This window comes from Rosa rugosa, chromosome 7, assembly GCF_958449725.1.
Source record: "Rosa rugosa chromosome 7, drRosRugo1.1, whole genome shotgun sequence".
Taxonomy (NCBI): Eukaryota; Viridiplantae; Streptophyta; class Magnoliopsida; order Rosales; family Rosaceae; genus Rosa; species Rosa rugosa.
The window spans coordinates 35,977,945-36,050,033 of record NC_084826.1 but is presented as its reverse complement, the minus strand read 5'-3'; the positions used below and the strand labels follow the sequence as shown (position 1 = coordinate 36,050,033).

Genomic DNA, 72,089 nt, shown 5'->3' with positions numbered 1-72,089 from the left:
TAACCCTTTATAAGACTTTTTTTGATCCTTAAGATGGGACAGCCTTTGATCTGTGGAGATGAGTTACAAGAGTTGAACCTATGACTTTGATCCATTCGTGCAAGTAGTTGATATCTTTCATGAGATCTTTTGAAAAAAAATTATATTCACAAAGTGCTTTTCGTTTCTTATATATGTGAGCTATTTGATTGCCTTAAAATATGTTCTCTCACATATAATTGAGTGATTATAAGCTTTCAAGCGCAATTTGATCTGAGAGAAGAAAGAGTGGATGTACCTTGTGAGGATATGGATCATACTTGTCTGAAACATGCTGAGCTCCACCCCATCACCATGTAACAAACGAAGTCCTACTTGTGTATGTGTGGATTATGTGTTTTAATTAACTCTTGAATGCCTAAACAATAATTCTTGGTTGAGTGTTAATCTTGATGTTGTGAAAGTAAGAGATTTCTGAGACAAAATGTTGAAGGGCAATAGAGTCTTTGTATGTTGTAACGTTAGAGTCTTTCCTTCTTTAAATTTCGTTGAACCTTAGTTGTGTCTGTATTTTGATTTTGCTAAGGGACTAGCAAAAGCTAAGTGTGGGGGAATTTGATGTGAGCATTTTAATGCGACGTTTTAATTGTTATTTCCTCATATTTGCTTAGTTATTTCCTTAAATGAATCTTTCTTGTTTAGGAAAGTTACCATTTTTATAAAGTTTCCATTTTTAGTAATAGTTTCTATTTTCTGGTCCTTGGAGCAAACAAGCTGAAATAAGCTCAAAAGGGAAAAAAAAAAGGTGGAGAACGTTGGAGGAAGATTCCTGGAGGCACTAGAAGACTATATGGATCAAAGATGACACATGGAGACCCAAGAATGTTCTAGACTATTGTGGATTTCGGCAAACGGATTAAAGCCCAAGTAATTAGAGTTTTGTGATGCACAAAGAGATATTTTTGGGAGGAGTTATGTGTTTGCCGTGAAATGCCAAGAGAGAAACAAGGAAGTAACGTGAAAATCAGAAAATATCAAGGAGATTGATGCCACACAAGGAAGGATATGCCTTGGAGATTTTCTAGGGAGAGTTTTAAGGGAAAAGAGATATTATTGGGGGATTAAATCTGATTTTAGCCGTGGAAATTGGGTGGATATTATCCTATAGCCGTGAAAATCAAGAGAGAATAAAGGGGATGACGTTAAAGGTAGTCCATGGAGAGATTTAAGGAAGAAAAGTTTCAAAACAAGTCCAGATTTGTTCCTACAATTCCTAAAGGAATTTTGGCTGAAAATACAGAAGAAAATTAGAATTAATTCATGGATATTTCGGCAATAATATATTAAGGGATATGGACTTGATTTTGGAGAGTTTTGATTGGTTGGATGACTCACCAGGGCTTACATGGCACTACGAGATTGGTCGAAGCTATGTGGAATTATTAAATAATTCCTTGGGAAAATAATAGAAGATTCATGAAGCTTGGAGGCCAAGTCCAACGTCCCCTATATATACTCCCCATATTTTGACGTTTTACAGAGACCTCATAATTCATAAATTCTCTCCATAACGTCAAGCTCTCTTTCCATCCTCTAGTGCAATCCACGGTTTTCAAGCAAGGAAGAAGAAGAAGAAGAAGATGGAGCCGTGAGCATCATCATCCATCCTCCACCTTGAAGACTTGCTTCCAAGATTCAAGAACCCAACGTCAACACCTCCATCCCCATCTCCATCTCACGGTGTAATTCAGCCTCTTTCTTTGTAACCTTATTTGATTTTCGTGGAATTGTTTCTAGTTGACAATTATATTTGAACAAAGTTTAAATCTGAATTCTTATGATTGAATGATATTTTCGATTCCTATGTTTGTGATTCTATAGTTGCTTATGTGAGATTGTTCAATTAAATTTACTTGATTGATATCTTTTGTATGTTTATTCTATGTGGTTCGAAACATCTAGGGTTTATGTATAATTGATGCTAGATTTAAGTTTATGATTCACCTAATAGTTTTGTGAACTTAAATCAAAAGTAGTAAATTAAAGGCTTTGGACAAAAGTCGAATTTAATTGAAAAGGATTGCAATTAGATGAACTTATTCATACTAAGTTGTTCACTTGAGTTGATAGCCTTTCTCTATGTGTATTGCGTTGAACATGTTATGATTAGCTAGCTTTCTAGACTTTGATTGCATGATTGATAGGATTGATCTAGGTGCTTTCACTTAGGTTAATTAGCAAGGAAAGTAAAATATGGGAAATCGTTTGCTTTGAATGTTTCACATGATCAACTTCTTTCTCATGACTTAGATGAACACTTGTAGGAATTGAATCGAATTTGATTATAGAATTGGTTTTGATCTTTATTTCTTATGTTTCATTCTTTTATAAGTGTTTGTATAGTTTCTTTGTTTTGTTTCTTTTAATTTTTGGAAACCAACTATTAAAACCCCCCTTTTACGTTACTTGTATATATTTTTGTAAATATTATACTTTATTTTTATTTTAATTCTTTATTTGTTTGACAATGACAGGTGTACCATCAATCCCCGGAATAGAACGATCCCTATTTACTATATATTAACGATGACATTTGTAGAGTTAAATTATACGCTTGCTTTGAGCGTATGAACACTCTATGTGTGTGGGTGGTTTTTTTTTTTTTTTTTTGGTTAGGAAGTGGATAGTTTCTTAACCAAAGCAGTCTTCTACAACAATAACTACTATTTATTTTGTTTTAGGGAATTTAATTTCTTTTTATTTTTTAAATTGACATTATTGTCCTTGTTGGTTATTTCAGTTTCTAAAGTTTTTTAATAGGGAAATTTTTAAGAACAGTACACGACATATAGGTGACTCCGAAGTTCGGTACATTATCTTTCAAACAGATCAAAACGGTACATGAACTTGTAATCTCGACACACTTTTAATACATGACGTCAATAACACCGTTAACCCTATGTAATTATTTATTTATTCTAAGGGTAATTTAGTATTTCTCTCTCTCTCTCTCTCTCTCTCTCTCTCTCTCTCTCTCTCTCTCTCTCTCTCTCTCTCTCTCTCTCTCTCTCTCTCTCTCTCTCTCTCTCTCTCTCTCGTTTCTCCGACTATAATCCCCATGCCATGAGTATCCGCCAGGGTACTCCAGCCCAAGCCCCCGACCGAATCCGAGCCCTACAACATCATCCCCATCCACAACCTCCTCGCCGATCACCCCTCTCTCCGCTTCCCCGAGGTCCGCGCCGCCGCAGCCTCCCTCTGCGCCTTCGAGCCCTTTGTCTTCTTCTATAACCATTTGCAAACCCCAGCTTCCAGATTCCAACTCCAAATCCTCCCTAATCCCTCGTCCCAAAAACTTTCTCTCACCGATTTATCATCAGGTATGTAGTTCTTTCAATTTTCTTTAGGGTTTTGGACTTCGAGTCGGACTTGGACTCACCTCTAGTCTAATTGGCTTCTCGATCTGCTTTGAATTTCTTGATGAGTATTGAATTAGTTAGGGTTCTTGTTTTGGGCTGCAGCTAATTCAAGCAATAATAGTTTATGATAATGGTTGGAGTATAAACATCAGAAGCTATTCTGATAAGACCCATTTGTGTATTCAAAGAGATAACTGCATAATAGAGTTTTAATCTGGCAAGTTGGCCTAAGAGTTGATTGAAGCAGACAACAGAAGGCAGAGGATCCATTAGAGACTTTGGGATTTGAGGATCAATTTTGATGCGTTTATATGGATTTGGTTGGGTATGAGATTTGGTCGAAGTGCGTTGGTCGACTGCGATCACTGTGAGAAAGGCTGGGTTTTGGATTCAAGAGAGGGAGAAAGGCAGAGAGCCATCCCAATAGATCTGGGCGTTACGAGAATTGAGCAGCTCCGAGCATCATCAAAATATGTGACAGACGAAGAGAAAGGGAGAGAGATATAGAGGGAATGAAAGATAGAGAGAGCAGATCCCCTTCGTTTTTTCTTTTTTCTTTTTTTGTCTTCTTTATCAATCATTGAAAAGACGTATTTGCCCTTACAAATTTGACCAAAGTAACATTGACTAACGGTGAATGTAACGGCATGTATGTATCTTCGGTCGATATTACAAGTTCATGTACCGTTTTGATCTGTTTGAAAGATAATGTACCGAACTTCGGAGTCACTTATATGTCGTGTACTGTTCTTAAAATTTTCCCATTAGAGGGCCATATTCATCAAATTTTTCAGTTTTGGAGAGCAAGCTCTCTTCTCTTAATAATAGTATAGATATTAATAAACAAGTTATTTCTATATGAGGATAAGATAGTCAATAGAGTATATCATATTTGAAAAATTTGCAATACCTTTCATTAAAAAAGGAGAAGCTTCCCCAAAATCAAGAGAGAAATTATTGTAAATTTTTAATTTAAAAAACTAAAAAAGTCAATTGACATGTGTAAAGCACATATTAAGGGGCTAGTATATATACTGGAAGAAAACTGTTATTGCATAGAGAAGTTAGTGGGAGAGTAAAGTGGGTTGTGGGATTTATTTTATTTATTTTTGTTAATAAAACTATAATTTGTTATTGTCATAATTGCTCTTGTGATTTCTCAAAGTATTTTAATCTTTTAGTGTTATTTCAATCAAATTTTTTTATTTTAGCTAAAAAGTCTTTTCTCTTAATAATAGTAAGTTTAAAAATAATGGACTGCTACATTTGTACAATCTGTTTTCATAAGTATAGAAGTTTATAGGATTTCTTAAGAGAGAATAGAGAAAAACCCTAAGAGAGAAAATCTACTCGTCCGGCTGCGCCGCCACGCCTGTGCTGGCTCATGGCCTCGCTGGCATGCGCCGAGTGTGGCCGGACGGGATGCTGATGTAGGTAATCGGATCTTTGGGTCGGGGGGTCTTCTTTTGCCTCGTTTCCAGTTGACGGTAATGGCTGCGCAGGGTTTGGTGTCCGGGCTAATGGCGATCGGTGGTGCAGGTGGGGTACGTACCGGATCTGGATGGTGGGTTTGTGGATGGATCCACTCGGATCTCGTCGCAAATCCCGTGGAGATTGGTGGCTTGGTTTCGGATCAAGGAGCAGAGGGCGGCGGTGGAAGTTTCAGTGTTGGTTTCGCTCTCCAGGATGCGACCTCGAGGATTGGGGCGGAGCTAGTGGGAATCGTGATCTGATGGTGCTCTGCCGGAGGCATCTATTCTAAGGCGCTTAGGATCCTAAGGTGGCGGCAGAGCTAAGGACAGGGGGGTGCGTCAGTGATGGCCGGATTGCCTGTGCAGCAATCTGTCTAGGCTGGGTTCAAGGTTAGGAACCATCTGGCCTTAATCCAAAGGTGGGCCTAGTTGTTCTTGGGCCTGGGGTTTTACTCTAGGTCCATTAGAGTTTGATTTTTATGTTAAATGCTTTAATTATTGTTATGTTTACTTGTTAGTTGTTCGGTTAATAAGTTGCTACCGTTTTTTGGTAGAACAAGGTGGGCTTGGTCCCGGTATATGCACCTTGTGTGTCTTGTCTGCTCTAGGTAGGTGGCGAGTTCCTTGCATTAGCAAATGGTCACAACCTCCTAGTGGCAGTAACGTGTCTGCTCTAGATAGGCGGCGAGTTCCTTACTTGGTCAAATGGTCGCTGCTTCCTAGTGGAAGGGTGAAACTAAGTGTCACTTGATGTATTTTACAGTGGCATCATGATGGGAAAGCTGTGTATATGGAAATTATGCTATAATGTAATCGAGTTGCAGATCAAGTTATCTTTCCGTTGTATCAAAGCAAATAGAGTGCTCTTTGCTAGCTGGTGCCTTGTTGAATACAGTTGTTTAGTGGAGACTCATGATAGTATTTCAGGATGTTCTCTATATGCTTATTGTAATCAGGGGTTTAGGCTCAATGTCTCCCCCCCCCCTTGTATTTGACGGTTTCTCTAATCAAGGCTTAAGGGCAGCCGTACAGGCCCTTTATTCAAAAAAAAAAAAAATGTTTAAAAATAATGGGTTGTGGTTATTGCCACCTTATATGCTCATTACACCCTACATATTAATTTTGATTATTAAATTTACTTATCTAACCAATTTATGTTTCCATAAATATCCTTATATGACATATCTAAATATAAAAAAAATTTAGAAAATTACATAGTAGCACATGACCAAAGATATAAACACAGAAAACCCACTTTCAAAAAGATTTATACAAACTAGCAGAACCCACCCACTATGTGTGTGAGAAAACTTTTTGTACAACTACCACATTTTCTGTTTTTTTTTAAAAATATTTTTATTCTTTTATTTTTTTTATTTTACAATTTACTATATTATCCATATTGATTAATTATATTTCATAATATTTTAATATATAAAGGTCATATTGGTAAAAAAAATTAGTTTTAGAGAGCAAGCTCTCTTCTCTTAATAATAGTATAGATAAGGACATGAGCCCAAGCCCAAAAACCAAATGATGCAAGTCTGACTCCCAATTTTAATGGAAAATGACCAAAATGCTCGAGTTTCATCATAATTTACGGATATTACCCCTGACCCAATATCCAATACCTAAACCCAAACCGAGCGACGGAGCCAACGCCAAAACCCTCCCGCCCAATCTGCCATTCCCCTAACTCCAATGGAATCCTAGCAACCTAACTCCATGCATCAGATCGTTCCAGAAATCTCCACAGCACGAGACCTGGTTCCTTGATCCGACAACCCGCAAAAGCAACTCGACTGGAACTTCTTCGTCCGGTGACGACACGGTGGAAAACTTGTGTGGTCTGGTTCGTCTTCTTTCCATAGTTTCACTTCCAGCCTCGGTTGGTCCAGTCGCTGAGTGTAGAGAGAGAATCGAAGCTAACAAGTTTTATGTTTTGCGACGTTTCTTCGACGTCTTCTGGTGGATCGATCTGCTCTGCTCTGCTTTGTAGTTTTGTATTTGATTGGTGGAACCGATCTTAACAAGTATTATTTTACTGCCATTCGGTTTATCTGCTTTGGCCCTTAAATTTAGTTGTTAGGATATTTGAGGTACTTGTTTAAGGAGCTGATATGTTGTTGTGTGCTGTGTAATTTCCCAGTTGAAGTTGAACTAGTGAGTTACGAGGAGATTGTGATACAGAACGATTCGTAACCATGTTTGGCTACTGGGGAAAGTCTCATCATCACAAGAATGATTCATTGCAGCGTGAGGTGAAGGTAATTCATCGTAAGCTTCTTATTTGATAGTTTTTTTGTTCCCCTTCTTTTTTTGTTTTGAACATATCTTAATTATTTGATAGTTTATGGTGAAAAGCAAATAAATGCTTGGTAGATGCTGCTAGCCTGCTACCATGTGATTGCACACGTTTTAGACCACAATTTGTAAACGTTAATATATATGCAAATGAGTGCAGTTCAACGAGCTAAAGGCTGCAATTGGACCACTATCGGGCCGTATTTTGCAGTTCTGTACTGATGCGTGCTTTAGGAGGTACTTGGATGCATGGAAGGGAATATTGTAGACAAGTTGGAAGAAACACTCAAATGGAGGTCGACTTATAAGCCTGAGGAAATTAGTTGGGTAAGAATTCATTCCATATCTTATATATTTCTCTCTGTCTATGATTCAAGTTTTACTGACTATTTTATATGGTCAGCCTGAAGTTGCAGTTGAAGGTGAGACTGGAAAAGTTTATAGAGCAAATTTTTGTGACCGTCATGGGAGAACGTACTGTTCTGATATTGAGACCAGCAATGCAGGTAGAGTGGATTTTTATCAAATTCATATTACTATTGCCTTTGGCTTTCATTACTTAAGCTGAAGATTCATGCTTAAGAACAGCAACATGCACATTGCCCTTCTCCCATGTTTATAACTGGTTTCCAGTTACGATAAGGTTATTGTTATATCTGTTGTGCAACATCTCAAGCCAAGTAATAGGAATAATGATAATAGTCGCGTAGCAATATTGGTTTCACTTTTCTTATTAGCTATTGTTACTATTGGTAGTAGTGGTAGAAGAAAACTAGAAATGGTATAAAGAGGTAGTGATTGCATTAGCAACACTACCAATAAATAATAGATTAGTATGTGAGTTTTAGATTGATTTCTTGAGTAGGTAAATAAATGATGTCAATCATGTATGTTGCTTGATGTAGCCGAGATTCAACTGGAGGCTTCAATTTCATTCATGGATTGACAGATCTAATTGCTCATGCTACTGCTACTGCTACTGCTCATGCCACTACTACCGTTACTGCTCCTGACGAGTGCAGTAGAAGAACACGAGTATGAGTGTAGCGAGTGCAGTAGTAGGATTTGGCAAGTGCAGTAGCAGGATTAGGCAATGACGAGTTCAGTAGCAGAACACGAGGAGCGCAGTAGCAGGATTAGGCGATGACGAGCGCAGTAGCAGAACACGAGTACAAGTGCAGTAGCAGAACATGAGTACAAGTGCAGTAGCAGAACTGGACGAGTATGAGTGCAATGCAGTACCAGGATTGGACAAGTACAGTAGCAGGATTAGGCGATGACGAGTGCAGTAGCAGAACACGATCGAGTACAAGTGCAGTAGCAGAACACGAGTACAAGTGCAGTTGCAGAACTGGACGAGTATGAGATTATTCTTAGAAGAAAAAAAAGTAACATAAAGGGATTAGAAGTCAAAAAAAGTAATTAAGGGTAAAAAAGTAAATTAACTCATGGCATGTGGCAAGTGGAGAGCAGATTGTCCTTATTTGTAAGATTTAATCCTTATAAAGGGATTAGAAGTCAAAATAAGTAGTTAATGGTAAGAAAGTAAATTAACTCATGACATGTGACAAGTGGAGAGCAGATTGTCCTTATTTATAAGAGTTTAATTCAATCTTTAAAGGATGTAATTGTTAAGTCATCTTTTGTCAATAACTTATATGTAATTTGTTAAAAAAAATTAACGAAAATCTCTCATTTAATTTATACCGATAAAAAAACTAAAATATATTAAAGTTTCCTAATGAAATCATAATCTGATTTACTTCCATTTTTTTATTTTATCTTTCAGTTTCAATGTTCGTCTATTTCAATCAATGTCAAAAGATTAGTAAGTTACCAACTATGAGCAATGAAGAAGAGAATAATTTTTTTTTTCGTGTTTTAAATTTTTACTTTCAGTGTTCACAGAGGGTATTGTAAAGATTTTGATAAAATTAACACTAACAGTTTTGTGAACTGAATAACGAATTAATGTTGAGGAGGCAACAAAAAGATAAAAAAATAGTAATAAATTTTAATTTGGGTGGAGAAGATGAAGATTGATGTTATCCAATGAGAAATTAAGTAGTCTTTGCATGTAATTAATTAGTTATGTATTTCGTTTTCCCTACAGATTTGTATTTTAGAAAATTAGTGTACTTATTAGTTATTTTGCAGTTGAGTAATATACTCTTTCAATAATTCAAATGTCTGTAGAGTGAACTAAGAAAATGGTAGGGTCACTAGGGTGGCAATAGCCGCACCCAAAATAATTTATAAAATAATTTATGCCGATATATTTCAAACTTTTTTTTTTTTTTTTGATTTCTGGGAAGGGTATATTTCAAACTTGAGATTTTGTACTTTTGTTCTCCATGCATGTTCCAATTTTTTTTGGCAGTCAACGTCTTCATTTTCCTCAATTTATTTTTCTTTTACATGCCTACTGTGGACCTAATACATGCGCCTACTGTGGACTTTACGTGAGGTTTTAGGATTGGAATTAATAGACAATTAACATTGTTATTAGACAAAATCTTACTCATTTATTAACATTCATTCCCCGATAGTCTAGCTTCTTACTCATTTATTAACCTATAATCCTCCATAGTCCAGCCTCTTTTGGTTAAAACAGAGATTTCAGCCCACTAACCCAATATGTTAAGTATTCAAACTAATTAAGGGGAGTGAAATTTACACTCTCCTTTTTGTAAACCACGCACCCTTTATTTGATATTCCAAATATGCCCCTCATTTAATCTAGAGAGGACCTGTTGGAGGGGGTATATCCAAAGCTGTAAACCCACTGATGCAGAGAGCCTTGGCCAGTTTTCAGAACGCACTGTTGTAGAATAAGAACAAAAGGCTTATCTCCGATGATGAAGGTAATGTTCGGCATGCCTGAAAAATGCTATTGCAGTCAATAATCGACTCTTCATTGGATCGACTTGGCAGCTCTCCATAGCTCATCAATGTACTCGAGTACTCTTTCTTTTGTTCCTTTTTGTTTAAGCTGATTCTGGGCCCAAACAACGCTATCACCTCCAACTCTCTCTCACTTCCCTCGATCACAACCGCCACATCAATCACAGCTTCATCTCCCTCACAATCTCGATCCATTGCTCAAACCCAAACGATTCGGTCCCCAATTTCATTGCGCCCAGGCCTCTCGACGAAGCCTTGATATTAGAAGATTCCATATCAAGTCTCCATATTGAGAAACAATTTGCTTAAATTCTGTACTCACTCATTTGACATAGTGTTAAACCCATAAAGATTTTAAATAAGAAATCAAGTTGGGATTTGGTTAATTGGTTTGCTTCATGGATTTGAATATGTTGAGAGTTCGGTAATTATAAAGGATTGCTTCATGGATTTGGATCTGTTAAGAGTTTGGTAATTATAAAGGATTGAAGATGATACGGGGAAGAAAGAGAAAATGATTAAAAATAGAGGAGCTCCGATCTAGTTGTTTCACAAACGCAACGAGTGGCAAGGAAAATATATGAAGATGGCAGGGGTAATTTGAGAAATTTAATGGACAAAAGAACAAATGGGAGTGTGGTTTACAAAAAGGGGAATGTAAATTTCACTCCCCTTAATTAAACATAAATATATGGAAATTCTTCTATGCACTGGTGATGCAAGTAACCTAGCACTTTTTTTTTTCACGAAAAACTTAGCACTAATTAGATGATCTCAGTCGTTGATATTTATAACCAACTGTTTATACCCAATATTAGCATATCGGCTTATCGATCATATCGTGGCCGTTTAATGAATGAAGAGATTGAGATAATTATGGGTAATTTTTAATTGATGACAATTATCTTGATTTGGAAGATAAGTGTTCATTAAAAGTGGTAATGCACAGGTAGTGTTTGCAACGAGTAAGGAAAGCAGCTTATGAAGTGGGACTTCAAGATAAGTTTTCATTTGATTAAACAAGCTGCTAGGTTGTTGTGTCAAACCCTCCAAACCAATTAATGTAATCATGGGGGCCGTGACCACTTACCAAATTTCTTTCCGCTTACTCCACTAAGAGTTTTTTAACCTCATTTACCCAATTTAGTGTTAAATGACAATTTCAACCTTCAATTAATTAAAAAATTACAGGTTCACTCTCTCTCCTCTATCTCTCTCTCTCCCTCTCTCTCATCTCTTTTCGGCGAGGAACATCCCCATCGAAACACAGAGAGATTATCAGAAAGAGAGTATACATACTGTAAGAGATCCTGAAGCTGTTGAGCCCGAGTCCTAGGGTTAATTCCCTTCTGCAACACGTTATCCTGCATATGCAGCCCATTCACTTGGATCTGATCCTTCACCCACTCCACATCCTCCTTCGACGACCGTATCGTCTCGTCGCTCTCCCACCTTCCGGTCGCCGCAGCCACATCTCTTCCGCCGGACTGACTCGGAACGCCGGTGACGGCGATACGGCCACCGCCTCAGGAGCAGGACGAGATAGAGGACAGGAGGAAGAAGAAGAAGACTGCGGCGACCGAGGCCGAGAGGACTAGTACCGGGACAGTTACCACTATGCCCTTGGACGGTGACGACGAAGACGAGGAGAGAGCCATGAAAGGATTGGGTTCTCTGTTTCTCTCTCTCTGTCTCTCAGTCCATGACTCTGAAATTTTAGGTTTTTGATTTGGAAGAAAAAAGGATTTGACGATGTCGTTTCACGGGGCACGAGGAGTTTTTTATTTTATTTTATGTGTCGGTGATATTAATTGTGGGAGGACTTGTGCTTTGAGAATTGTTGTTCTTGAGGAACGTGGTTGGGGCATGAGACCAGGGAGGTGATTTGCTTTTGTGTTAGCAATGATGAAAGGAAAGAAGAAAGAAGAATGAAAAAAAAAGTTTTATTGAGTAGTTATACATGTCTATTGCGGGGCAATAATAAGATTATTGGAGGCAATAATATGATTATTGGGAGGCAATAATATGAGTATTGGGGGGCAATAATATGCATATAAATTGATCAATTGTGCATGTAGTGTATTCATTTTGGTTTTGGGAGTTTATGCAATTCACTGGAGGGCAATAATATGATTATTGGAGGCAATAATATGATTATTGGAGGCAATAATATGATTATTGGAGGCAATAATATGATTATTGGGAGGCAATAATATGAGTATTGGGGGGCAATAATATGATTACTGGGCGGCAATAATATGATTACTGGGCGGCAATAATATGATTACTGGGCGGCAATAATATGGTTACTGGGTATTATTAGGGGGCAATAAATTCAGACGCCGGAATCCGGTCGCCGGAGTCCGCCACCGGAGTCAAGCAAGGTCTCCAATGACTTATTTCTCTAAGGAGAGGGCAAAATTGTCCCAAAAATAAATAAAAATGAATTAAAAAATACTTAATTAGGTATTAGGGAAATAATCTCTTAGAGTGTTTGGGTAAGTGAGCAATCTCTTAGAATGTTTGGGTAAGTGGGCCATTTTAAGCTAAAATTGGGTAAGTGATCATTTCCCCAGGATTCTATTGCATGACTGTGCATGGTACAACGCTAAACTAATTGCATGATTAACATTGATAAGTCATACATACTAGCTGATGACGTGAGACCTTGATATACATCATGTGTATCAATTAATTAACATGCATTATGAGTCCTAATAAGATTGAAGCAAGCAATTTTTGTTCAAGAGATTAGTTCAAGTCACAGAGCAGCCAATATAAATAGAAGCATCGACAGAAGACAACACACACAACTCCAGAAACTCAAGCCATCAAGCTTTTCTTGTTTACGTTTTACCTTTTGCTTAGGTAGAATTTCCGTCTATTTCCTTAGTTAGTTTGCTCTGCTAGTTTTTTTTTTTTTTTTTTTTTTTTTTTTTTCAAAAAGAGGATCAAAAGGTTTCACTCCTGCCCCCATGATGACTCGAACCCATGACTTCGTACATAGGTAGTGGGTGCTCTAACCACTGAACTAACACGACTTCGTCGAGTTTGCTCTGCTAGTTACAATTTCAGTTACTTTACTTTCCTTGTAGCCTAGTATCGATTTTAAGTTGTTTTCTTTCAAACAATAGTTAATGATTTTCAGCCATTCCAGATTTCTGTTTCGTTATTGTTATCTTTGTTTTGCTTTCTATTTACTTTATGCTTTGATCATGTTATTTACTGTTCGTAGTCGCATAATAACTATCAATCTTGAGAATATCATTCGTTACGAGTTCACTTTTACTGTTATGTGTTATTACTTGGATCCAATTGACCTAAGCCCTGTGACCAGACAATTCGTATTCACTCATACTCTCACAACCACACCCAATTCACCCGACCTTCAGCCATCAAGTCCTTGATCCAAAGGCAGCGGACTATTGGCCGAGAATAAGTTCCTTCCTCTGCCAACAATTGCTTGATAAGTCAGAACTACATCTACAATTGCACACTTGGCCTTCTGGCCGTGTGTTGGCACGCCCCGCAATCAATTCATTGAGAAGGACATATGTTCCTTGATCTCTCGGCTTTCCTGGCCGAGGTGATTTTCAGAGGCAACACCAACCTTTTTTTAATAACTAAAAAATGTATTTAATGTTATCTAACTGTCCATTTATGTTGGTGTAAGTGCACGTCGATGCTCTGAATTCTCCCCCTTGTTGGACTAAGTTTTTGGCAATTATTTATAGCATTCATTTTTGTCTTCAAGCTAAAGGTACGGTGACTTTAGGTCATTAATTGATGGAGTCAAAGTTATTGTTTATTTACTCACAAAGTAACAGAGATTTCATTTAATTTCAAAGTCAGAATGACACACACAAATAATCCACATAGGCTTGTACCCTAATTCAGTGGTCAAGTAGGTAAGGGAAAAAGGGTATCATCCACTAGTACATTTTTGCTCAGTTTTCAAGAGCCTACACAACTACAAAAAAATTCAACGGACAAAACTACATTGAATCTCCCTTTGTCAATGCACTTAGTTGTGGTGCTTCAGGAGATTCATTAACTTGGTGTAAAAATAACTCATAATTTGTAGACCAAAAAACACACGAAGTGCCTAGATTAGGCCGAAATCTACTACCTTCCTCAAACAAAGGTAGGGAGTTATTGGAAGAAAAAATATCTAACCCTAAGAAATAGCCCTAGAGCCCAAAAAGAATCCAGCCCAAGGACCAACAAGGAAATGGCCTAGCTTAGGCCCAGGTTTAACACAGGTCGATGACAAAATCCCATTGTCAAAAATCAGACACTAGTCACCTGTCGTTGTCACACTATCATTGCCGTTGAAACCGCCTGATATCCTCCCTACAAATATAGCTATGCCAAAGCCCCAGCCAATGTCATCAACGCAATCCACCATCAACTCGGAACTAAAAGAAAAATTGGATCGCTTTAATCGAATCACACCACCGCGCTGCCTGCCACCACCTATATCATCGGACGCAATTACAAACCGATCGCAATCACAACAATCACTTGGACACTGCTGGTGCTAGAATTTTATCTATACGGGAGCGTAATGAAAAATAAAAAAACATAATAGTAGCAATTAGTGGTTAAGTACGACATTTAAACTTCAAATATTAATATTTCAATTGTTGAGTTGGTACATTAAAAAATTATTCCTATTTTACTGAGCAAAAAGAAACAATTATAGAAGTGCTAGGTTACTTGCACCGCCGGTGTCTAGAAGAATTTCCAGTCCAACGAGTCATAATTTGGTGATTATTTGGGAATTTTCGTAAAAATGGGAGGAAAAAAAATGCAAAACAAAAAGGAAAATAAAAAGGGGTGGTATATTGGAAGATTTTTTCTTCCAATAACTCCCGACCTCTGTTTGGGGAAGCTAGTGGGTTTCGACCTAATCTAGGTACTTTGTGTGTTTTTTAGTCTACAAGATATTTGTTATTTGAGTGTTGCTATTGAGACCTCCAAATCTGCTCATTTGACCTCATTCTATTATAAATTATTATCTTGTAGACTAAAAAACACACGAGGTACCTAGACTAAAAATAACTAAGTTTTTTATTTTAAAAATAATAACTTGTTTGTGTTCAAGTAACCTAGTAAACCCTAATTTGTGTTTGGCCCAAACTCTAGGTTACTTGACCTAGTGGTAATAGGGTTTAATTAGAAGAATCTAGAGATTATCTTTCCTTGTATGATTCAGACTCTATGCATTGTAATCCTCTATACAAAGAGGCCCCTGTTATCAATGAGAACACACAGCAAATTCCTCTCAATTTCAGTTTCTCTACAACACGTTATCAGCACGAAGCCCTAACCCTGAAACCCTAAATTCGTAGCCTTTAAATCCCAGAAACCACCACCGCCCACTTTGAAGATCTCAACTCCAGGAATCCAGAACCGGCGGCCCCGACCCCAGAACCGGCCGGAATCAACCTGAACCGGCCACCGGAAGTGTCCAAACCGGCCTCCCTAGAAGAATCCGAAGATCTCCAGCCTGGTTTGCAATCTTCTCGTCCACCCCTCAAGGCCACCTTTTGTCCCAAGCTGCATCTCGTCCCCAGATTCCGGGAACCGGAAACCTCATCACCGGAACCGGCCTAGAACTACCCGAACCGACCGCCTGAAGAGACTGCACCACTGAACCGCTGCCTGCCTCAGTTAACCCAGCCCAGCAGCCCAAAGCTTCGGCCCAAAGGGAAAGAAAAACCCTAGGCCCAGAAGCACAACTGGATCTCGGCCCAAAGTCAGAAGCCCAGAAGCCCAGCAGCCTGAAGCCCACTGACGTCAGCCTTGCGTCATCAGCCATGTCAGCATCCAGTCAGCACACAGTCAGCCTGCCACGTCAGCACCAGAGCGCCACCGAACCGCTGCCTGCCTCAGTTAACCCAGCCCAGCAGCCCAAAGCTTCGGCCCAAAGGGAAAGAAAAACCCTAGGCCCAGAAGCACAACTGGATCTTGGCCCAAAGTCAGAAGCCCAGCAGCCTGAAGCCCACTGACGTCAGCCTTGCGTCATCAGCCACGTCAGCATCCAGTCAGCACACAGTCAGCCTGCCACGTCAGCACCAGAGCGCCACATCAGCAATCGGTCGCCACGTCAGCACCTCGGTCAACATCAGTCAACCCTCCGGTCAACCTTTTTCCGACCACTTTCCGGTGACTTTTCCGGCGACTTTTTCCGGTCATCTACAGTAACTTTTCCGATCAAGAATTTCTGACCACTTTTCAAGGTAAATCTTTTCTAAAAGTTCCCGTTTTTTGAAGTTTTTCAATTTCTTCTTCTTTTTCTCGGGGACTTCCAACATCCCTTCTTCTACCCCCCTTTCTTCTTCATAGGGGAGACCAATAGCCGAACTGTGGGGGTTCGTGCTCACTCCAAGCTTGGAGCTTGTAGAGTCCTCCAAACTTAGAGTTTGTTGAGAAGAAAACGATCGACCACATACATCGTCGTTTCGATCTAATCCAAAACCCCTTTTGGAATCAGATTTTCTTGGAAGCGACTACGCTCAGAAAATCCCTAATTTCTTGGAAGCGACTACGCTCAGAAATTTTATAGTTTTTCGTGGTAGCCTTCTTAACTCCGAAACTAACCCTATTTTCTTGTTGTTTTTCAGGATGAGTAACCTGAACAAGTTGAGCTTCGCTCCCATTAGAGACAACAGGCGCAGGATACCACAAGTGGGTCCGTGATGTGCGCCAGCATCTTAAGGCTGATGGGATCCTGAGTACGATCCAAGAGCCAAGTCAGGACGTGCTTACTCCTCAACAAGCTGCTGCTTTTGAAGCAAATAGAGCTACGAGAGAGGCGAATGAAGCTAAAGCCATTATTCTCATGACAAGGCACATGAATGACACGCTCCAAAATGAGTACCTCAATGAGGAAGACCCAAGAAAACTATGGGTAGAACTCGAGCAGCGTTTTGGCAACTTCCGTGATTCCCTGCTTCCAGACTTAGAAGTGAGATGGCATAGCCTCCGCTTCTGTGATTTCAAGTCTGTACTTGACTACAATTCAGAAGCACTTCGTATCAAGTCCATGATGGAATTCTGTGGACAGAAAATCACTGATACGATGTTGATCGAGAAGACTCTCTCCACCTTCCCCGTCTCTGCATTGATGATAGCCAAAAACTATCGGATTGATGTCAATGCTAGACGCATCACAAGATTTCATGAGCTAATTGGTGCCTTGAACGTAGCTGAAAAGCACGACAACATACTTGTGAAGAACTATAACTCTAGACCCGTGGGAACCAAGTCAAATCCGGAGTCTAATTATAGTCGCACCTCCAAGGGAGGACGCAAGGAGTGAAACCCTAATAATAGGGATATTTGTGGACGTTCTGGTTCATATTCTCGCCCTAAAGAGGAAGGAAACCGCCAAGATAGGCGTACACGGAACTGTGGAGGTAAACGTGTGAAGAGAGAGAGAGGTCAAGCCTCCGATTATGGTGGTAACGCCACCAAAGGCAATAACCGTCCTCACAACGCTCCCAGAGAGCCTCGATCAAGGGAACCTGACCATAATGATGCTTGTCTCAAATGTGGATCGAGTGGACATTGGGCAAAGAAGTGTACTGCATCCCAGAACGTTGCAAACGCATACAAGATGTATCGTGAAGCAAGGGAGGCAAATTACATGGAACAAGAAGATCAAGATGGAGATCTCGATCTAAGGGTGGAAGACTACAAGGATCAAGACCCAGAAACTGGCGATTTTGATTAAGACTTTTTATTTCCAAGAGATGTAGGCAATTGCCATATTATTTTTGTAGTAGATGCCAATGCTATTAGTCTTTCTTCAAAGTAGGCGTACTCAATGAAAGTGTGATGTCTAGGAAGGTTTTGAGATAAGTGGTACTTAAGTGAGCCTCGCTCCACCGACATCTCTCTACTCACCTGGTCACATTTACATTGGAATTACCGAAATTAAAGGAGTTAGACGACTACCATTGTTTTGCATTAACTAGTTTATTGGATTAGATTTTCTTTGGTTAAAGAAACGATGATGTAATTCCGTTTGGCTTATTAATAAAAGTTGAGTACTTTTCTTTATGACTCCTTTTTTTAATTACGAGTTTTTCTTTTAGGAATGGATGAACTTCAATGTCTTGTGGATAGTGCGACTACGCACACCATTCTACGACATAGGCAATTATTCTTGGAGATGTTGCCTACATATTCATCTGTGACTACGATGGCTGGGCCATCAGGTTTAGTTCAAGGACATGGAATGGCCCAATTCCTTTTGCCCAATGGCACATTGATTAAAGTCACTGAAGCTCTCTACGCTCCTAAGGCAAATCGAACCTTATTGAGCTTTAAAGATATTAGAGCCAACGGATTCCATGTGGAAACGCATAGTGAGAACGGAATAGAATTCCTTTGCATTACCTCTAATGATTGCGGAAGAAAGCGCATCTTAGAGAAGCTTATGTGTCAATCTAGTGGACTTTATGTCACTACAATTCGACCTATTGAATCCAATAATGTCATAAGAGAAGATCTCTTGGATTTAGACACATATTGGCTTTGGCATGACCGACTAGGACATCCTGGTCATGATATGATGCTCCGTATACTAAAGACTTCACACGGACATCCATTCTTCAGAGTGAGAAGAAGCAAGAATCGAAAATTGATTCCTGGACTTAGCAAGACCGCAACAATTGCAGCATCTGGCGCTGCAGCCGTCTTGGGGCGCCATAGGGCCGCCCAAGTCCCATGTGATGACGCCATCAATGGCGCCAACCATGAGCATGACGCCATGGTTGTTCCTCCCAATGGCCATGACGCCATAAACAGAAATTCTCATGGCTCCACCACCATGATGGGAGATGTAGTCACACATTTTGCTTCTAATAGCGCTACAGACGCTCAGGCCCAACCAAAATCCTCATTGGTTGCTTCTAAGGCCCCTCGCTCTTTTTGCAAAGCCTGTTCATTCGGGAAATTAGGACCGAGACCGTCCTACGCAAAGGATCCCAAAATACTCATTCAGTTCTTACAGAGAATCCAAGGGGATATCTGTGGACCAATTCAACCATCATGCAGACCTTTTAAATACTTTATGGTATTGGTTGATGCGTCGACACGCTGGTCACATGTCACGCTGTTGTCCACTCGAAATGCTGCTTATGCTAAACTCCTCGCCCAGATTATCCGTCTACGGGCTCACTACCCTGACCATCCTATTAAGTCAATTCGACTTGATAATGCTGGGGAGTTTACATCGAAAACGTTCGATGACTATTACATGTCACTGGGGATTGATGTAGAGCATCCAGTTCCCCATGTTCATACCCAAAATGGTCTCGTAGAAGCCGCTCTCAAACGACTACATATGATAGCTCGGACATTGGTTATGCGCACCAATCTCCCTGTTTCTGCTTGGGGATATGCAATATTGCATGCGGCGACGCTAATTCGTCTACGACCCACTACAACCCAATCTTATTCTGCGTTACAGCTAGTGACTGGGTACGAGCCTGATATCTCGCACTTACGCATTTTTGGGTGTGCCATTTATGTGCCTATTACGCCACCACATCGTACTAAGATGGGTCCACAACGACGAATGAGCATTTATGTTGGATATGAATATCCAACGATCGTCCGCTACCTTGAACCCTTGACAGGCGATCTCTTTACCGCTAGATTTGCGGATTGTCACTTTGATGAGACAGTCTTCCCATCGTTAGGGGGAGATAAGAACACATATGTTCAACAGGAAAGACAAGAATTGTCGTGGTCTGTCCCCACTATGTCTCATCTCGATCCCCGTACCGCACAGTCCGAACTTGAAGTGCGAAGAATAATCGAGCTCCAGAACGTAGCAGACACTCTGCCTGATGCGTTTTCTGATGTTGCCAAAGTGACTAGATCACACATACCTGCTGCAAACGTGCCTGCAAGGATCAATGTCCCAAATACTGGACATCACGCCTCTCCTGTGACACCAGGAGATGGCGCCATTGCCCAACATGGCAATGATGTGGCATCTATGGCCGCAAGTCCCGCAAGAAAGCGCGGTAGACCGATTGGTTCGAAGGATACTCGCCCTAGAAAGAGAGCGAATGAGGCACAAACAAATCCTTTGATCATCGATACTCAAAATCCGTCCCATGAGAATGTTCCGGATTATGGTTATGTCCAAGAGACATCATTGGGGGACACCTCAATGTCAGAACCTATCCCTGAGAACGTAGAGATCTCTGTTAATTACACTAGTGTACATGAGACGTGGGAAAGAAACTCCATTATCATCATCATTGATGATGTATTCGCGTATTCAGTGGCGCGTGAGATTATTGAGACCGATGACATCGAACCACGCTCCGTTGATGAATGCCAACGTAGAGCTGATTGGCCAAAGTTGAAAGATGCGATCCAGGCAGAACTTGATTCTCTAGCGAAAAGAAAGTTGTGCCAATACCGCCCAACACCAAACCATTTGGTCACAAATGGGTATTCGTTAGAAAGCGTAATGAGAAAAACGAGATTGTAAGGTACAAAGCTCGCCTTGTGGCGCAAGGTTTCTCACAACGCCCTGGAATCGACTACGAGGAGACCTATTTTCCTGTAATGGACGTCATAACGTTCCGATACCTTGTCAGTTTGGTAGTTTCCGAAAAACTGAACATGCAACTTATGGATGTGGTTACTGCGTATCTATATGGGGATCTAGATACAGAGATATACATGAAGATTCCAGACGGAATTCAGTTACCCAAATCAAGTGGCTCTAAACCACGGAGCGTGTTTGCGATTAGATTGAAACGCTCACTATATGGATTGAAACAATCCGGACGGATGTGGTATAACCGTCTAAGTGACTACTTGATTGGAAAGGGATATGTCAACAATGAATTATGCCCATGTGTGTTCATAAAAAGGACAAGTTCCGGATTTGCAATAGTAGCGGTTTATGTCGATGACATGAACATAATTGGCACCCTTAAAGAGTTAAGGGAAACCGCTGAACACTTGAAATCCGAGTTTGAGATGAAAGATCTTGGGAAAACAAGGTTTTGCCTCGGTTTAGAATTTGAGCACCGTAGAGATGGTATCCTGATTCATCAATTAGCTTATACCCAAAAGATGCTTAGGCGTTTCAACACTGACAAGATTAAGCCTTCAAGCACCCCAATGGTCGTCCGTAGTCTTGATCCAAGGAAGGATCAATTTTGTCCAAAAGATGACGATGAAGAAGTGCTAGAGGCAGAAGTGCCCTACCTAAGTGCAATAGGCGCATTATTGTACTTAGCACAATGCACAAGACCAGATATCTCATTCGCTGTGAACTTGCTAGCTAGATATAGCTCTGCGCCTACACGACGCCATTGGACTGGTGTTAAAGATATCTTTCGATACCTAAGTAGTACGATCGATATGGGCTTGTTCTATCCCTACAGAGAGAAGATGGATTCGGACCCATCAAGTGCCAGGGACGCCACACATGGAGGACTGCGCTCCCTCTCCCCATCGCAAAACGATATAAGTGTTTTGGCAGGCTTTGCTGATGCTGGGTACCTCTCTGACCCACACAAAGGTCACTCCCAAACTGGTTATGTTTTCACCATGGGAAAGACCGCGATATCTTGGAGGTCTACAAAACAGACCTTAGTCGCTACTTCTTCTAATCATGCAGAGATTATTGCTCTTCACGAAGCAGTTCGTGAATGTATATGGCTTCGATCCATAGTTACACATGTTCAAAGCAATTGTGGTTTGAAGTCTACCACAGATGAGCCAACAAGCATTTATGAGGATAATGCTGCTTGCATTGAACAAATGAAGCAAAACTACATCAAAGGCGACAATACCAAGCATATATCGCCCAAATTCTTCTACAATCAGCAACAACAGAAGCTCCTCAAGATCAAAGTGAACCAGGTTCGATCTGAGGACAATGTGGCAGACTTGTTTACTAAGTCATTGCCCAAATCCACGTTCGAGAAACATGTGGCAAGAATTGGCTTGCGGAAATTATCTGAACTCCCATGATCGTAGTCATCAGGGGGAGGCGCAGACATCAGGGGGAGATGTCTACATGTTCGTCTCGAAACGTGAAGGGTGTGTTGTGCTCTTTTTCCCCTTCGACCGAGGTTATTTTTGTCCCATTGGGTTTTTGTTACTCGACAAGGTTTTTAACGAGGCAACGAGAGAAGCACCGCGTTTGGGCAACACAAGGGGGAGTGTTCAAGTAAACCCTAATTTGTGTTTGGCCCAAACTCTAGGTTACTTGACCTAGTGGTAATAAGGTTTAATTAGAAGAATCTAGAGATTATCTTTCCTTGTATGATTCAGACTCTATGCATTGTAATCCTCTATATAAAGAGGTCCCTGTTATCAATGAGAACACACAGCAAATTCCTCTCAATTTCTGTTTCTCTACAACAGTTTGCAAATTTTATAAATGAGGTTATTTGAGAACCTTTAGTGAGGTTTAATGAGTAAATCTAGTATTTGAAAATTTGATAGGAGGTGTAAAAAGCATAAGAGGTCAAGTGAGTAAATTTAGAGGTCAAAATAGAAAAACTCTTGTTATTTTTACACCAAGTAAATGAATCTCTTAGAGTACCATAATTGAGTACATTGACAAACGGAGATTTAAGATAATTTTCTTCATGTCCATTGAATTTTCAAAGTTGTGTAAGCTCTTGAAAACTGAGTAGAAATGTACTAGTGGATGATACCTTCTTTCCCTTACCTTGATCACTGAATAAGGATACAAGTATATATATGTGAGTTATTTGTATGTGCCGATCTGACTTTAGAATTAAATGAAATTTTTATTACTTTATAAGTAAATAAAAAATAAGTTCGACTCCATCAATTAATGACCGAAAGTCACAGTACCTGTAGCTTGGAGACAAAAATGAATGCCATGAATAATTGCCAAAAACTTGGTTCAACATGTCATAATTTGGTGATAATTTTGCGACTTTTCGTAAAAAATGAAAGATAAAAAAAAAAAGAAAAAAAAAGGGAAAATAAAAAGGAGGATGTATATTAGTGCGGGTTTGGGCATAAATGCTCTGGTTCGAATAATCCGAGAGAGTTGGGTGGCAGGGCAGAAGGAGCCAAAAACGCATAGCTTAAACCGATCCCAAATCTGTTGGTTTTGGGATACCCACCTACCTACCTGCTGCCTGGTGCCCAAGGAGTTGCCGTTGACATGGTCGCTCAATGATCCTTGCTTCATCACCAAACCACCTGTAGCCCTAACCGCAATGGAAGGTCAGCCTTCTCTTCTACTTATCAAATTCACTCCTCTCTCTTTTTCTTTGCTCGTCATTTATAGGCTTTCAATGGTAGCACGATTTCAAGACGCAAAATTAATAAAATTCAACGAAATTTAAAACAGTTTCCTCAAAAGGAAGTGAAATTAAGGTTGATTTATGTAATATTCCCAAGTGAAAATTACTGTTTTGATAGCATAATGAGTTGAAGATTCAATGTCAGAAATGAAATGACAAGTTTTTCTCCTGAAATCTCATTTTTCATGTGTGATCATTTGGGTTGGTGTTTTCTGAGCAATTATTGGGTCTTCTTTATCATACCGTCGGTTTTAATTAAACATATTGATATTCTTTTTAGTTTTCCTAAACAAAACTCGATCGAAATGACCCTGTGCATGAAAAAAAATATGACACCTGATTCTTTCCACTTTGTTTGAACCGCATTTATGCAGTAAATAGTAGTGGCTGTAGCGCATTCTTAGATGCATAGCTGATGGAGGCTGTAAGCTATAATGCATTAGGGGGAGAACTAGCTTAGTTAAGAAAGGTATTACTTTTCGTTGAATTTTGGGCTTCAAATTTTCATGGAATTTGAATTAAATACCGGTTGGACACTGTGGCAAGCCAACAAGAAAAGGACAGGTAGCACTCCATTATAAGAGGAACAGCCACAAGGCATCATAAACAAGAGAGGATGCATTAGATATGTTGGATAGGATGATAAACAACAAAATAAAAGAACAACACATCCTTGGTCCAACTTTATGGTTCAAATAGTTTAATTGCAGCTCTTCATCATCAAAGTATCATTATTTATTATTCACAGGGAAGGGAATATAGTGCTTTGGTGACTGAGGCATTATTAGATGATATTGATGTTCCAAGGCCTAGGAAATTTAGAATTGGCCAGAGTTGGCTAGTTAGTGTTCTTTGTTGTTTTTTCTGGGCGTTCTGCCTCCATTGTACCAAAAAAATGTATCATTATTCATTGTTCTTTGTCTGACAGACTGAAGCTATCACTGAAATTCCCTTTTTTTTTTCTTTAAATTTATTTATGCAGTGCGAAATTCTCCTCGGTGTTGTTAGACCAGAGTTTTCGCTTCTTTTGTGAATAAATCCCCTGCAGCCACTTTATATATATATATATATTTGTAGTGTGTGTGTGTGTGTGTGTGTGTTTTCCCCTTGTTTGGCAGTGAATCTGCCATCACTTTACAAGTGGCTTCGTCTGTAACGTTTGTCCAACAAAGTTGGAGCCAAAAATTGAAGTTTTAAAATTTCCTTAAACAAAGCTCACTTTGTGGGGATCAGTTATTGGTAACTATGATTGCCGTTGGAGTTTCCATTGCTTATGTTTATCCCTATTATATGTATAATCTTCTGAGTTTCCATTGCTTCCCAGTTGCTGATCAACATTATTGCACTGTCTTTAGCAGGTGGGTCTCCGGACCAGGAATCAATAGGGTCTGGGACAAAGAGGTCTACTGTATCATCAGGGAGTAGGCCTCGTAAACGCAAGGAATTTCTTTATAGGTTTGTAGACAGTGACAGACTCACTGCAAACCTTGAACAGTGGTTTGAATCTGTATCTAATAAATCAGCATTAAAGAAACCTGCCTTTAATGAGCCTTTTGAGTTGATAGAGCTTCAAAAGTTTGAGTATGCACTAGAAGGGATTTCATTTCAGCAGTTGATTAGGATGCCCAGTGCTGTTCATGCTTCAACTTCTGGTGCTGTGGAAGCAACTGCTTATCTTGCCATTGAAGATTTTTTACATGCCAGTGTTAAGGGCTTGTGGGAAGCATTCTGGAGTCCGGATGAGCCCATGCCTTTCTCTGTTGCTTGTTTGTACAATGAAAACTTAAAATTCTATCAAGCTGAGAATGCAGTTGCTGAGGGTCGGCTTGGAGGTCTTTGTGCTACTGGTATATTACTTACAAACCCTAGACATCCGCATGGGAAGTGGGATCATATTCTTGAGTTGGCTCTTTTAAGGCCTGATATTGGAGGCTTTGTTGTAAATGGTGATGGGCAGCCTTCACTCTCTGTTATTGGTGAGGCCCTTTTCTATGCTCTCCGAGTACTAATATCAAGAAGCTTGAGCCGAATGAAATACTGTCAGACTTCAAACTCTGTTTTTGTTCTTCTAGTTGATTCTCAGTATGGTGGGGTTGTAAAGGTTGAAGGAGATGTAAATAAGTTGGAGTTTGATGTTGATAATGTTTATGAATGTGCTGCTGAATGGATTGAAAATCATTCTACGGTTGCAGTCTCTTCAATTGACAGGATTTGGAACAAGCTTGGAAATGCCAACTGGGGAGATATTGGTGCTTTACAGATACTTTTTGCTACCTTCCACTGTATCACGCAATTTGCTGGATTTCCCAAGCACTCAATAGAGGATTTAGCTGCAGATCATGGTTCTCGTCTCCAAACAAGAAGAGCTGAGAGGCAGTTGGGGGATACTGAGGTGAATGGGAATGGTCTATTTCGGTTTCAGCAGCGTACGGTTTCCCCTGAAATTGTTGAAGTTCAGGATGATTCCATCAAAATTGAGTCTGAACAGTTAATGAAGCTAGAAGTAGGATCTGTATTGTGGTTGGAGGATTCTAACTGGCAAAAAGGTTACCAGATCAATGAAGTTATGATTAGCAGCGAACAGCCATATTACATTGCATTTCCAGTGGAAGATCCTCAGAAAAGTGTGTTTCTATATGTTGGCTCTCATCCTTCCCAGCTGGAGCCTGCATGGGAGGATATGAATATGTGGTATCAAGTTCAGAGGCAGACTAAAATATTGACTATTATGAAACAGAAAGGTCTATCTAGCAAGTATTTACCCCAGTTGAGTGCATCTGGCAGGATTATTCACCCTGGTCAGTGTCAGAGACCCAGCTCGGGCGGAAATTGTGATCACCCTTGGTGTGGCACCTCAATCCTCGTGACAAGCCCAGTTGGTGAAACAGTAGCTGATTTGATCAATCAGGGTAGATTTGGTGCGGAAGAGGCTATTAGGTGTTGCCATGATTGCTTATCTGCACTTTCAACTGCTGCTTCTGCAGGAATTCGACATGGAGACATCAGGCCAGAGAATGTGATACAAGTCAGGTCTTCGGCAAGACATCCCTTTTTTGTCCTCATTGGGTGGGGACGTGCTATTCTTGAAGATAGGGACCGACCTGCAATGAACCTTCATTTCTCTTCAACCTATGCTCTCCAGGAGGGAAAGTTATGCTCAGCTTCAGATGCTGAGAGCCTTGTTTATATGCTTTATATTTCCTGTGGTGGGGTTTTACCTGATCTTGATTCAGTTGAAGGGGCACTGCAGTGGAGAGAGACTTCTTGGTCTAGGAGACTAATTCAACAGAAGTTAGGCGATGCCTCAACTGTGTTAAAAGCATTTTCTGATTATGTTGATAGTCTATGTGGGACACCATATCTCATGGATTATGATATATGGCTAAGAAGGTTGAGGAGAAATATTAATGAGGAAAATGGAAAGGAAATTGATACATCAGGCTAAGTCATTTTTCCAAGGAGCTATCATATTTGAAGTGATCCCTTGGTCAGAAGTTTGTTACCTGATGCCAATGTTGTGCAACCTTCTGGAATCTATTCCTTGGGACAAAATATTCATTAAAAAGATCGAAGAATGGTACGGCTGCCTCCCTCGAGACAAGGGTTTGCGGTGGTGTTTGGGGTATTTCGAGGCTGGCTTGCAGAATCTGCAGAGATGGGCGATGCTTTGCAAACTTATATACCTCCATGGTTAGAGTGTATTCCTGGTGCGTGCGAGGACTACAAATGGAGCTGAAGCTTATTTGGATGTATTTGCACTTTGCATGCAATTCCGTAGCACAACAGGCGATTATAAATATCATTGTTTCCTGCAGTTTTGACCAGTTTTTCCTTCCAACTTTTCTGAAGAATATATGCTGTATTTATTACCATTCCTTTGTAAAGATAGAACCATTCAAAATTGCCGTTAAGCTTGTGCAATTGCTATGTATGGGTGGGATTCAAATTAGTCCATTGTGCACAGGCCACCATCCTATTTCTGAAGTGTTTGCGTGTTATTTTAATATGCACTGTCTGCCCTCTTTTTGATTGATTTCTTATATTGCACAGGTCTAATAATGAGACGCACCCTACTTTAACTTCAGCCGCTTACCAATTACAAAAGAAATCTTCATACTCTCAAGATATCGAATTTACAATGTCAGCCTTTACCTAATATTGTTCATGCTCCCAGTGTTGCTGGCGAGGGACCTAGTAAGATTGTTGAGACTACTCCTTCCAACACCGGTACCCCACGGATCCGGCTTCTCTGCTAGAAAAACTATTGCTAGGATCTGCTTGGATACCTATGTGAGTCCGCCATGTCAGCCTGACTCAATCTAATGACTGTCAAGCTAACAACAAATATGGATAAGGAAAAAGCCATAAAACACACTAACGATCACAAACATTAAGAGTGTGTTTGGATGAAGGAAAAAATGATGGAATTTAATTAAAAGTGAGGATTTCATAATTCCTAAAAGCCAATTCTCTCGTTTGGCATTATCAGATTGGAAATTTTAAATTTCTCTGTGGAAAAAAATGAATGAATTCGTTATTTAAATTCCTCACTTCAATTTCCACCAAAATATGTGTCATTTACAAATTCCTTTGCAGTATTCAATTTTTATTTCCAAAACAAGACTTTTTTCTATTTTATCTTTTTATTTATTTTAAACTTTCTTAATTTGTTACACATTTCAAATTCTAAATAGATGCAACCAAACAATAGAAATTGCAATTAATCAAATTTTAGATTGATGGAGTTAAAGATTCCATCATTTTTGGGTGTGTCATTTATGTGCCTATTACGCCGCCACAGCGTACTAAGATGGGTCCACAACGACGAATGGGCATTTATGTTGGATATGAATCTCCAATGATCGTCCGCTACCTTGAACCCTTGACAGGCGATCTCTTTACCGCTAGATTTGATGATTGTCACTTTGATGAGACAGTCTTCCTATCGTTAGGGGGAGATAAGAACATAGATGTTCAACAGGAACGACAGGAATTGTCGTGGTCTGTCCCCACTATGTCTCATCTCGATCCTCATACCGCACAGTCCGAACTTGAAGTGCGAAGAATAATCGAACTCCAGAACGTAGCAGACACTCTGCCGGATGCGTTTTCTGATGTTGCCAAAGTGACGAGATCACACATACCTGCTGCAAACGTGCCTGCAAGGATCGATGTCCCAAATACTGGACACCACGCCACTCCTGTGACACCAGGAGATGGCGCCACTGCCCAACATGGCAATGATGTGGCATCTATGGCCGCAGGTCCCGCAAGAAAGCGCGGTAGACCTATTGGTTAGAAGGATACTCGCCCTAGAAAGAGAGCGAATGAGGCACAAACAAATCCTTTGATCATCGATACTCAAAATCCGTCCCATGAGAATGTTCCGGATTATGGTTATGTCCAAGAGACATCATTGGGGGACGCCTCAATGTCAGAACCTATCCCTGAGAACGTAGAGATCTCTGTTAATTACACTAGTGTACATGGGACGTGGGAAAGAAACTCCATCATCATTGATGATGTATTCGCGTATTCAGTGGCGCGTGAGATTATTGAGACCGATGACATTGAACCACGCTCCGTTGATGAATGCCAACGTAGAGATGATTGGCCAAAGTGGAAAGATGCGATCAAGGCAGAACTTGATTCTCTAGCGAAAAGAATGGTATTCGGACCAGTTGTGCCAATACCGCCCAACACCAAACCAGTTGGTCACAAATGGGTATTAGTTAGAAAGCGTAATGAGAAAAACGAGATTGTAAGGTACAAAGCTCGCCTTGTGGCGCAAGGTTTCTCACAACGCCCTGGAATCGACTACGAGGAGACCTATTCTCCCGTAATGGACGTCATAACGTTCCGCTACCTTGTCAGTTTGGTAGTTTCTGAAAAACTGAACATGCAGCTTATGGATGTGGTTACTGCGTATCTATATGGGGATCTAGATACAGAGATATACATGAAGATTCCAGACGGAATTCAGTTACCCAAATCAAGTGGCTCTAAACCATGGAGCGCGTTTGCGATTAGATTGAAACGCTCACTATATGGATTGAAACAATCCGGACGGATGTGGTATAACCGTCTAAGTGACTACTTGATTGGAAAGGGATATGTCAACAATGAACTATGCCCATGTGTGTTCATAAAAAGGACAAGTTCCGGATTTGCAATAGTAGCGGTTTATGTCGATGACATGAACATAATTGGCACCCTTAAAGAGTTAAGGGAAACCGCTGAACACTTGAAATCCGAGTTTGAGATGAAAGATCTTGGGAAAACATGGTTTTGTCTTGGTTTAGAACTTGAGCACCGTAGAGATGGTATCCTGATTCATCAATCAGCTTATACCCAAAAGATGCTTAGGCGTTTCAACACTGACAAGATTAAGCCTTCAAGCACCCCAATGGTCATCCGTAGTCTTGATCCAAGGAAGGATCAATTTCGTCCAAAAGATGACCATGAAGAAGTGCTAGAGGCAGAAGTGCCCTACCTAAGTGCAATAGGCGCATTATTGTACTTAGCACAATGCACAAGACCGGATATCTCATTCGCTGTGAACTTGCTAGCTAGATATAGCTCTGCGCCTACACGACGCCATTGGACTGGTGTTAAAGATATCTTTCGATACCTAAGTGGTACGATCGATACGGGCTTGTTCTATCCCTACAGAGAGAAGATAGATTCGGACTCATCAAGTACCATGGGAAAGACCGCGATATCTTGGAGGTCTACAAAATAGACCTTAGTCGCTACTTCTTCGAACCATGCAGAGATTATTGCTCTTCACGAAGCAGTTCGTGAATGTATATGGCTTCGATCCATAGTTACACATGTTCGAAGCAATTGTGGTTTGAAGTCTACCACAGATGAGCCAACAAGCATTTATGAGGATAATGCTGCTTGCATTGAACAAATGAAGCAAAGCTACATCAAAGGCGACAATACGAAGCATATATCGCCCAAATTCTTCTACAATCAGCAACAACAGAAGCTCCTCAAGATCAAAGTGAACCAGGTTCGATCTGAGGACAATGTGGCAGACTTGTTTACTAAGTCATTGCCCAAATCCACGTTCGAGAAACATGTGGCAAGAATTGGCTTGCGGAAATTATCTGAACTCCCATGATCGTAGTCATCAGGGGGAGGCGCAGACATTAGGGGGAGATGTCTACATGTTCGTCTCGAAACGTGAATGGTGTGTTGTGCTCTTTTTCCCCTTCGACCGAGGTTATTTTTGTCCCACTGGGTTTTTGTTACTCGGCAAGGTTTTTAACAAGGCAACGAGAGAAGCACCGCGTTTGGGCAACACAAGGGGGAGTGTTCAAGTAAACCCTAATTTGTGTTTGGCCCAAACTCTAGGTTACTTGACCTAGTGGTAATAGAGTTTAATTAGAAGAATCTAGAGATTATCTTTCCTTGTATGATTGAGACTCTATGCATTGTAATCCTCTATATAAAGAGGCCCCTGTTATCAATGAGAATACACAGCAAATTTCTCTCAATTTCAGTTTCTGTACAACATTTATTGAAATTTGAAAATAAGGCTAAGGGGTCCTATGTGTGGATAAGTTCAGTCTGGAATCTGGAGATTTACTTATAACGCAACACGTGGCACTCAAGAATCATATCTGAAAATCTAATAATATAGTTTTAAGATGAGCTTTTCCACGTGAGTAAATTTTTTTTATCAAAAATCTCACTAATTCATGATGATACGATACGTACGATTCTGCAATTATTATCGAATCATATCACATTATAGAATAATTTTTTATCTACATCATGAAATACAAAATAATTTGTCCTAAATATTAATTTTAACTACTATATAGTAAATATAATATAATAAGAAAAATATAGATTTGAAAATAATTAAATGTTCTAAGTTTTAAAAATTGCAACTTATTAGTTGGAGATAATTTGGTTATAGAACTTACTACTTAGATGAATAGTGTCAAATGGACTTGTATTTTGTTGGATAGAAATTTTTTTTGCAACCCTCAGCTAGAAAAGACCTAAGTATGAGTTTTTCAGGTCCAATTACTTTAGAGACTTTGGTCTTTTTTTTTTTTTTTTTTTTTTTTGAAATGGGGCTGATGCGGCTGCCCTTAAGCCTTGATTAATGAAATTGCAGAATATAAGGGGGGACGTAACACCTGAACCCCATATTACAATAAGCATTAAGGGAACGTCCTGAAATAATACCAGGAGCACCCACTAAATCTATGTATTCTAACAAGCACCAATTAGCAAAAAGTGCACAACTAGCTACTCTATTTGCTTTAACAAAGCAGTGACATAACGGAAAGATTACTCTATCACGAAGAAACATCATTTCAAATAGCATAGCTTTCCTACTATGTTGTCGCACGAAAATAAGTTCGGCGACACTCCATTTCATCCTGCCACTAAGAGGTTGCGTCTATTTGACAAAGTAAACAGTCCGCCGCCTCACTAGTCCAGACAAGGCACACTGAGTATGCATATCGGGACCAAGCCCGCGTATGTATTCTAACAAGTACTAATTAGCAAAGAGTGCACAACTAGCTACTCTATTTGCTTTAACAAAGCGGTGACATAACAGAAAGATTACTCTATTACGAAGAAGCACAATTTCATATAGCACAGCTTTCCTACTATGTTGCCGTGGAGAAAATAAATTCGGCAACACTTCATTTCATCCTGCCACTAGGAGGTTGCGTCCATTTGATCAAGTAAATAGTCCGCTGCCTCGCTAGTCCAGACAAGGCACACTACGTGTGTATACCGGGACCAAGTCCACATCATGTCACGCCCTGAATTTCGAATAAAGAAAATCGAATCCCAAACGCGATAACTTAACCAATTGCCTGAAATTATGTAGAAACTTTTTCAAATTAACCTGAGCAACAACATAACCAAAAACATAATGTCAATAAAGAGTCAATCACTCGAGTCGGATATTACATCATCAAGTGTTCACAAAACTCGAGATAAATGAAATACAAATGTAAACGCTTGCTAGGAGCCTCAATGACCACAACCCAGAAATCTTCGGAGTTTAATTCCCACGCAGGGCCAGGCCTCATCCAGAGAAGTAGTCGAACCAGAAACTAGGCAGGAATGAGTCGAGAACAGCCGGAAATGTCGCCGGTGTCCAAGAACACAGCTGCCCGAGACCAAACCCAGAAACCAAGTCATTAAAACCCGATCAAATTCAAAAACTAATTGCACAGGCTTGTTGGGCATGACGAGGAGATGAGATTTCATATCACAGGTAGCCAAAATGGTGGTCGGAATCGCCGGGGATTGCAGAGCTCGCCGGAGAAGTCTCGGAGCTTCTAGTCATCGTTGCTCCTTCTCCATTCAATGCATGAGTGATCCAAAGGCACGGGGACGTAGGCAACGCAGAGACGAAGGGAATGGTGACTGTGCGCCGTCGTGGGGTGGCCGGACGTCGTCCCTCCAGTCTGGTTTCTTTCTCGGGTCGCGGCCTGTGTCCGGGTCAGGGACAGGTGTTGTTGGTGAGACCAAAGAATTGGTCTCATAATTTTTTTTAATTAAATTAAAAAAAAAAGAGTTGGACCGAATTACCCCTCAAAATATGCCACTTGGTTAGCTAGTTAACGCCGTCATGGACGGCATGTACCATTCTTGGGTCGGGTTTCAAACTTGGGGTACCAAAGTGATATGGGTACTGAAGTTAAGAGTTGGCCTAAGTTCGGGTACTGTTTGAAATATTTTCTTAAAACAAAAAAATGAACCGAGGAATAGCAAGAGGGACAGTAGAGTCATTTGGACAAACAAGATGCACAGCTTGGAAGAGTGAGGCGAGGAGATGATTGTATGTGTGAGGGTCCACCGAAACGAGAGTTGCCCTGATCTCATATATATGTGAGCGAAACGCTTGAAACCGAATTGTAGTTTTGTTTGTCCGAAGAAAGAGTAGTATCGCTCTCTTTCTCAATTTGTGTTTTTTTTCAAGAGAAAAAAGTTGAACCGGAATTTCAGATTCTCTAGAGGAGCCATGGCCGATCAACTCACCGATGATCAGATCTCTGAGTTCAAGGAAGCCTTCAGCCTCTTCGACAAGGACGGCGATGGTTAGACTTCGATCTCTTTCTTTTTCTCATTTTCGATCATTTGTCCCTATCAGATCTGGCTATTTGAGTTGATGTTGAGCCTCATGTCCTTTTTTTCCTTTTTTTTGTTAAGATTTATGTCTATTGCTTTTGCTTGTCCCTGATTATATGTATTCCTGCGTTATATCTATTTCTTGGGTTTATTTTGTCCCTGATTACATAAATTTTCTACGTTTTTAAAGCTAAATTCATCAGTTAATCGACATATGATCTGTTCTTTCCTTTTAAAGGTTCTATTTTCGTTTTCCGGGAAATAAGTCAGGGGGGTTGGCGCGAAGTAATTCTTAAGAGGGGCTTCCTTTTGTTTGTTTGAATGGCATTGGGGTTACTGACTTGTTCAATTTGGTAATTGATTGCGGATCGACATGATGTGATTGTTATGCGAAACATGTGAATGTCAAAGTAATTTAGCGAACAAGTACAATCGATTTTTTGGGGGAAAAAAAAAAAAAATTACAATGGCACGCTTGCCTTGTAGCATCATTTTTGATGCCACAATACACAGCCACCAATTTTTTTTTCAAATTAAACGCGGTTCCGTATCATGTTGCTTTTTGCATATGACAGGTTCTTTGTTTCCGCGGACATAAAAAGAAACATAAGAAATATAAATATTCTGATTTTAACACAGAATTTGGTTTTCAAAAAATTGTATCTATTTTTCTGCATATAGTATTACTCTTCCTTATAGTAATGCAACTTGTGCATCTGTTCTACTTTTTATTTTTTTTCTTTTCTGTTTAGTGTATGTCTGTAGATGTGCTAGTAAGAAAATATAGGATTCAAGGATCATGTTATTACTGTTTATGCTTATTGTAGGATGAGCGGTTGTTGTACTTGTTTTCAAGCTGTTATAAATTGTTGATGCTCTTATAATTTGTGTCTTCTTAATATGGTTCTGTTCTGCCTTTCACACAAAGGCAGCTACTGGGTTATTGTCTGCCTTTAGATGCTTGTGGGTCTGATATATGGCTATTTACTATTTCAAGTTGAAGTAGTTCAAAGTGCTCATGCCTAGTTGGAGGTGCTTTTGAATGCTTGTGGATTATATTTGGTTATTTACTATTGTAAGTAGTTCAAAGTGCTCATGCTTGTTCTTTCCCTAAACCCTAAATAAGGGGTTCAAAGTCTCATGCTCAACTGTAGGTGCTTTTAATGGTTGCGGTTTATATATGCGTATTTACTATTCCAAGTTGAAGTAATTGCTCATGTTCCAAGTAGAAGTAATTGCTCCTGCTCTACAGTAGTTGTGTGTAAATCATCTTGGTCAGTAGTATTGCGCCAAATCTAGAAGTTTTACCATTTTCACTTTCCTCAAAGGATACAAAATCACGGCAGTGTTTCATATACTATTCACAAACTCTGTTAGAGTTGTGTTTCTTCTACTTGTGATACCAAAAACTTAGCATCATATGTTGTTTTCTCATAAGCGAACATCTCCAGATCTGGGCAAGCATGATCCTTTGGCATGAGGCATTTCTGATACTTTTAGTATGCAGGTTGTATCACTACCAAGGAGCTTGGGACTGTCATGAGGTCACTGGGCCAGAACCCAACCGAGGCTGAGCTCCAGGACATGATCAATGAAGTGGATGCTGATGGTAATGGGACCATCGATTTTCCTGAATTCTTAAACCTCATGGCAAGGAAGATGAAAGACACCGACTCTGAGGAGGAGTTGAAAGAGGCTTTTAGAGTTTTTGACAAGGATCAGAATGGTTTCATATCTGCTGCTGAGCTGCGTCATGTGATGACAAATCTTGGGGAGAAGCTCACTGATGAGGAAGTGGATGAGATGATTCGCGAGGCTGATGTTGATGGTGATGGACAGATAAATTATGAGGAGTTTGTCAAGGTGATGATGGCTAAGTGATAAGTTGCAGCAGACTCAACTCAACATGATTTGAAGAACCAAAAAGACAAGAAAAAAAAAATTATGCGGGAAAATTTTAATCTTATATTACGGGATTCCTAGCTTCCTCAAGTTTTATGTTATGGTTTTTGTAATCAGTCCTTCAAAACGATGTAGTGAACTCCTTGTGGATGTGGTGTTGATTGTGTGTCCTTTAATGTCATGACAATGTGTTGGCGGTTAATTTTTTGTTTTTGGTTGTGAGCCCTAACTTTCTGGGAGGATAAATTGCATGACTGATTTTATTTGTACAGCTCTTATATCTTAATTTTCCTTATGTCTCAACATCTCAACAATTATTGTATATCAATTGACCTGCCATATAAGTTGTGGTATCACGGTGGGTGGGCAACAGAGCATCTCAGGGTAGCTACGAGTTGCTTTTAGTAGTATTTGAATAATATTTCTTTAGGGGGAATCTGAAAGCTTATTATCATACAACTTCAGTAGCCAAAACGGTCCCGCATGTTAGGCACATAGTACTAGCACGCTCAGAAGCTCAAGCAAAGAACATATAACTACTGTGATCTGCAGAAATGGTATTTTCCTCTTAACCATTACTCTTGAACAACTAGTGCAAAAAGAAACCTGGCTAGCTTGACATCATAACATGATCAATTGCTTGAAGTGCCTGGGTAGCAAAAAATCGGACATCAACATCTGGATCCTCACTGAGCTCAACCAAAGTGGGACGAATTGTCTTCTTCACCACCGATTGATCAACTATGGGGATAAAGGGGCTGCAGCACCGTTGGGTACTCTGTCCTTTGAGGCAGTGACAACCACTGGCAGCAGTTTTGAACATGTGATTTCTGAACCCATAACGGGGGCAAGGAGGCAGATTGCACGCAGAATTGTCATTCGATATAAATAGTGTGGATTGTCAATCATCTCCAGAACCTGTGGAACAATGTGCTGCAAAAAAAAAAAAAAAAAAAAAAAAAATCTAAACTCCAACAACTTCGTCAAAATATTTGTTGAAAGGCAACATGGGTGCAACTGTCCTCTCAAAAAAAAAAAAAAAGTGTAACGATTACCATCTTCTTATACTTGCCAACACCCTCACTTTTATATTGTTTTATTTGGGGAAAATCGTCCAAACTTTGTTCGACTATTAACTTTGGTACCTATGTTTTTTCAAATATCAAAATGGTACCTGACTATTTAGGTCCGACCCAATTTTAGTACCTAGCAATAGTAAATCCATTAACGTCGTTAACTTTTGAGGGGTAAATCTGGTAGATCATATATTCCCGCCAATTTGAACGGTATGAACAGGGAATTCCTTTTTTTTGACTCCAAATGACAATTGTTACTGCCAAAAACAAAAGTGGACTATGGCCAAATTAAAATTATAGTTGACCTTGCTAAATTGAAGATTTTGGTGTAAATGTAAGCTCGGCCTTCATGTCATCCCATGAGTTGATACTTGCCGCCGGAATCTTGTACAACTAATCTTTGGCCTTATCCTTCAATGAGAAGGGAAAAAGCCTTAGCCTAAGGTTGTCTTCATCAATACCATTGAGTTGGACAGTTGAGCAAACTTCATTGAATAGCTTGATGTGCCTAAATGGATCACCGGTGAAGCCACCATCAAAAGCCGGTAGAAGTTGCAAGGTACTTGGCTTATGGAAAAGGCATGAGCACATGGTGGCCAGACAATGCAACTTGGATGATTTGTGAAAGTAGGAATGGTGTAGTCCTTCAATGGCCTTGGTTCATCACCCATCTTTAGTTTAGGACGCTCCTCCCTTAGTTGTCTTAGCAATCTATTTGCTCTTCTATCAACGTATTGAAGTAGAGTAAGTGGACCGATGGGATGGGGTTCTTCTTCACTACTATCCTCTTGAATGATATGATCTTGATCGTCACTTGGTGTGCTTGGAGGAGATGGATGATTTTCACTTGATTGAACAATAAGATTCATGCACACCTATAAGCATTCAAAACAAAGGTAAGTACACAAGTTGAAACACAAAAGAAGACAAAAAAAAATGCCGAAACAGAGAAAACGATCGATCGTTTATACACTGAGATCGATCGTTTGTTAAAATAAATGGAACGTACAGGCGAGACCAAACGATCGATTGTTTTTGGTATTTTTCCTCTCTGACCCTTGAAAAGATCGATCGTTTTCTGGGAAATTTCAACAACAACAAAAATTTCAAAGAAAAGTAAAGTTTCTAGCTTCCCCGAAGGCAAACCGAGCTAGGAATCGGATTTTACTCCAATCCCCAGCAACGGCGCCAAAAACTTGTTAGCCAAAAAGCCACCCTCAAGTATAAGGGCCAAGTTATAGTGTGGGGATTATGAGTAGGGGATATCGTACCCAAGGGATTGGAAAACCCACTTTAGCTAAGGAAAACCTAAAGGGTGCTAGATGAATATGCAAATGTACAAATCACAAACAAGGGCTCACAAGTGGACAAAAGTTCATGGTGAATGCAAGATGGTGTAGTGGTTTGATTTTGGTGTTGGAGATGGTTTCAAGTCAAATGAACACACAATAAAAACTTGAAATGTAAACTAGGCTATGCTAAACTAGATGTGATAGAATGGATGGAAGTTAGAGCTTTAGGTTGTTCACCATAGCCTCCCTTGCATGCATTGATGTTCAAACTATAAGTAAAACAATCCCAAATATCCAATTACCCTCTTAGCATCCAGATAAGACTACTAAGGCCTAAACTCCTTTGATTTTATCAATTCCCACCGGATAAGTGCGAAACTAACTACCCAATAACAAGTTATATTACCGGATAAGTATCAATTCCTTGCTCTTAGATGCATAAAGGTTTGAGTTTAGATAATCAAGCAAGCAAACCTGTAACGCCCCAAACTGCACCTCACCAGCTTGAGCACGTCACAGTGCCGCGAGACCCCGAAACATAAACCGACGGTTCGATTTACATTCCAGAAACCCGCAAGGCATTTTGTTAAATAATTTTTCGTAAACCGCACAGCGAAAACGTTTAAAATAATATTGAGGTGAAAACTTGAAAACTTTTATTTCAAATATTTGTTCGTCTAAAGCTTGAGTCAACAAGGAGTCAAGAAATAATCGACATATCCGAGTATCGAATTTAGAATAAATGATCAATCAACTACTTCTGAGATAACACTAAACATCCAAGAAATGGAATTAAACTTCGAAACCTGTTCCCATTACAACCGTTTACCGATGTTGACTCCGCACACCCGCTCCGTCCGTCAATCCTGTCACCAGTGCACAATACCTGCATCCACACTGTAGTAGGGGTGAGCTTTCGTCCTCGCTGCTCAACAGGGGCTTCACCCCGGCTAGATTTGAAAACCTTTAAATAAACTTTTGTGGCGCCAGTATAAAAACATATGTAAATGCATTTTCTTTAAGAAATACAACTTAAATGATTTTCTGATATAAAATCCGATGCATGAACTTCAAGTAAATACGGGCCCAAAACAATACCTGATGACCGGTCCCATAGACCAACTACACGACCTTACCTCAAATCAATTCATAACCAGGTAAGCGTAGCGAGAGCGTCCGCTACCTAGCTACACACACAGAATCGGGTCGTCATTACGATAGCGCACCGTCCGACCGGTGTAGCTAACCCTTTGGAGGTTTAGGGAATCGAACCCAAGGAAGTCAGTGCCCCTTTCGCTCTCAAGCCATCAACGATATCTCTCATGGAATTGTTAGTATGCATTGCATTTAAACATAACCATACCATAACATGCATCATGCATTACTTTATATAAAATAAGAAAGTGACTAACCGAGAAAGGCCCCGAAGTCGTTTAACTCATATTGTCCGAGATTCACGTACCTTCCATTCCTCGGATAACTGGAGTCCTAACTGGAGTCCTAGATTCCGACATAATGATCGTTAATAATCCGTTAAACACTTATCTAAAATCTCGACGATTATCTAATCGTCCTACCAACCTTTCCTGGTTTGACCAGGATTGACCAAGATTTGACCGATGTTGACCAATCACGACTAACCTCATAGACCTCTTATACCATTTGCTCGATTTACACATATCTATACCATTCCGGAAATATGACAGAACACCAAATTTTCAACTTTTCACAAACATTTCCAATTCACTTAATAACCACATATCATAGTAATTCCCCTCGAATTACTATGGACACCCATCATTAAATCAAGCCATTTTTACAAATTAAACCATTTTCACATATCCCATATACTCAATTCAAAATCACAATTGCATTTCAGCATTACAATTATTCAGCTTGTTCATTCAATACCAACCAATGAATCATATTTCAATGGAACCAACGATCTGCATATCCAGAATAATCAACCACACAACTTCAAGCTTCCAATCACCACTCACAAATCTCATCATTCCCAGTGAGCATACGCAAACACAAACAACCAGATTCAATATCGGAAATACACTAACCAAATTCACAACTAGAATTCGACAGAAGAACGATTCTGTTTCAGAATTCCAAATTTACCTTTGAGAATCAAAGAATCGTTAACAGAGACCATCTTGGGCAAGCCTAAACGTGCAGCTACCGAGCTCAGTAAACGTCGGGTCGAGCCCACCGAATTTCTCCCTTCAGTTTGAAGTACAGCAAGGACCAAAGCATCACCGGACGGCAATTCAAGGAACCAAGCTTCCCCGGACCTCAACTGGTTTTCCAAGACGCCAGAAACGAAACTAGAAGCCTGGATTCGCCGCCATGGATGGCGATTCCGTCGATACCCGAACTGACCCAAAACACAAATTCATCAAAACTTAATCGAATTCGAGAACCAGTTAGACCAGCACGTAGAGCGTGAAGAGCGGGTTAGTTTTCCTACCTCACACAGCCCCGAAGATCGCCGGAAATTGCAAAAGCATCGCCAGAAAGTTCAAACCTTTCAAGCTTCAAATGCTCTCCACAGCCCGTGCATGGACGATCCGTTACCATAGGCATGTCGGCGATGACGAGACAAGGAGACTACCGGTGGTCCGCCGCCCAGAAGTCGTCGGACGGAGGAGTTCCGGCCGAGTCTTGTTCTCGGGTCGTTGGGTCTCGTCGCGGGTCAGAGGCTCTGAATCCTTCTGGATGTTTCTTGGTCGTTGATCAGATCAAAGGCCTATTTATAGGCTGCCTTATTTGAATTTGCACGGTTAGGATTAAGCGGTGGAGAATTGGAGGGCTGACATAGCTCCACGTGATTTCCTATTTTCCTTTAATAATTTCTTTAAAGCTAGCTGCTCTCTAAACATTGTTCATGTAATAACAAATGTAAAGTATTCAAATTAGCTAGATTCAAATACAAGCATTCACTTCTTGAATTAACATGTGAAGATGATCATGGAAATTGCATCAAATAAGATTCAAACATCAATTCATTACAAGTTTGGCTAGGGCTTTCAACCCTAGCCCCAACAATAGACTACTCACACATATCTACATAAACTAGCATCAACATAGTGGAAAACATTAAGCTATCAAAGAATAGAGTTTAGAAATGACTAGGGATGATCACAAGTAAGGATGATGAAGTGGTTGATCATGGAAACTTTGTCATGGAGATGATGTGGTGGCTCCTCTTGTGCTCTAGCTTCTTCCTTGAACTCCTTCTTCAAGACTTGAGATGATGATGATGCTTGGTATATGTAAGATGTTATGAGTAGGGATGTAGTTGGAAAATGAAGTGGTGGAGATGGAGGTTTTGTGGAGGAGCTGGTGGTGGATTGTGTAGAGAATAGAGAGAGAAAAGGATGTAGTGGCTAAGTGTGGGTGATCTCCTCTTCCTTGAGAGAATGGGTGCTTAAATAGATGGAGAGAGAGAGGTGTGAAATGGTGTTGTGAAGCAAAAGGGAGCAGGTCACAACTTCCAAGAAGCATGGAGGTAGAGTAGAAAAGTGGTAATAGATCCCAAAATTAAGGGAAAATAACATGAGAATGATGATGTAGGTTGGAGTAGGAAATGATGAGTGAGGGATGGTGATTAAGCCTAAAACATGATAGATATTGGAGTGTTGATGATGATGGACTTTTGGGTAATAGAGTGTTTGGTTGAATTTGAACCAAAATGGTTAGAATTTGGTTGAGATAGAATGATGGTGAATGGATGTAATGACATGGATGCTATGGTACTCATCCTCCTTGCTCCTCCATGAATGTGGCCGGAAAATACATGGTACCACCGTGAGTGGTGGTGCGCCACCTCTTGTGCCGCCAAAAGTGGTGGTGCACGGAAAATTTGCCGGAATTTCACTTTTTTCTCCTCTTGTCAAGATTTTCTACAAAACATGGAATTAGATTAGTCAACATTAAATTGGACTTTAGAACAAGTAATTTTCATGTTTTAGGGCACAAATATGTAGATGAATTATGATCCAACAATACTCGACCTCAAGCTAAACTGGCCTGCAAACTGCAAACTGGGCATTTGAAACCGAAGGGCCCAGGGGAAAAACATTTGAAAATCGTTAGAGTGAGTGGACCAAAAATAAGTAATTTCGAATGAACAAGTGAAACTTAATGCTTGCCCAAGTTATTCTCTAAAACCTCGCATGCAGTAAAAATCTTAGAAACACTCTTAATCATCATCTTTATTGAAATCTCAATTATGTAATGTCGATCATCTCGAAATCTCTTTAAAATCTCAAATCCCTCAAATACACAATGATATTTCAAACATCTCGTTAAAGTACTCATATCTCAAATCATATCTCAAAATAGATGATGACTATACGGGATTGCCGATTAGTCATCTCACGCCACTTGGAGGGGACTGCCGACCGGACGAGGAGGTGATGGTTAGAGGGGACTGCCGACTAACCATAGGTAGATAGAGGGGACTGCCGACTAACTACCTCATGTCATCTGGAAAGGACTGCTGACCAGATGACGCATCGGAGGGGACTGCCGACCGGAATATTCTGGAGGGGACTGCCGTCCAGACTATTACCTGGAGGAGACTGCCGACCAGGTAATGCATGCATGCACTGACTTATTTACCTCCTCAATGAACTGTAATCGATCTCTTTAAAATAATTGCTTTAAAAAAGAAACCCGATATTAATCCAATAAATCATCAATAATTCACCGAAAGCATAACTTAAGAATATCTCGATAACTCAAAGCTCAATATCTCAATAAATCCTCGAAAGCATAAGTCAAATACTCGATAAATCAATAAATGCATTCGGAAAGAAATCTCTCAATATAGCTTCAAAGCTGATAAATTCGGAGCTCAAAACTCAAGAAATCTCGATAATTCAATCATGCTCAAATATTTGCAAAATCATTCGTACTCTCATATCATCATAAAAATCGATATTCGAAATTAATAATTCTCACAATATTTTCTTAATCAATCACTTCCCGAAAATCATTTCCCAACTCAATAACTCATAAATAACTATCTCGAAAATCTACTAAAAGCCATCGGGAAGGAATTTCAATACTAATCTCGTAATTCATAAATAAATCTCAATAAATCAAAGCTCAATAAACCATAAAACTCAATAATTCAAATCATAAATTAAATCTCAATTGGAAAATAATAATAATAATACTGCATGCACAATTTATGTAAAATAAATGTCCACTCACAGTACTATTTAGGCGACCACGTAACCGGTTTCCTACGGCGAGCAGTAGCTCGGCACGTCGCCCTGTACACAATTATAATTCGTGAATAACAATCCGAAAATTAAATACAATTCCCACATCAAATCCTCATAAATCAACATTTCTATTTCTTCTCCGATTTAACCAAAACTTTATCATTAACACCAATTCTTTAATTCAAAGTTTTTAGGGCAGGATTGAGAGAAATCTCATCATAAACAGCTTTAACCATTTCATATATTATTGTCATTACTTATCACAAATAATGAAAAACCGTACAAATTTGATCAAAACGTAACAACATAAGGTATATACAAATAAAATTATACAAATCAAGATTTGACCAGGACAATAATCATTAGCAAAATCATGTAAACACTTTATATCTCCACCACTAATCATCACAATCATCACAAAGTGTACAAACATGACAAAAGCATATAAACATAGGTTATCAAACAATGAAAGTAAATTTTTTTTTTGATTTGATCAGCATAACCATCATCTAAAAAACTAAAACCTTCAAAAGATCATAAATACTTGAGACTGACAAAATCATTCGTACCCACTACCTAAAATTTCCTCTTCTTCTCGAAATCAAAATCCAAAATTTTCAAACAACAAAAAATCAAAGCTCTACCTTGTAACTTTTCCAATCAATGGTTCAAATTCCAAACCGCAAGATAAACAAAACACACAAAACATCAAAACCTATATCAGTTTAAAACCAAAGTTTTGAATCACCCAAAATCAAAACCTTACCTTTTAACTCTTCCAATTGATCACTCAAATCCCAAACTCCAGGACCAACAATACCCCTAAAACATCAGAACCCATATCAATTCAAAGCAAACCACAACAAAAAACCCAATAAAAACCAAAAAACATAAAACTTAGTAAAACAATACCTTCAATCTTAAACCTTTCAAAATGGATAAAAAAGACGACTTAGTATTTATCCAAACGGAATTCAAACCAACTTCGCTCCTCTTCTTTCATTTCCAAAAACACAGTATTTCTATCCGTTTCGCCTGCTCCTCTCTTTTCTATTCTAAAACGGCACTTTCATCTTTGACCTAAAACCAACACACACCGAATAAGAAGATTATAGAAGGATGGCAGGCTGTAATTGAAGGAAAAAATTAAGGGCAAAACCGTCGTTTCCCTATGAACAGTGATGAACAGTTAACCAGACTTTAGTATATAGCAAATATTAGACATAGTTTTGTTTTTATGGGTTTCTATTTTTTTTTTTTTGAAATAAACTTCCGGAAATTTTATTGATCAATTACGATGATTACAATCGTACATGATGGCATCCAAGATTAAGTCTGGAGCATGAACAAACCACTCAAAGTTACCTTCATTTTCAAAGGCATGACTAGCTAGCCTATGAGCAACACAATTTGCAGAACGAGAAGCATGAACAAAAGATATGGTCTGAAAACCTCTTGTACCAACCTTGATATCCTCAATAATAGCACTAAACAGACATATCAGGCGCCTCTGATGTTATAGCTTGAATAGCAACTAAGCAATCACTTTCAATAATCACTTCCTCAATCATCATAGCTTGACATAGATCCATACCAGCTTGTATAGCTAACAACTCAACTTGTAAAGCCGAATACTATTTCAAACAAAACAGAAAACTAGTTATAATCAATTACAATAGATTTGCTTTCAATGTAGAATGAAATCAGTTCCACTACTTACCCAGCACGAGCTGTGCATAAAAACTGGCCTCATAGCACTTTTTGAATCTTCCTTCAATAGCTTATCCAACAACAGATTCCCATAGCAATCTATCCAATTGTCTGATATTGCGTTATCCATAATCATATCTTTCAGATCATGTCTCGATATTTCTGACCCCAACATCCTACCTCCCCAAAAGCATACACTGCACAGTATGAATAATGTTAGTGACATGGCCAGCTACTTGCCCAATTACATGGCCAATGACTTTGGCAGTGACATGGCTAATGACATAAACAGTGACTTCAACTACCAGTGACTTGGCCAATGACAACAAATTCAAAACAGAACTATATAGTAGTAGTTAGAATATTACCTTGATCCCTTGTTCCAGTATTTCTCCAGTTTGCTCTGGGTCTGCCCGTCCATAAACTGGTACACTTTGTTCTTCCCCCAGTCTACGATCTCAATCTTTTCCTCTTGTTGTTCCATCACCTCCACAGTATCCTTTTGTTTTTGTTTCAAAGTAGTTGCTTTCGTTTTCTTTGCCTTCTCCTGTGCTTTCTTCTGTCTGTTGGCTTTCACTTCATCCCACCAGGATATGTCATCTTTCTTCGGTATTCTCTACCTATTCTTCAATCTAACAACGTATGAGTGTAGACCAATACTTGACGTGTCTCGACCTGACTCTTCCTCCGAAATATTTATCGTCAACTCAGCCTTGGTCTTCTGTTCTTGAGTTGCATTGAACTGGAGACGAACTGGAGTTGCATTGAACTGTGGCATAACCTCCGGAGACACTATCATCTGAAATTTTTGGGGTTGTACCAGCATTTATTCGAGTGAGACAGAAGGAAACTGGAACGCTGACCGAATCAAAGTAGCTTTGGGGGTCAGCATCTCAACAGCTTCGATGTTCAGTGACTGAATCTGAGCATTCACCGGGAAGTGAATCTCAACATCTGCTGCCTCAGCCATGGAGTGAGGTGGGGACTGAGCTATCAGGGCTGTAGAGTCAGCCATCGGTGAGTGAGCTGCTTCAGCTGTGGAGTATGCTTCCGGGGCCTTGTAGTCAGGAGTAGTGGAGTCACTTGGCCGGTCTGGGTTATGAGGCAGTGACTTATTTTGGGTAGCTTCCAGCTCCCTCACTCTTGAAGTGAGCGCCACATTTTCGTCCTCCAAATTCATTTCTGCAACATCTGCTGCCTCAGCCATGGAGTGAGGTGGGGACTGAGCTGTCAGGGCTGTAGAGTCAGCCATCGGTAAGTAAGCTGCTTCAGCCGTGGAGTCTGCTTCCAGGGCCTTGTAGTCAGGAGTAGTGGAGACACTTGGCCGGTCCAGGGTCTGAGGCAGTGACTTATTTTGGGTAGCTTCTAGCTCCCTCACTCTTGAAGCGAGCACCACATTTTCATCCTTCAAATTCATTTTTGCTTTCTTCATTTCTCTCAGCTCATCCTCCTTTCTCTGTAGCTGTTCCTCTGACTGCCTCCAGTTTTCTTCCAAGCTCTTTAACTCTTTTCTTAAAGCTGTCACTTCCTTCTCCTTTCTCTGTAGTTGTATCTCCGCTGCTTTGATTCTCTTTTCTTGATTTGAGCTCTTCTCCATCATTCCATTCCCTCCCTCTTCATTTGTCTATCTTCTGTGTCTTGCTTTTCATCTTCCGAATTCTCAGCCTCATTATCCTCCTCTGAATCTGAGTCATCCTCTTCTTTATCTTCTCTCACCTCTTTGAAAAGTTTCTGAAACAAAATTTCAAACTAAGTCAGTGACATGCAATGTTATTTGGCCAGTGACATGTGTTTAACAGTGACATGAAATGGAAACAGACAGTGACATGGCCAGTCACAGACAACCAATTTCTCACCTAGTCCTAAAAATTTAACACGTCCCACAGAACAAGAACATACCTCCAATTTTTTCATGCTGTTGTAGTTGCACATCTTCTGACTCAGCATCTGTATATTCCATTTGCGCATTCCATGTTCCTCCACTCCATTTATCGGCTCGATTACTCTTGTTTTCTCACAAAACCAGTACTGCTTTGACAAAAAACTAGTTAGTTTCATAACATGAAAATTATTCATAAACAAAACATTACGAAAAATATCGCTACTTACCAAGATCAATATAGCGCAGCCTCCCATGCTTTGTGAACTCTCGCTCTTCTTCTTCTTCATTGTTTTGATCGACTTTTTTAGGAAGTTCCCAACTTCCTTTGCCCAGCTATAAGCTCCTATAGCTTCTAACTCATCGCAAGCCTTGATATAGTCCCATGATATTGTTCCTCCTGCGTTTGGAAACAAAAGCTTTATGAAAAGCTGTAACAACAACAATCTTGTCACATTTTTATCCTTCTTCTCCTGCTCTTCCTCTGTTGTTGGATTATCTTCGAAAGCCTTAGTCAAAGCACTTTCAACGGCAGCTTTGTTTACCCTTTTCAGTCCTGAAAAGAACTCTTTGACAAAGTCTGACTTATATGCTCCTTCTCCAGTCCTTTTTACCAATTCTCCAGACCTCGGTAGTCCTAGAATGCTTGATATGTCACTGGGTAAGATTCTAAATTTCTTCTTTCCAAAGAGGAAGAGGTCCTTGTCAGCATCATAAGCCTGCAGCAGGAGTGTAATTAAATCATCCAATTTCTTTGCTGTCCTTTCGTCAATGTATCCACCATTGAAGGCCTCTATTATCTTCCCAAATGGTGTCTCCTTCAACAAATCCATGGTCCTCTCACTCACATTTCCTTTGTTTTTCGAAATAGTCTTCAGAAAACCAACTACAGTGCACCTATATTGCATGTGACCTTCCTTGACGTATCTCTTCCTCTTGGCCACAACTTTTTCTTCTCCATATTCTTCTGTATTTTCTTCTTCTTGTTCAGTTTCTCTGTTGTTTTTTACTCTACCCTTGGTGCTCTTCTTGATAGCTTGCTTTTTCCTTGCTGCAACTTCTTCTGCATTTTCAGAATCTTGTTGCTTTCTTTCTTTCTTGCTTTTTCTCTTCTCCTTCGTACTCTTCTCTAAAACCTTCTTCTGCATCTTTGCTGGAAGTTGTTTTTGTAATTCTTTTTCTGTTTCCTTCTGTTTTCTTTTATCCTGGGCTTTTTCTTCTCCATCTTCTTCTGTATTTTCTTATTCTTGTTCAATTTCTCTGTTGTTTTTTATTCTGCTCTTGGTGCTCTTCTTGATAGCCTGCTTTTTCCTCACTGCAACTTCTTCTTCATTTTCAGAATCTCGTTGCTTTCTTTTTTTCTTGCCTTTTCTCTTCTTATTCGTACTCTTCTCTAAAACCTTCTTCTGCTTCTTTGCTGGAACTTGTTTTTGTAATTCTTCTTCTTCTTCATATACTTCTTCTGTTTCCTTCTGTTTTCTTTTATCCCGGGTCATGTCTTCTGTTTTGTAGATCCTGTACAAAATGAAAAAGGAGAAGATGATTAGTGACTATGACAGTTACATAATCCATTTACCTGGCCATTGACATGTTCATGCCAGTGACTTGACCGGTGACATGTGATTCACAGTGACTTGGCCATTTTCATTCTATGTAACCTGTTTAGCATGTATTCAACAATTGAACCACTACATAATCATATCTAGTTGATTTAGAAAAAATCATACAACAACTTCAAAATGACTAAATGCAAAAGCAAAAGCCGCTGTCCTTGTCACTGTATCAAGCCAATCCCAAGCCACAGACATGCATTATATCCACACAAAGCTGCCAGTGACATAGATGTTTCTGTAGTATCAAACCAAAAGCAAACCACACACATTCATCATCTCCACATAAATCCATGATGAATAAGAAAAAGAAAATCAACTACTTATCAACCAATTTTTCGAAACTGGAATAAAAGAACATGTCACTGGCCATGTTTCTGTAGTATCAAACCAAAAGCAAACCACACACATTCATCATCTCCACATAAATCCATGAAGAATAAGAAAAAGATCAATACAGTAGTTATGATTTACTTTCATCTTGGAGAATGTTATCACAGCAGATATCACCATGTATCATAACCAGATATCACCATCTATCACAACTAGATCAAAATTAATAGATCAGGACCTTAAAATCAAAAGGGTAATTTTATTTGCACATCCCATTTTCTATATACATACCTCTCAAATTTTGTTTGCCATTTTCTATATTTTTCCCTCCTCTGTGTTAGTCACTTAGTCCCTTCCCTTACCGCACTCTTTTCTCTCCGCTCTTCTGCAATAACAACAGCTCATGCTCTCTCTCTCTCTCTCTCTCTCCCCCCCCCCCCCCCCCCCCCCACACACACACACACACACACATATATGAATTAAGTTCATCTAGCAAGGGAATATATCTAATTCCAAGTTGAAACTTGTCATGAGCGAGCTAGGTCGACTGTGTGAGAGTGAAGAAGATGAAGAAGAAGGGTGAAGACGCTGAAATTGGGGATTTTCATGCATTTCAAGAATACTGACCACCAATTGACAAAACACTAATAAATAAATAAAATTTGAAGTTTCTGATAATACCAGCTGAAAAATCCTTTCGCTTCAATGAAGTGCTAGGGAATTGCAACAAAGCCAGAACAAAAAGAATATCAATAGCATTCAACAAAAATACAAACGAAGGAAAACAATGGCTAAACTTGGGTAGCCGCTGGAGCCGTCGGTGGATGAGTAGTAGCTGCCGCAAAAGCTTTCGCCGGAGAGCTGAGAGAATTTGAAAAATTATGAATAGGGACCGTGGATTTGGCTCAAAGTGGCGGTTTGTAATTTTTCTCCTACCAAGAAATTAAACTCTACTAGTGAGCCCGCTCTTTGCTGCTGGTGAGTGAAGGCCTTTGCGCTGTATATATGCAGCTTCTTCTTCCTCTTCCTGTTCCACTACTTGGTCCTTGCGATGACCTTTTTTTTTTTTTTTTTTTTTTTCAAACATTTAAAATGGGTTTTGGAAACGAAATTGTAAGTGCCTTGGAATTTGAAAGGGCAAACAGAGTCATATATATGACTGAGAAAACCAAGGACAAAAATGACTTTTTTTATGGATGAGATCTCTAGGGAGTTTGGAGCCCCTGCAACGGGGCTTGTTAAACTGAACTCCATGGGAGCCCAAGACTCCTAGAGAGAAGATTCCATACCCTCATGGGGGACAAATACTGCTAAAGAAGATGCCCCGTCTCCAAGGAAAACCAGGACTCCTAGAGAAGATTTCACATTTGCATGGGAGACAAAGACTGCTAGAGAAGCTGCCATTAATGCATGGGAGAAAAACAATGAAAAGAAAAATTTTCTTGCTGCAGAAGTCCTTGAGTATTCGAAGGTTAGAGAAGATGCCACATCAGGCTAGGGGAATGAAAATACACAATCTACATGGAGAGCCAGTACAGAAAGCGAGAATGGTTGGTCTGGTTGTAGGGTACGAGTTTCCCTCTCCATAACAGGCGAGCATTTGGAGGATGACCAAAACAAGTAGATTTAATGCTCGTCTTTGTCCTATTGGTTGTGCACCCTATTTTTGAAACATAAGCATGTCTCGTGCAGATGTTTATGGAAGTCTGTTGTTCATTTACTATGTTAGATGTAGGAGGAGGGGGTATGTGTTGACGGGTGTCCTGGCAAGCTAAAGCCTAATGCAGATGGTCTTTTTCCCCTCCTCACAGCAATCACCAATAGCTTAGTCAGAATAATGGCTCCACAAATAGGAGTAGCAACTTCAAAAGGTGCTTAGGGGCAGCAAAATGTCGCTAATTTGGGTCCGCTCGAAAAATTTCAATCTGGGTTTGGGCCCATGACATTTTAGAAAAACCCGGCCCTAGTTTCAGGTCTCCCCTCGTGCTGTTTTCCTTCTCTCTCGACACTCGACTGCTCTCTGGCTCGCTACTTCCAGTTTTACTCTTTTTAGAGTTCAATTCCATTGTGAGTAACTTTGCAAGTGACATGTGATCGATAGTGACTTAGTCAGTGACCTTGAGAGTTACATCATCGGCGGCATAGTCATGACTATGACATGGCCAGTTCCATTTTCATAGATGGAATAAAGAGAGAAATCACCAGAATTTTGTATATCAAGGGCATTTTTATAATGTTTTGGTTGCTCGGTTAGTTGAGTTATAATGAAGTCAAGTTACTTATTGGTTTAATTTTATTATAAAGGACCCGAGCGTGTGCACTTGGATTTGGATAAAGGATCGAAAGTCGGGAACGAACCCGAACGTGGGCAAGCACTCCAATTCCAGGTAGGGTGAGCTGTCCCTTCCTTGTTAGAGGTTTTTCAGTGTATGTGAACTGCTATACTATGATAGTATGTTGCCTGCAAGAACGTTTTTGGTTGTTCATCAGTCGATGCCTCGTGATACATGTGTTTTCAGAGCTGATAATTGTTGATTGCGAAAACCGAGGCTAGACTTGCATGTTGAGATACTGTACCCTTTGTATGTTTGTGACCTGAAAGTGAATGGGACCTAGACGCATTGATTCCTAGGGATCCCACGGTGTCGATAACCGTGAACCTCCGGAGGGGGCTGTGCTCCTATGTTTGTCGGGGAAAGGTAAGTACAGACAGTGAACCTGTCATAGGAGACTCAGAGCCAGGAAATGGACACTTTCGCTACTTGTAGTCACAAGGACTACAGAGTAGTTGGCTGGTTCTCTTACTCAGGACGAACCAGATCGGTCACTGATTTATTTTACTTTAGCCGGCAGGTAAGTATCTCGGAGCTCCAAGTGTGTGAAGCATACTGCACATGTTTTATGAAAGAAAACAAATGTTTGTGGTTGCCACTTTTCTTAAAGCATTTTTCGATAAACGTGCACAATATTATGTAGTAATATTTTCAAGTATATTATTTTTCAAACCTAGCATGGTTGGGTCGGCCCCTACTGGGCATGCGAGGACGAAAGCTCACCCATACTATAGTGTGCAGGTTTCGAGCATGTGGTCGGGAAGCGTACAGGGGAGGCACATGGCACGGCTTGGCGCATTTCTCTTTAGTTTTATCAAAAGAAGGTTTTGGTCCTTAATCGGATTTTGTAGTAGCTTGTTTATTTACTTTTTATTTATTTCCTACTCGTTTACAAAAATTCCGGGAGACCCGTAACCCTGGGGCGCGTCTCCCATACTTGTCGTTACTTAGAGATCAGTTTTATTTTCCAAATTGGGCTCCTATTGTAAGCCCAAATCTTTTAGCTCACTTTAAATTCCGCTTGCGAAAATATGTTGTTCGGTTGCTAGAATGTTTTGTGACTTTTGTCCAAGAAAGTGTTTTGTAAACCAACAACCTAAACTCAAAAGGCCTTGCGGTTTTGGGTTGATGAGCTATCGAGATGCCATTCGTGACATGTCGATTCCTCATTGGCTCGGAGTCGCGGCGCTGTGGGACCCCCCTCTCGGGTCACCACATATATCCTTTAGACTTCTCAGGGTAACCAATAAAATACACACTTATAGTCTTCGGATCAAGTTTTTGGTCTTGAGGATTATATATTCTGGCCTCTGCTCTACATCCCCATACATGCAGATGATTTAAACTTGGTTTCTTCTGATACCACAATTCAAAAAGGGTTTTATCCACTGCTTTGCTTGGTGTCCTGTTACAAATATAGTTTGCTGTCTTTAAAGCTTCTCCCCACAAAAACTTCGGTAAACCAGACCTGGAAATCATGCATCTAACCATATTTATTAAGGTTCTATTCCTTCTTTCAGCGACACCATTCTGTTCGGGGGTTCCAGGGGTAGTATATTGTGCTCTAATTCCACATTCTTCAAGATATAAAGCAAAAGGGCCCTTATGCTGTCCTGACTCAGTGTATCTACCAAAATATTCACCTCCCCTATCTGATCTAACAACCTTAATGGACTTATTGAGTTGCTTTTCTGCCTCTGCCTTAAAAATTTTAAAAGTTTCCAAAGACTGAGATTTTTCAGAGATAAGAAAAATGTAGCAAAACCTTGAAAAATCATCAATCAAGGTGATGAAAAATTTATTTCCACAGATTGTTTGACAGGGAAAAGGACCGCAGATGTCAGTATGTATGATTTCCAAAAGTTCATGACTCCTAGTTGACCCTTTCTTCCTTACATTAGTCATTTTTCCCTTTATGCAGTCAATGCAGTCATTAAAGTCATCAAAGTTCAGTGCAGGCAAAATTCCATCCTTAACTAGCAGTTTTATCCTTTCTTTAGAAACATGTCCTAATCTTTTATGCCACAAAAAAAGCTGATTTTTCATTAAACCTAGGTCTTTTAACACCTATTGTTTTATCAGTGAAAAATATTTCTGAAGAAGTTTTACAATTTAAATGCCAATAACCATCAATAAGTGATGCACTGGCAATAAACTCAGAGAATTGAAAGAAATCCAAACTTTTATTGCTTCCACTAAAAGAAAAACCAGAGTTGGCTACAAAAAGAGAACCAGAAACTAAATTCCTCAACATGGAGGGAATGCAAAAGACATTATCTAATTCTAAGACAAAACCAGATGAAAAAACTAGCCTAACAACTCCTATAGCTTTGACTGCAACTTTGTTCCCATTCCCCGAGCAAATCCTAGCTTCATCCTTGTTTGGGATCCTCTTTTTTATTAAACCCTGCATTGAAGTTATTACGTGAATAGGTGAGGCGGTGTCAAACCACCAAGAATTTGAGGAAAAAGATACTAAATTGGTTTCAATGTGAAAAATAGGTTTATTACCTCTTTTATTTAACCAGTCTTTAAAACCTTTGCAATCCTTTTTGACATGTCCAGGCTTACGGCAGAAAAAGCATTTTACTCCACCAGCTTTGAAATTTTTTTGGTTGTTGTTAGATCCCTGAGGTGCCTTAGAGGTAGAGGCTGAACTAGAGTTTGAGGTAGAAGCTCCATTAGGTCTGTAGGTAAATTTCTTTTTGAATTGAGGCTTAGGTACTAGATTCACAGCAGTAGCTACACTCTTCCCCTTCTTAATCTTGGACTCAGCTTGCACACAAATAGAGATAAGCTCATTCAACGTCCACTTTTCCTTCTGAGTGATGTAGTTATTATAAATCTGACTATACTGTTCAGGCAGGGAATTCAACACCAAATACACTAGCATATCCTCAGCAATGGGTGTATTGAGATCTTTAAGCTTAGCAGAAATATCTATGCACTTCATAATATACTCTCTTATGCTTCCTATCCCATCAAACTTCGAATTTACAAGGGAACCCATGAGATTTCCAGTCTCAGCCTTTTCTAAAAGCTTAAACTTATCCTCTATATTTTTCATATATTCCCGAGCATATTCAGTATCTCCAATACCCCCTCTAACAGCTTCAGAAATCGATTTCTTCATAATGACTAGAGACAATCTATTATGTCTGTGCCATTGGTTATATTTATCTCTAACTTCTTTAGAGCACTGTGGGGTTAATTCTACAGGCGGATCTTCTTTCAAAACATGGTCGAAATCAGCTAGTCCTAGTTGAAGCTCTACATCTTGCTTCCACTTCTTAAAATTTGAACCATTAAGGGTTTCAATCTGGTTGAGGCTTAAGGCGAAATTCATGGCTGAAATAAACATTAAGAGTTCCTTTAGTATGCAGGCATAATATTAATGAAGAGCCCCCATAAATACAGTATCAAAACCTTACTTATTATAGCAAAAGGATTTCCTTGATACCACAGAATCATACAACCAAACAGTAAAAACCAATGTTTAGGAATATTTAGGCATATTACAAAACCTATAGTGGCAAAAGAATATGCAGATTCCTCCGAATGTGATTTTTAATGATTGTTATATGCCAATATTAAGGCTTAAATTAGTGAATGTTTAAACCTCCTATGGGAGCAAAGACACAGTATTTAAGTCTTAATATTGCAACGTATTGATCTAATACTCAGGGCTGGATCATATTTCCTAATCATATGATTGCTACGGCAATACTTAATGTCAGAAAATTTGATCCCTCCTATACCAAGAAAGAATCTTGTTATGAGTTTGTTTTTGTTCTGTAACTGTAGGCTTAACTTTTGTGTTTTATTTAGGAGAGAATTTTATTGCAAGAATGCAGAACACACATATATAGCATATGCAGCAGTAAACTCAGAATACAAATAATATCAAACACAATCCATAGCATATGCAGCAGTAAACTCAGAATTAATTTGCAATAAACGATGTCCATCAAGATTAATCATAAAGAAATACGAAAGAACTGTGTACCTTAAGCTCCTTCAAACGTTAGCTCCATTATTTTAAGAGAAGTAGAAAATCTTTAATTTGCAGAACAAATTGATGAATTTGGGGGAAAAAGAAACTTTTGGTCGTTAATGATAGACACAGAGCAAAGACGGAAACAATGGCAGGCAATGAATGTGGGTAAAGGACAAAAGTTTTTGGGCTTTCAAACTGCATAAGGCCTTACATGACGTTTTTTTTTTTTAACAAAACGATTCTTAATTTGAGCACAGTGGCTCTGATACCAAATGTAAGTATATATTTAATTGTGATCAAATATAAGAATACATTCTCAGTACAAACAATACTTGGGCATGCTTTGATGAAAACATATCTATAAGACAAGTGATCTAACCTTGATGCGACATTGTGAATCTTCTCCTCTGATCAATCCTTAATGCTAAACTCACTGATGGGGCTGAGTTGATTAATAGCTTGTGATTAATAGAGCAGGGACCCTATATCTGTATATATAGGAATCGAACTTAGCTCCTCCCATAAAGGATACTAAGTCCTAAACCATATACCAAAAGTAAACTTAAGTAATGTACAATATGGATTTAATCTTAAGATAGATCTCCATAACCTTATACAATATTGATTCATATTGTTAGAGATCATAAGGATTAGAGATATCATTCACTTGTCAATTACTTATTCTGCTAGTAGCAAAGCTAAGTTGTTGCATATTAACTTAAATCATGACATGTCCATATGTAATTTCTTACATTAAAGACTTCCTCAGCCGGGGCCTGGAGGAAGGAAATGTAAAGGACACACTCACATGTGGTCTAAAATCAAACAACATTACACAAATATGCTCAAATCTTATAATAATGACACAAAAAAAATTATGCTTAATTTATGCAATCTGGATGAATAGAAACAAATGAAATGTTTCTACAAACATACCCCCCATACTGAAGGAGGCTCCTTAAATGTCTGGCTCCACTGGAAATCGGCAACCGATGCTGTTAATGTTCCATAATCACTAGCTAGCAGCCTTTATCAGTAATTCCGAGAATTGTTTATGCATAAACCAAGCAAATATGCCACAAGTGGCATTAAGAAAAGTCTTCTTCAACATAATGAGATTTCCAAGAAAATCGTACTCTTCATTGTCAGGAAATTATCCTTCAACTGTCGTCTAAGATTAATATTTCCCAAAAGCTAAATAAAAAATCATTCATATATTTCACGACTACAGTTATGACATATAATTGATTCATCAGTTGTTTTGATAAAAATACTCTATAAAGAAAAGTAAAGGGAACCGACCCCTGAATCCGATCACATTGATCAAAGATTGAGATATAGACTAGGAAAGATTTTTCAAACCGCATAATTAAGATACTTAATCAATCTTCACTAACTATATGCAAAGAAAATCTCTTAACTGATATGTATTTCAAACCACTTTGAATGCAGATAACATTTCCAAAAATACCGGTGAGATTGCATAACTCTACCAGGAAAGGTGAAAGTGCAAAGTTCTTCTTATGCTCTGGTCCTCAGATCTCCTAGCACCCTTAGGAGAATTCATGTTGAATAGGAACAGACCAAAATACTTACAATCTCCCCCTTTGGGCATTCCCATTCAACACATAAAGTTTTCTTCAACCTGCAGATCATACTCTAACAAAAATAATCAAGACAGATAGATCCACAAGTAACCAAGCAACAAGCCTGCCTTTAATGATCATAAAGCTAAGAACAAGAAGGTTCACTTGGATATATAGAATCATTACAATCCAAAACCAAATAAAAGAGATTGTTCATGAAAAATAAAAAGAAAAAACCAACAATGAAAAGAAGAAAAACTCTCACTTCTTCCCCTTCAAATGGGAAGTCTCAAATTCTGCAAAAAGCTTGTTCACTCGTTCCTGGAACTCAGCAGGGGTCGATCGAATCCTCACTGTTGTCCACAGCCCTCTTCCGAGCAGCACTGGTAGATGGCCCTGGATCTCCTTCCTCAGGAGGCTTGCTTGTCACAGCCTCCCTCCTGGGAACCCTGGGGGGTGACCTTGTAGGTTATGGACCTCCGTCTCCAGACGATAAATAGCAGCGTGGCAATTGACGAGGGAGAAGTTCATATCAGCCACATAGCCCACCAGGCACTCTACCCGCGAATCAGCAACGATGAGGCTGTCACGAATCCGCTCCTCCATAGAAGCAAGTGATGAGGCTATCCCTTCAAGAGTGGCCGGAGGCCGTCGTGCATCCGTAGGAGGAGGACCGGAGGGATCAGCAGTAGGAGGAGGAGAGGAAGGATGACGGCATGGAGAGCGACGGGGCAAGCGAGGAGGACTCCGACTGCGCTCACGAGGAGGATCATCAATGTGGGAGGCACGGGCCTCAGCAGCCCGGCGGGTGTGCTTCTCAAGGGAGAGATTGCCGTGTGGCCTATACTCTCCAACGCGTGTGGTGATCTTGCTGCGAACCATGGTGTGAGAAGGCGGGAAGAGAAAGAAATTTAGACCTGCACACTTGGACAAACTCAAGTGAACTTTGAGAGAGACAGCGAAAAACGGTCTATAACACAATATTAGGGGGTTAGGCAACACAAAAGTCACATCGTTTCAAATCACAGACTTAGCTTTTCATGGAAGGAGAGGAGTTAAGGCACATAAATGCCCCTAGAATATCGCATGCTTCATTAGAGATGGAACATCCTCAATACTAGTGACCTTGGAACTTTCAGCAACTTGACAATCTTATCTTCCTGTCTACAGGCCTTCACAGTGACATGGCCATTTACTTGCCCAGTGACATGGCCAGTCTCCACAATTTTTCTGCTCTAACGGATTAGGTCATGTCTAAAACTTTGCCAACTGAACAAACATTAGGTTCATCTTAAAGACATATTGTGGTTAACTGCGTATTTTGTATTGATCAATAATGGCGTATTCCCTCTTGGTTTAGAACTTGAGCATCGCGCCGACGGAATCATGATTCACCAATTGGCTTATACTAAACCTAAGTTTTGTGGAGGCGGCGGTGAATCTCGTGCTCCCCAAATATAGTCTTAAACATTATAATATGAAAGGCTCCGTTTTTAAGAAGCATTGTGCACTCACTCGTATTAACAAAATTGGCTTCATTTAGAAATTTGATGAAACATTGATTAATCAAATTGAAAACTATGTAATCAAAGGCTGAATCTGACATTGAGAGCTCAAATATAACCATTAAAAAACAAAAATCTTGATGGTGGCGAAACACAAATGGCGTCGACCACCATTCATGGAAGTAAAGTAAAGAATAATATTGCGATGACTAACAATATAGATGCCTACTATGAACTTGGATTCCTCAAATATTAGATTATGAGTCTCACTTGTTTAAAAATTGTTAGATAAGAAATTATATATGATGCTTCTTAAGGTTATTAACGTATGAAAGCGGACACTACAAGTGTCAAGAATGTTGTCAGCTGTATAATTACTAAACACAGTTGAAAACAATAAGCATAAGACTTTCCATTGCTGATTATAGAATTGATCTCATTGTGACTATTGTAAGATTCATCTAAAAAGAATCCTTTGCAAAGAATTATAGCTTCATCTGTATTTCCAGAACGGTATGAAGTGAAAGACAGCAAGCCCCCGGACTGGCCCCAGACCACCCGTAGCCCGCGGACCACTCTATAATGCAAGTATTTACGGAATTTTTTGTAGTATCTTTTTTCATTCTTTTCCAACTCTAGAATCTAAAGACTTAATGCTTCGTGAAAAGCTGCCTTGACAATTTCCCCAAGTGTTCCTGTCTACAAGCCTTGACGGTGACATGATCAGTGACTTGAGGCCTTCACAGTGACATGGACATTGACTTGCTCAATGACATGGCCAGTGAATTGTCCAGTGATACGGACTTGGTGAATTTAGAAGATGCGTAAAACCTGGCTTTTTCGGGCCGAGCCAGGTAGTCATCGTTTATCCGGGCCGGGCCGGGCCTATGTCCTCTAATTTCAGATAATAAATAATTTAATCTACATCTACCTAAGTTAATTACGGTGTGAAGGAAAAAAAAAGGTTCAATACATGCTAAACAGGTTACATACTGTTTGATTATGATAGAAAAATAAAAATAACCTACCAAGTGAAGTCTGATCCTTGACAGTGACATGATCAGTGACTTGATACAATTTGAGACTTATATTTTTAATCAAGTCTGCAAACTCATGTTGACAACTGAATTCAATACTAGCCACATGTATACATCTATGTCCAGCTTAAAACAATGTCTTGTTCTTAGAAAAAAAAAAAAAAAAAAAAAAAAAAAAAAAAAAAAAAAAAAAAACTAGGGCCTATGAAGAATCGGATTCCAGATCTACAACATCAGCAATGACCTCTGCATCTGCTTCAATAATCGCTGCTGTTCAGATGGTTTCTCTAGTAGCTCTCTCCGGTTCAGATATTCAGCTAGCGTTGAACACAAACAGGTTAAGGTTCACTATCATTTTTCCAGACATAAAGATATAAACGAGATATTCTACATAAAAAAGATGCATCAAAGACTAAACCAGATATTTTCAAAAAAAGAAAAAATGAAATACTTGAAAACTAGCTATCATCACGCAATCCATGTATTAAGCTTGATCTATGTCCAAAGCAATATGGCATTCAGGATTAACCGAAAAAAAAAAGTTCCCGCTTGTAACCAAAAAAAAAAAAAAAATCTGAATTTGACATTGAGAGCTCAAATATAACCATTAAAAAACAAAAATCTTGATGGCGCGAAACAAACCTTCGAGATTTTGTGATGCAGTGAAGATCAGTCCTGTTCACAGCATTTTGTGCACTTCAATTCGTCCCCCTTAGCTAGGTTTCTGGCATTTGGCTCACAAGCAGGATGGTACCTGCCAATCAAAAATTAAGTACCATGAGATTCAACACCAGTATGATCAGGGGCGGATCCAGGATGTATATTTGGGGTGGGCTGGTTTAAGGCTTTCTCATAAGATTTTTTTTTTGCTATCAATAATGCTTCTAATAGAAATTGAGGCTAAATTGTAAAAGAATACTAATAGAAATTGATGTAACTAAAGAAAAGAAGAGAGTAGAAAATTGGGAAACAAGAAAAAAAGAGGAAGAAGGCAATACTTATTAAACATGTTGTCCCTTCAAAAAAAAAGAGAGGAAAAGGGAGAAAAAACTGGGGAAAGAGGGGAAAAAAAAGGAACAAAAGAAGAAAATGACAAAACAGCAAGAAAAAGTAGAAAACAAAGGCCTATAATACCTTTAAGGAGAATCGAACCCAAATTGTTCATGAAATAGAAAGTTGGGTTGCCAACTGAACCAAAGACCAGAACCTCTAATTTTCATCCTTATAATCTATCAAATATTCAACGAAGTTTGGGTTGAGCTATAATTTTCATCCTTATAATCTATCAAATATTTAACGAAGTTTGGGTTGGGCTCTCCTACATAGATCCGCCCCTGAGTAAGATTGATGCAGGCCCTTGTTAGGATCTAAGGTAGAGGTTGAGTAGGATAGCTAAAAGATGAAATCTGGAACCTTAAAGCTAGAAACACTACTAAAAACAATTGCTTTTGCGACGCCTATTTTGCGACGGCAAATTGAGCTTTTGCGACGGCAAAAACTTTTCGCGACGGCAAATTGACCCTTTTGCGACGGCAATGTTAGCGTTGCAATAGGTGGCGTCACAAAATCCATTTGCGACGGTAAAATGCCGTCGCAAATGGTAATTGCTACGGTATTGTCCTGCCGTCGCTTCAGTTATTGTTTTGCGACGGCAATTTGCTACGCAGGCTTCCGTCGCAAAATCCGCATCAGGGTAGTCCATGTGGAGGTATTTGCGACGGCTATGATGCCGTCGCAATGTGTATATTTTCAAAAAAAACCGCCAAACCTTGCCGCCAAATTTGTTGCTACGGTTAGGTTGCCGTCGCAAATATATTTATAATTTTTATATTAAATTTTTTTAACAAATAGATAAAACTATATAATTTTATACAAATTGCGACGGTGGTATCGCCATCGCAAACGCTAATTTTATTATTATTATTATTTAGCCCATTTCCACAAAATTAAACAAATAAATAATAATAATAATAATAATAACTAAGCCATTAAAAATCTGCATATATTAAATCAAATAGGAAATTAACATTAATTCATGAAAAGTATACTTAAACATATCAATTGATTCATCCTACCATATCCAAATACAAATACAAAAATGAAAATAAATATGTTGTACGTTATTTTCAAGTATTGAACAATATTATAAGCACTCTTAAACTAAAACACCAATCATTTTACTTTTTCATTTTGTGAGCTTTGCACTTGCTTTCATTTGCTTTGCTCTTTTTGCCATGAGAACCTGTAAACAATACAGAAAAACCAATGTTAGCTTAATGTCTAGTAGGCAAGATAGACAACAAATTGCACATATTCTTTCATGATGGTGTCTATACAAACAAAACCTAAAACATAAGGCATTGATGAACCTCAATCAATAGTAACAGACATTGTAGCACAAGTGTGTGGTTTTGTGTGCCTTTCATATATCATATTCATGCCCACAAAATTCTTCTTCTTGCAGTGGGTAGCTAATACTTTACAAATAATCTAATAATATTCATCATGTAAATTCAGCGAGCTAAGCTTTGGCATTGATAAGTGGATTAACCATAAGGGATTTTTCTACACTAGCTAGAAGTATGGACAACCTCTAACCTGAGGGACATACCACATAGAAGTCGAATCAGCGATAGGACTACGAATATCTAAAGCAGAAAATTTAACCGCTTTCCCATTTACAAACTCAACAGTTCTTTACCAGCCAAAAGGCCCAGAAAATTGAACAGGGTTCGACTAGATTCATACAATAAACTTTTGCTTAGACAGTAAACACTATACACAATATGCATCAATACATGAACAAAGCATAGAAACATGAAGTTCCTACTTCCCTAGGTACAAATAAGACATGAAAAAAGTCCAAATTTGAAGACGACATCAAAAGGGCAGTTGAATTCTTATATTTTCTGACAATTTCGCAGCAAACTATTCAGCAGGGAAGTAATAATAGTACAGTAAATACAAATTTCATTCAAGACAACTAACCCTCATATATATTGAAAGATCATCTCAACTGAATGTCATCTTTAGCAAGCAGTATAACACAAACCAGGGGCTATTACCAATAATCTATCATAACCAAAACAATGAAAAGTCTTTCATGAATGAAAAAGAAAAGCAACACCTATCAATATGCATTACAAAGGTTAGTTACATGGTGGATGGAATCACAGAAAATATAGCTGCTTCATCATTACCCAAATAAACAACAAAACCACTTGAGCATCTATATACCAACAAAGCCACACCAATTTCCATGTTAAAGGACATAAAAAATCATAAGTATAGACCTCGATAACTAGCCTGAAGCAACAACCATTTGCAAGCAAGCCAATTATAACTCATGGTCATTTCTGTCAAGCATCAACTAGAAATACAATATGTAAGAGCAATATAAACAATTAATATAAGAAGATTGTTGCTGCCTAAATTTATATGAGAATTACCCTTTCAAATCCATTTTGTGAAGGGGATATTACTGGAGAATCATGTTCCAATGATGGCTGGTCACTATTTGCATTTGGACTTACTCCATCTCCTATAGACTCCCTCAAAATTTCATGTCCACTAGTTGCTGATGCAACCTAGGTAATATATAATACATATATATACACAAAATAAATTTAAGTTAGTGTGAGTATTAATACAATTGACAAAAGTCCAAGTTATAAACCACATATCTGCATATAAAGTTTGTACTCAACCTGTCTAGGAGATTCTGTGCTAGTGTCCTTATTCTGCAGAAAATCAATTCGAGCATGTAGTTGCTGAAGCTGCACTTGAAACCCTCTTTGACCATCTGTTCCCTATGTTAATCCAACTCTTATCCATTGTGAAATGCAAGTTTTCTAGATCAATCAAACAAAACATTGAGTCAAGACTATGTATGTCAAAGGCTAAAGGTTTATCAAAGCTACATACTTGTGTTAATGAAGTTTTCCATTATTTAGAAGTTTGTCTTGGTTTCATTAAGCTACATCAGAATATGTATGTCTTGTGCAAGTTATATTTTATGTAAATGATATAATGTCTTTTTATTTAAGATAAACAAGTGTCAACTGTAAAAGACATATATACTTAGACATCAATAAAAAAAAAAAAGCATAGCCATATTACATTGCCACAAACAAGCTTAGTACTTCATAATAAATGAAATCAGCATAAATATAAAAATGGGGATGAAGTACTAACCTGCTAATATCAAGCTCTTGGATTTGGATTGCCAAAATTAACTCCAGATTCTTCACTGCTGACTTGGTGATGAGTTGCCTTTTCAACTAATGGATGGTGTTCTCTGCTGCAGAAAAAAAAATATGAGTGTTGCTTCTCATTAGAATTAAATTGACATAATTATGGATCCCACAGAGCTTAAAATAATGATTGGGATATAATGTGGTCGAGTAAGCATGAATCAACTAGTCCTATGGCAGATTATAATACATCAAACTAGAAATCAATGTATCTTACTCTTAGAAAGAGAAAGAGTTTGCACATCAGAGGACTAATTCATGTATAATGCATGATGTAATGTTATATGCCTACATTCAATAGAATTAGTACCTTAAAAGAATGCAAAGTTCCATATACAACAATGCAAAGATAGGGGTTTCAATGGTCATGAACCGTTACACTAATGTACCAAATCTACATCTAATAGAGTTGGGACCTTGCCTCCATAAACAAGAAACCTATTACATGGTTCTGGTATACAAAGGATATTGTATTTCACTATAGAACCTCTCTGAAAAGAGGAATAAACCGTAAACATAAGGCTGCACAAAAATTGATGTTCCAAGTCTCTAATCAAAGTTTGCACTTAAAGGAAACTAACACTGAAAACTTCTCATCCAATGCCACAACAATTAAACTGGACCTATTGATTAAAATCCAACAATGTAAAAATTTATCTATGAGATTGTTGGGGCAAACAAACCAAAAACTCGAGTCACAATAGTATTACAATGAAATAACTTACCGAATAGGAAACTTGAAAGCGTCCAGGTCTTGAAGTCAGAGATGGGAAGCGCTTCCCAATAATGGAAAAAGAAACCGGTTTCAAACTAGAGACCCTGCTGCTGCGTGCCTGTCAACATTGAACCACAAGAATTGAATGTCAAGTACAACAAAAGAAGTGAAAAAAATGTACACCATTGAAACTAAATTTCCACATCAATTACTGGACAAAGTTTACGTTTTATATGGTACGAAAGCCATAGCCTCCTTTTATAGGAGTCAAGCCAGACTTTAAGCTCATGAAGTGTGGTCAACCAGTTTATTTAATCAGACTGTTTTCTGTTGTAATAGTGCAGTATTTAAAATTAGAGAAAAATAACCTCATTTTCTGTTGAACGAATTATCCCTGATGATTTGTATTTATCCCTACAGACAACTATCTAAATATACTTCATGTTGTCATTAAACCTCTCCAGTTTTCCAAATATGTACATGTAACCCCACTTTTGACCAAGATCTATGACATCAGTGTGCTTTTAAGTGATCACAACTCAAAGTAATAATGCTTGCTGGTCATAAATTATTAAGGCACTTATCTTTCTAACTTAGGGAAGTTAGCACACGAGCATGCAACAACAAATATTTTTGTTTATTTCTTTCAACTTTCTTGCCTTCTCTCCCTAGCTTCTATATACTTTCTGTCCAGTTAAAGACCAAATGAGGAGAATTTGATTGTTGATAGTAGTCCTTGAGAGTTGAAGCTATCGCTTAAATGATCTCAGCTACAAGTCTACAATTTTTTTTTTTTTAGAGACAAAGAGCTATTGTTGTATCCTTACTTGATTATCTCAAATTCCTACAATTATTAAGGGTTGCAGTTCATAACAAGAACTAAAAGTAGAACTACATGGTCCTCAGTAGGACCTCAAATCCGATGATAGTAAGAAACACAACTAATTTGTCTGGGAAGTATTCATAAATCATCATTCTGACCTGAAGTGTATTCACTTTTTTTCCCACAGTATTGGCAACATTTAACAGTAGTATCTTGATTTATCATCCAAAGAATTAGGGGAACTATAATGATTTACTTTTGTTCTTACGTGGCAAAGCATTGCCACGTCATGGCATTAATCAGCTACAAGGATTTAGACTATCATCCTTAATCAGGGTTTGTAGAGGGTCAACTTTGATCTCTTCTGGACTGCCTAATCAAACAGGCTTTCATCATGCCAAATATCAACTAAAAAGTCTACCATCTCAGTTAAAGGGATTGGCTCAGGGAAACACTCATTGGTTGAAAGTAGATCCTCATACGCTGTTGACCAGCTTATAATTGGAACAATTAAGATAAATGCATTGTAGCAAGACTCGAAGAATGTCAGTCAACCCCTTTTAACTGCTACCTGGTTTGTAAACAAGTTACTGACTTTTACTACTTGTTGCCTTTTGAAAACATGACTTTCAAAGTGACTATATCAAAATTATAGTGAATGGAAACTCTAGAAAATTGTTTCTTTAATACCCACAACTATATGAGAAAACTGCAGCCCAATAGTTGATAGAAAATACACATCTTAGATAACACAATCAAATGCAAGTCTTAATTAACAACTTAAGCATCCTACCTTCATTTAAAAGGTTTATAGCAGAAAGCAGTCCGATTAAAATGAAAAGGGTCTTCATCAAATCTCTGGTCAGTACAGAGTGTAGAGTCCACAACCATAACATGCAATGTTCTTCTGCCATAAAAACTTGACAATATCAGATCGATCACCCATAAAAAAAGCTGAACTCTTTATTCAAAACTCAAACTCAACCCAAAAAAATTCAAATCAAGTTCTACCTCAAACTAGTCATTGTATCGATGTCTAGGAGAAAGATATCCATCTATTTACTAAACATGAAGATTATCCAGGAGGATTGGCCACTAGTGCTCAAATTTGAAAGAAATCCCAATCAGTTTCATATCAAAATTAAACTCCCATATACAACCAACTGTTCCCCTAGAATTAACGAGAGACAAATGGAAAGAACAATGGAATTTACCTTAAGAAATTGATCTGTTGTGTCTGGGTAAAGGAGGAGCTATTGTTACAGTTTATTTGGTGAAGGAAAGGAGGAGCTCGTCTGCCTCGGTGGTAGATTCCGGTGTGTGGAACTCATCAACGTCAGTGGAGGAGCTCGTCGGTGTCGGCGGTAGGTACCAGTTCGAGGAGCTGCAAAGCTTGGGCGAGAGAGAGAGAGAGAGAGAGAGAGAGGTGATGTTTGGGGAAAAGAGTGAAAAAGAATTAGGGCTGTTTTGTTAGTAGGCAATTTGGTCAAAAAAAACAAAAGGAAAAACAGAGGGAAAAATATTTGGGTTAGCGCCAAGACGTTTATGTATTGCCACGGCTTCTTTCCGTCGTTTTTTTTTTTTTTTTTTTGGTAAAGTACATATACAAATACATTTTGCGACGGCAAGAGCAAAAGGCGTCGCAATTGAGTACAAAACTACTACGGCAAAGATTTTCCGTCGCAAATGATAAGACTTAATCGCGACGGAACATTTTCCGTAGCAATAGGGTATCAATTGCGACGGCAACTGTTGCCGAAGTAAAAAGGCGAAGCAATTGCAATTTTTTTTAGTAGTGAAAGAACCAAGTTTTGTTAAAGCTGTTTCTAATGAACTTCCAGAACTGAAGACTTACATTAGCTACAACCCCCTTAAATAACTCAGACTCAACTACTCGTAATTAAGGTAGAGGTTGAGTAGGATAGCTAAAAGATGAAATCAAGAACCTTAAAGCTAGAAAGAACCAAGTTTTGTTAAAGCTATTTCTAATGAACTTCCAGAAATGAAGACTTACATTAGCTACAACCCCCTTAAATAACTCAGACTCAACTACTCGTAACTAATGCATCTAAACTCCAGAACCCCCTCTAGGAAACTCTGGACTCTAGGAGAACTCTTGGGTTTTCTCCAAAGTAGTTACTGACGGCTTCAATGATAAACAAGTAAAGAAATTGAGAACTTTACCAATCCTTGCAGTTTTGACACTGTGTCATGAGTCGATCTGGGTTATTCGGCATCTTACAATGACAAAACCTGCAAAAAAGTATACATAAATAAAATAAAATCTTTGAAATTTCATAACACTACACTTCAATTAAAACAAAAGCAAAGCCACGTATACATCAACATCTACATTGTGAACCTCCTTAGCCACATGGTCGTATGTATATCTAGTGAAGAAAACATTCTCATCTGCATTCCTTAATTGTGTGTAGCTTCTAAAAGAGCGGACACTACAAATGTCAAGAATGCTGTCAGCTGGGACATCATAATCATAATGATTAGACTTATACAGCTCATTCTTTCCGTTGAAGGATAGACGCTTTATTTGAGTATCCTCAGGCCTATAGTACCACTGCACTTGCAGATGCACTTCTCGAGATACATCTCCACACCAAATATATATTTGAAGAATCCGAGCAATATATGGCTTTTTACCACGTTCAGCCTTCAACAGCACAGAATCCCCAACTGAACAACCATTTGAGAAACCCATTACTCTCCCAACACAGTCGATAAAATTCTTTTTTATTTTTCTTCAAAAAGTTGAAGAAAAGAATATATACGTACACAGGGCCCTTCCACTAAGAAAAGAATATAAACATACATATACATACCTTTAACCGTCACTTTAGAGTTAGGGACAGTGTACTGCTTCGCATATTGTTTTTTTTTCCTCTTTCAGCCATGTTGAGAGGGGGACAGGTTGAGGACAGAGAAGGCAATCGAGCAATACTTTCTTATCTAAAGAAGAACAAGAGAAATTTCATCACAATTCATAGTTCAATCAGAATCACTATTATTCAACCACTTCATCAAAGTATACAAAAATTTCCAGTTTCTTATCTAAAGAAGAACAAGAGAAAATTTCATTACAATTCACAGTTCAATCAGAATCACTATTATTCAACCACTTCATCAAAGTATACAAAAATTTCCAGTTTCTTATCTAAAGAAGAACAAGAGAAATTTCATCACAATTCACAGTTCAATCAGAATCACTATTATGTTAAACAGCGACAAGCTTGGCCTTTCTGTTTGCCCGTAACCACTCTCTATTCTTAGCAACCAAAGCTTCATCACTTTGAGCATCGATTTCAGGTTGAGGTTCAGTCAAGCAAATATCAATTCCTTGCAGTCCTAAGTAAAGCTCAACATGTTCTTTCCACTTTTTAAAGTTCGAGCCATTCAAACGCTCAATATTGGACAATGAAATCCCAGAGTTCAAGGCTGAAAACAAAATAAAAGGAAAAATTTTAGTTTTCTGTCAAAATATGCGAACTGCTCAAAATTCAATGCATATAAGATTTCAAACAAAACATAGAATGCAATCATTCAATCACAAAAAACATAAATAGCCCCAAAGCACATTCAAATGAAGAACTTTACCTGTTGACAAAAAGATAATTCATTTACTTAATTGTAAAACTGAAAGTTTAGGAACTAAAGCATCACCAAACAGTCAACACATGTTTGCAAGAAGAAAAGTTGGATCACTGAATATAGTTCCAAAAAGATCATGATACACTGTTTTGATTTTAAGAACATAAAAGTCAATCCTTCTGTTGAAGATACATTCAAATTCCAAAAATCAAAGCCACAATTCTTGGTTCTGCAACTAGATGATTAACAAGATTAGTGTTAAGACAGATTGATGTTACAACATATACCAGAACACAATATTGCAATCTAGAACCAATAGTTGTTACTGAAAGTTTTAAAACAACCATCTTAATTTTCAGAATTCATTAAACAAGATATATGAAGATTAATCGGGAGATTGTCTTGTTTACTAAAATTCTATCAAGCAAACAACACAGATATACATACAATTCATTCAAGAACATGAATTACATACAAACAGCAGCACAAGAATCATCACTCGATCAATCACAATAATTTCAATCGAACAACATCAGAATTCATGAGCAATCCAAAATTGAATTTCATCCGGTCACCATCTACTCTAGCCTAGGTGCACGCCGGGAATGCAAACTAAGGTTCTTGTACTATTATAATCCCGGACGAGAACTTGGTATGTAAAATCAAGTTTTTGAAACGAGAACTTACCCGGACGCTCCCGCGCTGCAAGAGGAGTTAATCATGCCAAAACATACATATTCAGCATCTAGAAGCAATTGCAATCAGGTGCATCAATTTTTAGCAGAATCGACAATTTCTTTACAAGAAGGAGGAATGACCGTCGTTAACAGTCTCGTCTGGGATATTTTACTGAATACCCGTGTGGGCTTTTGGGCCTAGTGGGTAGGCCTATGTAGATGGTTGACATAAAGAAGAGCAGGCATTCAAACTTTAATTGTGTATATGGCCCAGGTTAATTAAACATATAGGTTTTAACAGAAAAATTGCAATAAACCTTGGTATATTTGCAAAGAACTTAATCTGGTTTATTAACATGCAATCCTAAGCTCTGATACCAATTGTTAACTGAAAATAAACTTTAAAGATCATACAATTGCATATTAGATAAACACAATACAAACATACAAAGCAAGAATAGCATAACAATCATGGTACGAGTGCATAAAGAAAATAATCTGTGGATGTCTTGCAGGCTGAAGACCAATACCAGCTTGAGAGGAAAAGGAGGCCATTGCTGAAGAATAAATATTTCTGGAATAACAAGAGCTTCTGTGATTCTCTCAATAACTTGCAACTATCTATGGGGCTAGATTACCTGAATGCTCGTAACAAGAGAGGTCACAGGGACCTTGTTTATATAGTGAACAGATCAATTAGAGTCCTCCCCATAAGAGGTTAATGTATTCTATTCAAACAGCTACACTATATGTTTATCTGATGATATTTACTTGGTTACCAAGTTGTTTGGACTTCTTCTTATGTTTGTGTGATTCTTATCACAAACACAATTATACAAAGACTAGGAATCATAGTTCATCTCGGATAACTCATACTGCAAGTTATAACACGTTGTCATATCCAAAGAGAATTGTATTCATGTTCAACTTTGTTCTTACATATTATTCAACCACTTCATCAAAGTATACAAAAATTTCCAGATCAAAAGTATATATACGAAATTAGACCACGAAGTTTCAGGCCAATCAAAAACAAAATTGAATATGTAAATCTAAACAGAAAGCAAAGAACCACTTACCTAATCAAAATTGGGGCTGGAATCAAGAAATTGGTCCAAAAAAGGGGATTAATCAACGCGGCTGCTTGCCCTCATTTTCGGTGATGTCTGAGTCGGAGCGTCGAGATTTTGCGATGCAGTGAAGAGGTTTCCAATTACGTTGAGAGGCTGTGTCCTCTGTTGGGCGGGAGGCCGAGAGAGAGTGGTGTCGAGATCGAGAGAGAGAGAGAGAGAGAGGCTGTTTGGGAACTCAAACCGCGCGGCTCTGATTGTTTGCTGCTCAACGGCTAACAAACACACCTCTTAATGACACCTTGGTTCAAAATAATTTAAAATTTTAGCTAATTGGATAATATTTCACTCCAATAGAATAGCTAAATAAAAGTTAGATATAATTTTTGTTCAATTTTCTAGCTATACTAGTCTGCAATCACATGCTCTGTATGTACGTGTACGGAAAATTTTTGTTTAAACAAAAAAAATGTGGGTAGTTATTGCAGAAAAAATAGATTCAATGGTAGTTATTGCAGAGAGAAAATAGTGGGAGAGAAAAGTGGGGGTTGTGAAATCATTTCTTTTTAATTTTCTTAATAAAAATCTATTTTATAATTGTCTTATTTATCCTTATAATTTAATTTATTCTCAAAGTTTTTTAATCTTTTAGGGTTAAATTTGTCAAAATTTTCAGCTTTGGCTAACAAATCCTCTTCTTTTAATAATAATATAGATTTAGCCAGAGAGGAGAGAGAATTTAGCTCAAAGTTATATTTTCCAACGTTCAATTTAATTTAGTTAGTTAAAAAATATTTTCTAACATTCTTCCATCTCCTAGACATAACACAGGTCCCCAAAACATAAATACATGGTCAAGCTACCAAAGTTACAAAACATCGTAATGATGACAATGACGTTGATGAGAATTTCATCCATGACAAGAATAGATGATCACAAATTCATGATAATAAATAATTTAATCTAGATCTACCTAAGTAAGTTAATTAGGGTGTGAAGGAAAAAAAAAAGGTTCAATACATGCTAAACAGGTTGCGTACTGTTTGATTATGATAGAAAAATAAAAATAACCTACTAAGTGAAGTCTGATCCTTGACAGTAACATGGCCAGTTACTTGATACAATTTGAGACTTACATTTTTAATCAAGTCTGCAAACTCATGTTGACAACTGAATTCAATACCAGCCACATGTATACATCTCTATCCAGCTTAATACAATGTCTTGTTCTTAGAAAAAAATTATAAAAAAAAAAACTAGGGCCTATGAAGAACCGGATTCCAGATCTACAACATCAGCAATGACCTCTGGCATCTGCTTCAATAGTCGCTGCTGTTCAGATGGTTTCTCTAGTAGCTCTCTCTGGTTCAGATATTCAGCTAGCGTTGAACACAAACAGGTTAAGGTTCACTATCATTTTTCCAGACATAAAGATATAAACGAGATATTCTACATAAAAAAGATGCATCAAAGACTAAACCAGATATTTTCAAAAAAAGAAAAAATGAAATACTTGAAAACTAGCTAGCATCACGCAATACATATATTAAGCTTGATGAAATGGGGATAAGCAATTTAAACTAAACATTTCCACACAGTCCTAATTTGTTGGTAAGCTAACTCCAGAGCTTTAGGTTTGAGGGATTCGGTTACCAATTTATATCAAGCTTATTAGAATCGATCATATTCCTCCTTATTACAATGCAAATTTCAAAAAACTTGGACTGAATGAAAGTACTATGGAAGGATATTGTTCTCTCTGTCCCTTTTCATTTGCCCGATCAATGTGACGCTGCAATCTCACCAACTCGTTTTCAATCCACTGACAGCAATATTTCCATAAGATGCAGAAAGGATCAGAAAAGGTGAAGAGCAATAGATAGTCCAAAGAATTAAGCATAAGATAGGTGAAAG

The 72,089-nt window shown here is 38.7% G+C and overlaps 4 protein-coding genes and 2 long non-coding RNA genes across 8 annotated transcripts in view; 3 read left to right on the top strand and 3 right to left on the bottom strand.

The window, feature by feature from the left end:
- The first annotated feature begins 6,509 nt into the window (after nucleotides 1–6,509).
- Nucleotides 6,510–8,866, top strand: LOC133722108 (uncharacterized). The gene is made up of 5 exons (XR_009852476.1): nucleotides 6,510–6,903; nucleotides 7,020–7,137; nucleotides 7,335–7,501; nucleotides 7,578–7,680; nucleotides 8,080–8,866. It is a non-coding gene; the product is annotated as an uncharacterized LOC133722108 (long non-coding RNA).
- Nucleotides 8,867–23,127: 14,261 nt separating this feature from the next.
- On the top strand, nucleotides 23,128–27,399 carry LOC133720867 (uncharacterized). Of its 2 annotated transcripts, none has more exons than XM_062147343.1 (2): nucleotides 23,128–23,335; nucleotides 24,774–27,399. In XM_062147343.1, exons 1-2 carry the CDS (start codon nucleotides 23,329–23,331, stop codon nucleotides 26,858–26,860), a joined length of 2,094 nt encoding a protein of 697 aa, XP_062003327.1. In that variant the 5' UTR covers nucleotides 23,128–23,328; the 3' UTR covers nucleotides 26,861–27,399. The 2 variants fall into 2 exon arrangements, with proteins under 2 accessions (XP_062003327.1, XP_062003326.1); XM_062147342.1 differs by having other exon boundaries at nucleotides 24,771–27,399.
- Nucleotides 27,400–33,304: 5,905 nt separating this feature from the next.
- LOC133720060 (calmodulin-7) lies at nucleotides 33,305–35,704 on the top strand. The gene is made up of 2 exons (XM_062146251.1): nucleotides 33,305–33,500; nucleotides 35,039–35,704. Exons 1-2 carry the CDS (start codon nucleotides 33,425–33,427, stop codon nucleotides 35,410–35,412), a joined length of 450 nt encoding a protein of 149 aa, XP_062002235.1. The 5' UTR covers nucleotides 33,305–33,424; the 3' UTR covers nucleotides 35,413–35,704.
- A 1,138-nt stretch (nucleotides 35,705–36,842) lies between these two features.
- LOC133720061 (uncharacterized) lies at nucleotides 36,843–40,520 on the bottom strand. Of its 2 annotated transcripts, none has more exons than XR_009851654.1 (4): nucleotides 40,278–40,520; nucleotides 39,929–40,184; nucleotides 38,608–39,289; nucleotides 36,843–37,384 (listed from the first exon to the last, which is right to left on the bottom strand). It is a non-coding gene; the product is annotated as an uncharacterized LOC133720061 (long non-coding RNA). The 2 variants fall into 2 exon arrangements; XR_009851655.1 differs by having other exon boundaries at nucleotides 38,608–39,281.
- An 11,632-nt stretch (nucleotides 40,521–52,152) lies between these two features.
- LOC133722519 (uncharacterized) lies at nucleotides 52,153–54,824 on the bottom strand. Its single transcript, XM_062149402.1, has 2 exons — nucleotides 53,421–54,824; nucleotides 52,153–53,316 (listed from the first exon to the last, which is right to left on the bottom strand). The coding sequence occupies exons 1-2, from the start codon at nucleotides 54,268–54,270 to the stop codon at nucleotides 53,282–53,284; spliced, it is 885 nt and encodes a 294-aa protein (XP_062005386.1). The 5' UTR covers nucleotides 54,271–54,824; the 3' UTR covers nucleotides 52,153–53,281.
- Nucleotides 54,825–68,054: 13,230 nt separating this feature from the next.
- The window catches only part of LOC133723232 (uncharacterized), a 6,954-nt gene continuing 2,919 nt past the window's right edge, over nucleotides 68,055–72,089 (bottom strand). The window contains exons 8-10 of the mRNA XM_062150050.1: nucleotides 71,927–71,997; nucleotides 71,450–71,559; nucleotides 68,055–68,275 (exon numbers count right to left, since the gene is read on the bottom strand). Of these exons, the coding sequence (XP_062006034.1) occupies nucleotides 68,055–68,275; nucleotides 71,450–71,559; nucleotides 71,927–71,997 (402 nt within the window). The remainder of the gene's footprint in view (nucleotides 68,276–71,449; nucleotides 71,560–71,926; nucleotides 71,998–72,089) is intronic.

Bases quoted from the DNA above. Each gene is read 5' to 3' on its own strand.
- LOC133720060 (XM_062146251.1), top strand. From the start codon at position 33,425: ATGGCCGATCAACTCACCGATGATCAGATCTCTGAGTTCAAGGAAGCC. The intron at 33,501-35,038 runs GTTAGACTTCGA...TTTAGTATGCAG, and splicing joins CTTCGACAAGGACGGCGATG to GTTGTATCACTACCAAGGAG.
- LOC133722519 (XM_062149402.1), bottom strand. From the start codon at position 54,270: ATGTTTATTTCAGCCATGAATTTCGCCTTAAGCCTCAACCAGATTGAA. The intron at 53,317-53,420 runs GTAATAAACCTA...ACTTCAATGCAG, and splicing joins AGACTGGTTAAATAAAAGAG to GGTTTAATAAAAAAGAGGAT.